This window comes from Saccostrea echinata, unplaced genomic scaffold (genome assembly GCF_033153115.1).
Source record: "Saccostrea echinata isolate AGI-Se365-2 ecotype Australia unplaced genomic scaffold, CSIRO_AGI_Sech_v1 ptg000080l, whole genome shotgun sequence".
Taxonomy (NCBI): Eukaryota; Metazoa; Mollusca; class Bivalvia; order Ostreida; family Ostreidae; genus Saccostrea; species Saccostrea echinata.
In genome coordinates, this window is record NW_026889829.1 from 517812 (window position 1) to 589900 (window position 72089).

Sequence of the window (72089 nt, forward strand, 5' to 3'; positions counted from 1 at the left end):
CTGACATTGCTGACCACATGGTGGAAAATGGTGTTCTGTCCTTAGAAAATCTGGAAGAGTTGAAGACCGCACATATCACAGAAAGAGAGCGAACTGAAAAGTTCCTCCTTATTCTCATCAAACAGAATAACTCCAAACACTTCCAGACCTTCATCAACGCTATCAGAAACACTGGCCGCGAAGACCTGTCGTCTCAACTTCAGCCTAAAGGTATACGTTTCAGTCTGGTATGTCTCCCATTTACCCTCCTCAATACACTTGTTTGAAAAGACAATCGGACAAAATGGAAACATTTTGAAAATATTTTCAAAATATTAGTAAAGATTTAAAAATAAAGCGCACATCTCTACTTTTGATATATAAAAAAGGCTTGAGGGTAAGATTTATTCGTTATATTTTCTAGAAAACATATAGACTACAGTTCATATATGTAATTTATTATTATCACTTTTTAGTAGCAAATATCAACGCCCCTAATCTATGTGTGATCGGACATCAAACGTACAATCAGGCAAAGGTATCGTCATTTTTGTAGTTAATTTATCAATGTACTGGTTGTAACACGGCATTTGATAGGCTAGAAAAATAGTTTATATCGTATTACCTGTGTTGCTTATCCGTATCTAGCTTGACTAAAGAGGACTTGGAAGTGTTCAACTAAAATGATATTTTTGTCACCAAGATTTTTCCATTGTTAAACCAACATCAAACTCATACCATGCTTTCATCCACCAATTATAATGTTTAAGTGTAAATCTGTGACAACCACTTTAGTTCTCCAATGAGAGTCCACTTGCAAATAAAAGACTGAACTTAATTTGGGAGAAAGGTCATTTATTCAATTTACCTCAAATATATTTGATGAACTTAGTGTCAATCATTGATAAACCATAAACGACTGAATTAAGTACAAAAAATTTGCAAAGATTGGGTTAAAAAACCATTTCAAAATTTGATGCCAAAAATGTTTCTATTTACAAAAAAATACTTTAAGTTTTTCTGATACATATTATATATATATATATATATATATATATATATATATATATATATATATATATATATATATATATATATATATATATATATATATATATATATATATATATATAAGCTTCTAAAGAATTTATAAAAGAGTAATCATCAGCAAGGATTTTTCAATCTTAATGATATTAACACATATACTTCCTTTGTAATCATTAATTTGCATAAAATGTTTCTCTGTATGGCTTACTCTATTGGTCTTTTCTAACAAACTCATCATAATAAAATTATTTTTAGTGGATGGAGGTTTATGTAGTGTCAAATTAATGCTTTAAATGTCATATTTAGACTGCTTGTGCCTATGATGGTGGTGCAGAGACAGGATATGAAGACTCAGATACAGCCGTGAAAGAGAACGTATCTAAAATTGAACAATTAATGATGAGGTTGGAAATGATGTACGAACGACAAGAATCAAAGATTGACCAGGTCCTTTCAGAGCAACAAACGGCACGATATAAAATGGATTCGGTCATTTCAGAGCAGCAAATGGCAAAAACTCAAATGAATCTGGTACTCACACAACATCATACCACTGGAGAGAGAATAGAAGTTCTTATGGAAAGAAATGAAACAATATCAAGTCAGATGGAAAATATTGCTGCAGACATCGATACAAGGTTTGAAACATTTGAAACATACCAAAAAGGTTACGAAGATTACAAAACTCTACGACAGAAGCACGAAGAGCTACTTGAAGAATGCAATAGGAAGGAAGAAGAGTTAAAAAGACTCCAGAGTCAGCTAAACAACCAATTGTCAGATTTCGATACTCCATACAAAGAGAAATATGAGACTTTACAAACTCAATTCATTGCTTTGAAGAAAACTAATGAGGCGAGAGTCAATCGATTAAAAAGCCTTAATCAGGAAATCGTATCGTTTCGTAAACGATTTGCTGAAACCTTCCCTGTTCCACATCCACAGCATCTCGGCGAGGTAATGAGCCATTTTGAATCTATTCACGATAGTATGAAGCAGGAAATTGACTCCTTGACGCATAAGATGGAAATTTTAGGAAAAGACAACGAGAATTTGATTATGAGGAATGAAAGGTTGCAGGAAGAGCTGATTAATGTCGAAAAAATGCTCGGAGAAGAAAACCAAAAACTGAAAAAAGAAAAGCAGCAGTTGCAAGAAGAACTCTCCTGCATAAAGAAAAAGAAAGAGAAAAAGAGCTCCAAAGGACGCAATCAAGACAAAAATGTTCCTACAAAAGCAAAAGACAACAAATGCAACTGTCGAAAAAGACAGATTACAGAAGAGACAGAAGAGAAAGATTAGTTCTCAAACATCATTAATAATCAACAATCTTGTGGAACTATTAATGAATATAATTATGCATCCTGATGAATATTAAGAAATTAACAAAATGATATAATAATGCAATATAATAATTCTAAAATGCTTTTATAATTATGCATGTACACATATATCTTTCTGTGGATTTATTACCACTATATTACTCTGCAACTATGTATTATATAATTTGAATAAATATATATGACCTACAAAATGTTAAATTTGTATTAATATAAATGAGAATGGATTTTTTTTTTGGAGTGATTACAGAGAAGAAACGTGCTTATCTTAATTCGCATTTGTTACTAATGCAGAAAACAGTTACAGTATTTTACGGAAAGTGACATATTTTTCATTGCGTAAACAGATACATTAATTCATTCTTTATCATTATTTTTTAAAATCTTTATTACAGTGAAACCTGTACTGTCTTATCCGGATGATGTGTAATCAAAAATCGTTCCTATAACGATGAATGCTTTTAGCGCCTTTTGTTAATTCAATTGTTGAAAATGTTTTCTAATCTGGAATTTTATCAAATCCGTTGAATTTCTATGGAACCACTGATATCCTGATAAAACAAATTTATTACTTTCAGGTCTACGTTTGTCAATTCTATTTTCTTTTTGTCGAAGTAATCTTCTGTATCTAGTGTGCTTTGATTTCTTTTTATGAATAGGCAAATAAAACCATCCTTCTATTTGTATACAACTGGACTCCAAATCTGCTATTTTCTTTCAGTGGTGTACATTTTTTCCTAAATGAAATGATCTTGTTTATGAATATAATTTTCCTTTTTATAATATTTACAACAAAATTGTTAAAATGCTTTAAGAAAGCGATGTTAATGTAAGGCATAGAAATCAAGGTTTAAAATTTCATTTCAAATAGAGCAAATATTAGGACATCTGAAAACATCGAAAAGATCCGCACAGTGTTCTGATCACATCTGCTCTAACATCTTCGTCTCGATCGGATAAAAAGGAGTGATCCGTAAAAAAAAAGTAAATCAGTATGAAAAGCACAGCCTTACTATTTGTATTGAATACGACTGTCAACATTCGACTTAACGACTTAATTCATTTGCAAGCAATATATTTTAGAATTAGCAAATAGTCGTCTTCACGAAATTGTGATACCTGTGTAACATTAACTTATTTGTTTATAACCTGCCTCTGCTTAGAAATTGATCGCATGCATGGCAAGCTCTACTAGGAAACAATATACCATATGAAGGTGAAAATGGTACATTGCTAGGTAATTAGGGAAACTAAGGATTAAGGAAACGAAATCACTAAGTCACGAGTTACCGTTCTTTGTTACCACAGAGTATGAAATCAAATTAACGTTCCTTCTTTATTTTTAAATTGTGTTTATTTAGTTTTCTCCCTATTTTGAAAACATGTTTTAGAAATTTAAAATGATTAAAATAGATTTTATACGAAAACAATTTAGTTCGATACGCCAGAGCATGCTCTACGTATGAACAATTTCTTAAACAAAGTAAGTTATTGACAAACAAGTTGATGAAACAAGAATATCAACAGTCTCGGTTAAAGTCATCATTTCGTAAGTTCTATGGTCAATACAATGACCTTGTCAGCAAATACAATCTATCATTAATTGAAATGCTGAATGACTTTTTCATACTATTTGTTAGGCTATTATTTACACACTGAATTGTCGACGGATTTTTCCGTTATTTCTCGATCATGACAAGGAGCACACGGCGGGTGTGACCGGTCGGCAGGTGATGCTCACTCCTCCATGGCACCTGATCCCACATCGGAAGTTTTAGAGGTACGTGATTTCTCTGCTCCTATTTTGTAATGTTTAATTGACTTTTGAGCTACTGTTCGATATCTCCACATATCTCATTCTTAAAACAAAATGCACAGACATAAAATGAGTGCAAAAGAAATGTTTGTCACTAAAGAAAAACCTATCCAATGTTGATGGATTGTATATAAAACATTTGTCTATCATTTTCATTGCAGAATGCCTTGGAATAATGTGTTCCTATTCTAAATAATACTTTGCATCGATTGAAGTCGGAATCGCCGAAAAATGTCGTCGCAGAATTAACTTTCTTGGCAGACCAATCAAAAAATCCGTTTACGTAAGGAAATTAAAATAACAGTTTATGTTGAAGAAAATTATCCTATTCATGAATTATGAGGATTTCTGATCATTTAATTCTTTGATAACCTTGCCTGACTGTACAATGGTGATAAATGGCGACAACAAATGGGTTGATCATTCACACCTGTGGTGGTATACCGAGAATATCTACACCCTGAATTTGAAGTTGTTATGAAAACAGGGCGGTGGCTGGAGGTTTACGATGAATTCCGCTTTATAAGAAAGATTTTTAACCCAGAAAACGTGTCGGAAAAAACGGCAATTTTGCGATTAAGGCGATGAATTCAATGGCGACAATTCGAAAATAGACTGTTATTTATTAGTCATTCTGCTATAAATAACTATTACGAGAGTCGTAATATATAATATTTGAAGGAATTGAAACTGCATTCTTTTCCTAACTTTAAAATTACATTAAATACATAAGAGGCAGTCCACCAAAAAAACCAGGCAGTTTTGTATTAATAGGCGGCACATCGAATGTGAGGAATATTTGATATTTTATTAAAAACAATATCAATGTAGCCCAAAAGGAATAATGTAATTGAAGATTTGTTTGATAATTGCTTATTTAGTAAAATATCCTTGTGTTTTGTGTTTTTGAATGCCCCTATATAAACCATTGAATGTAGGTCAGAAACAAAGAACTATAATTTCTAATACTGTAGATTCCTAAATATACGCGAGGAATAAATTATCGCGTAATTACGCGAGAAGCACCATTCGCGAAATAAAATTACTCGCTTTTATTTTTATGGTGCTTTAATGTATGTAAAATTTCTAGATAAATTACCGATTCGCGAATTATTGTTTCCGCGATTTGACGCTCTTGGGCCATTTCGCGATATTAAGTACTCGCGTAAAATAAGGAATTTACAGTACATTTTTAACAGGACTATAATTCACACTTAACTAAATCTAGAAATTTTTTTGTTTAAAAAATAAAATCGGTGGGAAAAACACTTTTGATAGTAGTTTTCTGGCAAAATATAAGGACGTTTTTATGAAATTTTGCGATGCAAGAGTTATCTCCCGTGGCATCGGTAAATCAGCTCAACACCTTTTTATCGGAATCCTAGTGAAATATTTAGAATCGATACACTAAAGAAAATAATTAAACAAAAAAAACTAAATAAGTAAATAATTTATTTTCAAAATATAATTCATTTTCGCCTCCAGACGTAATATTTAGATTAAAATTGGCTCTATTATTCAGGTTGAATCCACGTTTCCATTGATGTATCAGTGACGTCATATACCTGACTAATATTGCGTCACAATGAAATAGTTACAAGTTTACAGAGAAGTTTGTAAATTCTTTGCGTAAAAGTGTAAAGAAAAAGATTTTTAAAAAAATGATTTCTCTTTTCCTGTTTAATTACTCTTCAGAGTGCATTATTCTAAATGTTAAATAATATTTTAATATCAAAATGTATTTTATACACGGGCGGCGTCTCAGCTAGATGACGTTTTGATAAGTAATTTTATACATGTCTGAGAACTAATTTTTGAAACTGATTTACTAGGATATGCGTAAAAATAATTAATGAAGTGTTTATCATGAACATTTCTTATAAAATTGGGAATCAATGATGAATGTTTTAGATTTACGCAACACTTAATTCAACGAAGTTGAGATGTTTACTTCATGATATTTGTAAAAACTTAAATATATTTATCTATGCAGTCAAATCAAAATAAATAATATTAATCCGAAGAACAATTAAAAATAAAAAAAAACCTGAAAAATAAGTTATAAAAATATATTTCTTGAGTTAAACTACTGCTGAACTCCCCACTATAATTTGGCACTAAAACGGAAGATGGGTTAGTGAAACATTTCGGTTTTTTTTTATTTTACTTATTTATTTTTTTTAATTTGGCGATTGAAACAATCACACACTCACATTTAATATGGAGTTTAAACATGTGACTATGTTGGCCAATTCTAAAATGTTTTCACGTTCATGAAACCAATTTTTAAAAATAATGATGTCATGACACCCCACCCCCCACCCCCTTGCGATTTATCGGCTCTTGAATAATGATACTATATATGAAAGAACTTATTTTCTTATTTGTATAAAATCAAATTTTGTAAAAGAGGAAAAGGCTTTACAGATGACAGGTAAGAAAAAACTTGGATAAAGTCGAGACTGTACACATAAAAATATTTCCTGTATTTAGGCAAGTTTAATTTCGCCACTGATAGAATTTACTCTTTAATTCCTGAGGAAATAAAAAAGAAATTTTACTTGGAAATAAGATAAATAATAATGCTAGAAAGCTGTCTGCTCTCATTTGTTGCATAATGCATGTACAAATACTTTTTTTTAAATACCGAGTATCTACATGTATTAAGAATTCAATCAGATGTTTTTCATGTAATCTTCATGTACGTAAAAGACATTAGTAATTTAAATAATATATAAATTTGAATCTATGGTTACACTCATTTAAAAACAGTTAACTGACTGAAAAGAAATAAAAGACAAGCATATTTTTCTGATAAATTAAAATGAAGAGCCAAATTTAGGAAATGTTTCTAAATTTACAGTAAAAACCTATCCCGATCCGATCGAAAATAATGCAAAATTAACAAATTTATCAAACTAAAGGCACCTGCCACCTATATAACATGTTTAAAAAATAAATCAAGTAAGTTTTTACTCATATTACAACAAAAGAGCCAAATTCAACATTACAATTATAGTATTTTTTTCTTTATATAATTCCGGTCGGGATCGGTTTCATTCGGTAAAATTATAAAAAAAAAAAAAAAAAAAAAATAGGTAAATTTGAGTCCTTTTATTTCTTTCAATATACCTAGCTGTTCCCACTGATTTTATTGAGTGATTCAAAAGTTTGCACTTTGTTTTCATACTAACATAAGAAAAAAAATCTGTCCTTGTAATGTATTGGGTTTTATAACGTAATGAAAATTGGATACTGAATTCAAAAAGTTACTTGCTTAGCTCAAATTTGGACCATGTAATTTTTTCTAAAGAAGTATAAATTGGAGTCTTATTCATTAATAAAATAAAAGATAAGAGTCTATGCTATAAATAATATTCATCGACACATCCAGCTTTTGAGTATCTGTTACATGTAAAACAAATTAAAAACGTAGTAAGTTTTTTTACCCTTATGTTGACCTTCTTGCACTTAAAATTGAGCATTTACCAAAAATAGGACTAGAGGAGCACTAAAAATTTTTTTAATGTTGTCATGTGTAAACACTTGCTTTAATAAGTCTACATGCAAAAAATAATTAAAATCCATGACATGTGATGTGCCACCCATTGCCTGGTTTTTCGGTGGACTGCCTCTTAAATAAAGAACTGATTGTGCAAATGAATTTCTGTCTTGACTAATGATTATCATCAAGATTACAAACATAAACAAAACAATCTTTCCCTCACAACTAAACATGTTTTAATACTGACTGAATTTTGCATTATGGCCTTACTGAGTCTGAAAGAAATTAACAGTTATACATTGGTTCAATACCTTTACAACTCTCTAGATTGAAACAAATACCACACACAAAAACTATTTGTGTGGAATCTGTTCAAAGCCCAGCCAGGGAGATGGGGCTCAAACGTTGAAAGAAGAAGAGACAAATGATGTTTCATGTCTACAAAGAGTTTAAGTTTCAAGTGGTTATAAAGGGTCCGCCAATTCGGAAAACGTTATGTATTTCACACCAGAACCAACTCAAACCAAGAAAAACTTTGGTTAAAAAAGGATAATGCATAAATTTAGAATTCTATTTATTAATTATTTATTTATTTTTCTTTTCTTTTTTTTTTTTTTTTTTTTTTTTTTTTTTTTTGAATTTTTAACCGTTTTATCAAATAAAAAGAAGTCAATGATAAATGTAGTCAAAAGATGTAAGTTTGACAAGATTGTTATATATTAGTGCTCAGTGCTGTGAATTTCGGTCATGGACAATGTCTTTATTTAAAACAAGGATACTTAGAGAGATTTCTTAGGAAAATATTTTCAAGACTTAGGATGTATAAGCTCAAAGTAGCTTTTTTTTAAAACACCTTTACGAATGTGATCCAAACCTTTAGTTTTTTAGTGATCAACAAAATGCTAGTAGTTTCGAGTTTTCGGTAACTGTACCATACAGTTTATAGCGATATGATCACATTGATAAGAAGCAGTTTTTATGACCATTAAAAGTATTGGACATATGGCTACTCTAGTTGTTACCAATTAAATAATAAATAACTGATTTTGATAGTCTCGTCCTTCTTTTAAGGGACCGACGAAGATGAGTTGAATATGTTTCTCACTTTTACCAGCTTTCGATTTCACTTGTTGATAAACATCTAATTGCATTTTAGATCCAATTTACAACCATGTTATTTTTTGTATGATGGAAAGAGTATATTGGAAAAGAACGAAGTAGGAAAAGAAATACAAAGCGCATAAAGAAGTTATAAAAGATAATCTTCACAAAAGTTACTTAATATTATTCATTAAACATGTAATTATTCTGGATTGTATGAAGGGTATTTGAAAAGTTCTGAGAACTGTTTGATAAAATATTAACCGTTTAGGGAAATTAATGAGTATGATATCATTTAAAAGAGCTGCACTTATTTCGATGTCACTTTGTTTTTTTTTAATGACGTAATAACTTCGAATAATGAAACCCGTGTGTTTGGGATACTGAAATGTCGCGTTTTGGGTCCATATAAGAACACAGAAATAGGGTTTCAAAGGCTTCTTTGAAAAAAGATTTTTGCAAGAAATTTTGCATGGAGTGCATGGAGTGTTAGACTGTAGGAATGGTATTTAAATCAACAATTCCATATTTCATTTTATCGTTGGTTTATAAGCACGTTTTATGACTGGTTACGTTATCATATGCAGATACTTATTTATAGGATATTGCTGGACTTTGTGTTTATTATTTAGCACTCCGCTGTATTAAACACAATATATTCTGTATAAAACTCGAATAAAAAAAATGCAGGATTTTTTTTTTTTTTTACAAATGTATCTTGAGTAACAGGACTCTTACCGTTTATAAATAAAACTTTTGGTACTAGCTTGTCTCCTTTTAGAAATTTTTCATACGTAGAATATACTCATGCATATCGAATCAACTGGGAAGCATAAACTCGTTATGCAGATGATAATGGCATATTGCTGCATAAATAAGGGACGTTGACGATAGACAAGTTGAAGTCATCTTGTTTATCATAAAGTTTTGCAGTTAGTTTTCCATTAATGTCTTTTTCTAGTAAATTATCCAAATATGAAACAGATGTGTCAGACTGACTGATATCTTTTATTTCGAGATCAAAGGGATATATCAAATCAACTTAGGAATGAAAATGAATACAGTTAATTAATAAAACGGTGTCAATAAATGTCAAATTGAGGACCACAGCAAGAGATTTCTTCTTTTCATATAGATGTTTTTGTATAAATTCCGCTTTATATCACTAAAAAATGGATCTGCCAATAGCGAGGCGCAATTAGTACACATGGAAATTCCAACAGATTGTTGGAGGACTTTATCTCCGAAAACTACACACATGTAATTTACGTCAATCAGAAACACAAGCATCTTTTTAATATCAACTTCGGCGTAGTTGTCTATACAATCAGAATGTTATTTAAAAAAAATAATTTTGCAGATGGCTAATGACAAGGTATGTAAATTTCCAAGTTCCATTTTTATTGCAAAAGCAACTGCTTAAGATGTAAAAATTCCTAGACTTTAACTTATCGTGGGAAATGGTTGTATAAAATGTTGAAAAGTAGCATGTTTGAAGATATTGATTTTTATATTTATTTTTCAATTATTTTCTAAAAGTTCTTTGGAGTTTTTAAGTAATCAAATTGAATTGCATTCAAAACATATAATTCATTTCCAACTAGGTTTTGATTTCAGTGTGTAGACTACGAACATAAATACAGATATTTTGCACAAAGGGATCCCTCAACTATACATATGAACATACATATGGACATGCATATACAATTACATATATCAACATATGTGTTGTAATATCATATGACCATATTGTCACGTGACGTCAATTATATTTTTAAGTCTTCCATATTAATCTCTTCGGCGCAAGTGCTTAACACAATTTTTATATACATTTTGTTACAGAAAAACTACGTGATTTTATCCTAATGTACCTAAAAGATATAGTATTACTATTGTACGACATATTTTATGAGAATTTCAAGTACCCACACATCTGAGGGTATTTTCCAATTTTCATCCTAAGTAATATAAACTAAAAGCGATAACATTTCCATCCCATGCAAGATTTATTAAAGAACAATCTCCACAATGAATTTTCACAAAATATTTAAAGTTTACCCTTATTAATCACTTGCGCCAATCTGTTATCTACACACACAAAAAATCTACCTCTTACCACGGTCCTGTAAACGGGGGCATTTCAAATTCAAGTTCTTGCAATATCGTATTGAATACACTTAAGTTCAATCCAGAGAGATTAAAGGCATGTTTTAATATTCCATTATACTTATATATCCTCATGACTAAAGGTACAATCAGCATACGTGAAATTTATGAGAAATAAGACGTGAATTTTATAACACTCTCTCTCTCCGTCATGACAGGTCAAGTTTGCACAACGACGTCATTTTTAATTATGACATCACATTTTGGTAGTTCAGAGAAGTGACTGCATAGGATACACTGTGATATTTGAGCTAGTAGAAATTAACAGCTTAAAGAAGTTAATTTCTGAAAGTCAAAATTAAACTACCCTAAAGCTGCAGCTTATATGTGCTTAACGTCCAAACTTCTTTAAGCCACCATAAAGTAAACTTTAAGCCACCTTTACACAACATTTATCCAGTCTTTAAACTAACTTTTAAGTTAAAATTAAATTTAAGTATCATTTAAGCTAGTAAAATATTCAACTCATAATTTTGTCTCGCTAATTCTGACATTTTTGTCAACTCGAATTAACTCAGGCATATAGAACTGATTCTGCAATTGCCTTAAATTTTTCGCTACCCCCCCCCCCCCCCCCAAAAAAAAATGTTTATTATAAATACTTGTTTTTAAGATGTTTTATCAATAAACATAAACTTTATCATTTGAAAAAAAATAACGTTGTATTTTTCTTTCGTCTGTGGTGAACCACATCCGCTGCTGAATTCATAGGAAAAATCATAATATATAGAGGATATTCAGAGTTTTGAACTTGGATATGGAATTTATTTCACCCTGATTTTCCCTTTGCCTTTGTCTTTTCTTAACACAGTGTCATAGGCTGTGACGTCATAGTTGAGTACATAAGACGTCAAAGCTTAGCAGTTGTGAGATTGAAAACATTGTAACATGGATTTTTGCAGCATATTTTGGATGCTTAATGGTGACTTAAAGACGACCATTAAGCCATCATTAAGGACCTATGAACCATCATTAAACCAAGCTAATAGGAAGTTTTAGGTTGTGTTTTTTTTCTGTTTTTTTCTGGGGGGGGGGGGGGTTGTTGTTTTTTTGTTTGTTTGCTTTTGTTTTGTTTTGTTTTTGTTTGTTTGTTTGTTTGTTTTGTTTGGGTTTTTTTTTTTTTTTGCTTGAAATATATGGAGATAAAGAACAGTATTTAAGCTCAAAAGTCTATTAAACAATACAAATTTTAGAGCAGAGCAAACACGGACCTCTAAAACATCAGAGGTGGGATCAGGTGCCATGGAGGAGTAAGCATCCCTTGCCGACCGGTCACACCCGCTGTGTGCTCCTTGTCATGATTGGGAAATAACAGAAAAATCCGTTCACAATTCCGTGTGTAAATAATTGCCCAAAAATTAGTATGAAAAATGTCAGTCAGCATTTCACTTAATAATAAATTGTACTTGCTGACAAGGTCATTGTACAGACCATCGAACTTCCGAAATGACGACTTTAAACGAGACTGTTGGTATTCTTGTTTCATCAACTTGTTTGTCAATAGCTTACCTCGTTTAAGATATTGTTCAGATGTAGAGCATGCTCTTGCGTGTCGAATCATCTGAGAGATATAAAACCATGTGTTCAGGTTAAAAAGGTATATTGCTGCATAAGTAAGGGAAGTTGACGATTGAAAAGTTAAAGTCATCAGTGAATGTCAATCTTGTGAACAAAGTTCTGGGTTTGAAATTTATTGACTGGGGTGCCCCCCCCCCATCCCCTCCCTTACACCCTTGGAAAAAAATCTTGGATCCTTGCCTGAAACAGATGTTGCCTTGTCTGTGGTGTATTTTATTTCAAGTTCACTGGGATATATCAGTCGACATAGGATAGAAAGTAACTCTTATTCATTGCCAAAACGTTGTCGACGCAGTTGTCGATAACATCAATTGCAAAAAGCCTAGTTTTTAATTGATCGTGTAGAATGGTTATATAATGTGTAGAAAAGTATGTTTTGATCTTATTGACATTCGACTGATTTGAGGATTTCAACTTTTCTAAAAGTTCTTTGGAGTTTTCGAGAATCCACATTTGATTAAGACCACTTAAAATATGCGCTGTAACACAATACGTCTAAAGTGTCTCGTTTTCAGCACTTAATATTTTGTAGGAAGTAAAGATTTTCATTACAAATTTTAAAGTTGGAAAAGATAAGTTTGACAGTTGGAAAAGATAACTTGAAAAAGCAGCTTGAAAATTGAAATTAACATTTTTGAAGTTGGAAAAACCCGGGATTATAGTAGGAATTTTAAAAAAAAAAATCATATTTGAAAAACACAGGTTTAAATTTAAAAAGCCAATTTAAAGGTTGGAATTACCAACCTTAAAGCTGGAAAAGTCAACTTTAAATCAAAGTTAGAATTAGTAAATTTTAAGAAAATTATTACGTGGCAGTAATACGCTTCCGTATAAATGACACTATAGTATAACTGTGACAGAATAGTGATCTTTACGGCAATAGAGTGATAACATTGAAAAGTTTAACTATAGTGATAACATTAAAACGTTGATTCACTGCAGTAAATTATAGTTTACTAAAATAGTATTTTTTGTTTGAGTAGCCTCATTCCTTAGTTGTACAAATTAAATATTTATACGCACATGCATCTGCATATTGTTACAGATATACCGATACTGCAAACACAAATAATCATCAAAGATTTTGATCATGTGAATAAATGTCAATTTAGTGCTGCAGCTAATCAAAGGCAAAGACAAAAGTAAGATTGTTGTCATTGTTTTAAGAAAAATAAAAGTATGATTTTAATTTGTGGCAGCATCATTAAAAAAACTGTCGATCAAGTTTTGACAGCATACTTGGAGTTTACGTGGATTATTCTTCAGTTCGTTAAAAGTTTATAGACTGAAATTGCTCACCATAATTAAACGCTTTAAATCGAAACAAGAGATTGACTATCCCTCACATTGTCCACACAGGTCAACCGATGATAGGTAAGATATTTAATTTCGAGAAGATAAATAGTTTTACTTTTCCATCATAATCATGTAAAATACACACTGCTTTTTATGTCTAACAACGTTTATTTATTTATTTTTTTAATTTTTCATTTATTTATTTATTTTTTTTTTTTTTTTGGTTGTTGCTATAGGACTGATCTTGGGTTTACAAACTAACATACTTGATATTGTTTAAAACGATCCATAATATTTTGTTTACAAATGAACTGAATTAAACATGTTATCAACAAAAAAGTCACATTGAGAACGACATAAGTTCAGTAACTTAGAGTCTCCGAATGGATTATTTTGTAAAAATTGCCATAATGTGAGTAAATATAAAATGTAATTGGTCTATTGCAAATACAAAATATCAAAACCTGAAATTCAAGATGAACAATATATAATTTTCCCAAAAAAATTCCAGAATTTTATATCCATTAACTGATCTAAATAAACGATTCAAATTTTTATTTTGCTTGTGAGTCAATATGTAGGTATAAAGATTATGTAAAGCGCAAAAACAAAATCAAGGTAAATATTTCTTTATCCAATGAGTCAGGTGGAAGGACTTACACATTCCATGGTTACCTTATTCATACTTTGAAAGAAAGGTGCTTTATTAAGTTGCACAATGGAAACCCTATTATGTATTTTGTAGTAAAATAAAGTAAATAAATGCCCAGATAATTCATCCCGCACTATTTCTAATGCCCCGTTCACATTATCCTCACAATGTCAAGGTTTTGTGATTGATCTCGCACAATTTCTAATAATTACTTTTTGAATTCTAAATAGAAAACTTTTTGTCACTTGTTGCAGAGAGAAAACTTCGAGAGAACCAACATTTACGTTGTGAACTATGCGTCATCTTTGAAACAAACAATCAAAATCAAACTATTTTAATTTGGATTTTATAAACATAAAATTTTAAAATTTTAATTTGGATTTTATAAACATAAAATATATTGGCATACATTATACATTTGTAAAATCATTCAAAATGACATAAACGCTTATGTCCGCGATTGTTTTGGACAGCCCTCGTACATTTTTTTACATTTCAGATTTCTTATGACAAGATGGGGGGGGGGGGGTGTTAACATCTGTCATCGCAGTAGCCAATACGATACATGATTGATAAATTTGACATTTGATTGAGGTATAATGGGTCTTTGCTTGATTTTAAGAAACATTTTTGCCCATTAGCGTTCATTTGATGACGCAAAACTTTCTAAAATGAAATTTTCGATAAATTTTGATATTTGAAATCTTGATATTTATATTAATTATCTAATCGTGTTTTGAATAATTTTTATAATTACATGTATAACATATCAATTTTGACAGCATAAAAACATGGATGGCTTACTCAAATGTAATGATCGGAAACAACTTTCAGAATGGATCGGCAGGGAATGTCATCTTAAACTTCTATACAAAATTACCAGGGACGGAGAGTCAACTGACAAATTCCATGAATTATGTGACAACAAGGGGCCTACAGTCACAATCTTCTATAACACAGGCAGCAATGTATACGGGGGTTATCTATCGGAAAGGTGGAGTAGTAGTGGCGGATGGGGCACGGATCAAAACGCATTCCTGTTTAAATTGTATACTGCTGGAAATTGGAAGCCCAAGAAATTTCATTATATAAAAGGCAAAGGCTGTAACTATACAAAAGATTCTCAATCTGGCCCATGTTTTTATAATTTACGATCTTTTCAAAAATCTATCGTTTTAAACAAAACTGGGAGTTGTTTTCCACTGGACACTTCGTATTTCTTTAATGGATCGAGCTTTGACATGGGAGAAGAGACTAACCTTTCAGTAGCAAACGGACACAATGACGTAACAGAACTTGAGGTTTACCTTGTAAAAGGTAAGATAATTTACAATAACATTATCAAATATGAATTACCGAAACAGCAAAACCTCAATAATTAAACATTGAAGTATATATTTTTAGATCTGCATCAATATTTCTTTATTAGACTTCGATAAATATTACATGATGTAAATTATTTCTTAGGGATGCGTTGGATTCTGCCATTGATCATTTTTAGTATTTTAAGGATGTTTTCAACATTAGGTTAATCTTCCTAATGAGAAAAGTGAAGATAAGGAATAGAGATTGATGGAGGTACCCATATAAATTATAATAAACATTACAATTAACAAATTTGCTAGGGTTGTGATTTTTTTTGGAAGGTATAATCATTCATACTTCAGGGCCTACATTTGACCACATCGTGCAGAATAATTCTTATATATTTTGAATAATTCTAAACCTTTAAGTTATAGTTAGTTACTTAGAGTTATAATTATATGGTGACTGGAGATAGTGTATGGAATACATTGCATATTTTTATGTCACGAGCGGACGGAGTACCTGAGTGTCAATTTGAATGGGTATGCAATATATTCCATACATGATCGAACTATCAATCGTGTGACTGATTTGTCCGATGGTGTTTTGATTTTTTTTTCTTTGTTTTTAATACAGTATTCGTATTATAAGTATATACTGCTGCCGCATCTACTCAGTATTTTTGGACATTTTTTTTTTCAAAATAGATTACACAGCTTACATAGCATTGTCAAAATCGATCATTCAATCGGATACAGGGGAGATTAAAGATTTTTGGGTGCCTTTTTTAGCTCACCTGAGCCGAAGGTTCAAGTGAGCTTTTCTGATCGAAATTTGTCCGTTGTCTGTCGTCGTTGGAGTCGTCGTCGGCGTTGTTGTCGTTGTAGACTTTTCACAATTTCATCTTCTTCTGGGCCAATTTCAACCAAACTTGGTACAAAGTATCCTTGTGTAAAGGGGATTCAATTTTGTTCAAATGAAGGGCCACGCCTTTTTTCAAGGGAAGATAATTACAAATTAGTGAAAAATAAATGGCATTTTTTAAAAATCTTCTTCTCAAGAATAGCTGGGCCAGAAAAGATGAAACTCATGTTGAATCATCCTCAGGTAGTGTAGATTCACGTTCAAATCATGACCCCAAGGGGAAGGGTGGGGACACAAAGGACGATCAAAGTTTTACACAGGAATATATAGCAGAAATCTTAAAACAATATTCTTCTCAAGAACAGCAAAGTCATGATTGGTCATATTTATATGGAAGCATCCTCAAGTGGTGTACATTCAGATTTGTACATATCATGACTCCTGGGCGTAGGGTGGGGCCACAATGGACGATCCAAGTTTTACATAGGAATATATAGGAACAAATCTTCAAAAATCTTCTTCTCAAGAACAACAAAACTACAATAAGTCATGTTTGATCTGAAATCATTCTGAAGTAGTGAACATTTAAGTTTGTTCAAATCATGACCCTCGGGTGTAGGGTGGGGCCACAATGGACGATCGAAGTTTTACATAGGAATATATAGGAAAAAATATTTAAAATTCTTCTTCTCAAGAACAACAAAACTACAATTAGTCATATTTATATGGAAGCATCCTCAGGTAGTGTAGATTCAAGTTTGTTCAAATCATGATCCTTGGGGGTAGGGTGGGGCCACAATGGTGATCAAAGTTTTACATAGGAATACATAGGACAAATCTTCAAAAATCTTCTCAAGAAAAGCAAAGCCGTGATTGGTCACATATGGAAGCATCCTCAGGTACATGTAATGTGCATTCAAATTTTATTCAAATCATGACCCCCCCCCCCCCCGGAGAATAGAGGGGCTATAAGGCTATAACAGGGGATCATAGTTATACAAAGGAATACAAATGATATATCAATAAAAATTGTCTTCTTAAAACTTTTCAAGAACTGATTTCTGCTTTTTCCTAACCAGAGTGCTCAGGTGAGCGATGTGGCCCCTGGGCTTCTTGTTTTATTTAGAAGCTTTACTTGATTCAGGGGATTAAAGAAATAATTTTGTGTTTTAATGAACGAAATGGTTGCGTGGTTATGTCAGATTTTGGACCCTTGTAACTTGAACAAAGATTCGGAGGAACAGTCATTTTTGTGGGATTGTACTATTTGATATAGATGCTGAGAAGAAAGAAAGCCGTGTGTACTTGATTTCTTGTTAGTCGCTTGTACATGTATTCTCATGTTAATGAGAAATGTTAGGCTCATGTCTAATTAATATTCACAATTATCACATATTCGATAACAAACATGTCTTTTTATCTGTATGCAATATATTAATCATGAAACATCAAAGACAAACACTGTACCATTGGAAAAGATCTTATTTCTCAAGCAATTTTACAAGAAATCATCAACTGAATAAGAGTTTTTCTAGAAGTAGAGTCTTTCATGGACACACTTGGTCTATAGCAATTAAGTATGTTATTGTAAACATGGAAAGGAAATCCAGCTTTCCTCCTTGACTCCCATATAAATTAATCGGATTCATAATTCACGTATAATCCACGATTTCAAGATATTGTTTTAGTTATTCAATCTCATTTTAAGATGGACCATTTGTTGAGATAGCATGGAGGGAGTCACCTGAGTGTAATTTACAGGTAAATTAACGAAATATATGCCTATGAGTGAGGAAAATTAAACACATGTATCTTATTAAAATAATGACCGATAACGCGTTTATCCTCGATTCTATCTGTACCTATGTGTGTAAAAAAATAAATAAATATCTTTACATTGTACATCTTACATGTATATACATGTATCATTAAATACCCTTGCTCTTATGGTAATATGTGAAAAAATACTAATGATATCTAATAACAAAGATTATGTTTTGATAACTTTCTTCTATTTACTCAGACATATCAAAAATTGAAGGAGTTTATTATGAGGTATGAACCATTCGAGGAAGCCGATGTACCTGTATCAAATATCCTTCTTCTTGGACAAGTTGACGCGGGTAAATCCAGTTTCCTGAACACTATTAACTCAATATTCAAAGGAAAGATATCATCTCGGGCATGTTCAGGAAGTGCTGAAAACAGTTTGACCAAAAGTGTAAGAATATTTTGGTATCATTTTTATGAGAATATGTAAATGTCGCTTTCCTCAAGTAGGGAACTAATTTTTTGACAGAATTGATGCTGGCTTTTTTTTTTCCCAAATATTCTGCTTGTTGATTTGAATACTTCCTTTGCTTGCTTATTTAATGCTGGTAAGGCTAGTTATACTTATCCTGATGCTGCCTTTGTGATTCGAATCTAGATTAATGCTTCTATAAAACGATTTTAAAGTAATTTTTTTTTTTTTGGTAACAAGTAGCATACAACATTTTTTCAACGTGTTTCAATATTGATTTAACTCAAAACATATATTTCATCATAGCAACGTCTTTGTCTAGATTGTTAACATTTGGAGAAAAGAATTTGTTTAGAGTGATTTCATGACTTTACTTTAACAGTTTGAGAAATTTCGTATCCGTGATCCTACATCAAAGAAACGTTTAAAATTCAACATTTGTGATACACGAGGAATTGAGGAGGGACTGTCCATTAATGATGAGGACATTGGATTTATTCTGGATGGAAATCTACCTAATCACTACACTGTATGGTTAAGTTCATGTACTTTTAACTCTGTTATAAGACTTTATAGACATTACCGAAAATGCTCAGTGTCTATTGAAAGAACACTGTTCTGAAAGTATTCATATATAAATAAAGACATGACTATTATTCCTTGATTGACTTTTTTAGTTCAATCCCTTTGAGAAAGCGTCGACCAAAGTTCCTGGTTTTGTAAAAGATCCAACATTGAAGGATAGAATGCACATTGTTGTTTTTGTTATTGATGGAAGCACAATTGATGTTCTTCCAGAGATTATCATTAAAAAACTCAAATACATCAAAGCCCTCGCTGTTGACAGGGGTATGAACAACCTCTTGTAAACAGTTTGTTATATTTTAAGTAAATTATTTATTTTTATATGTAAAAATATGACTTAAACTTTAATATGAAACATTACTTTCAATTTTCATAGATTATTGGGTTTTGTTTAAAAAAAAATAATGTGGAACATTACTTTCAATCTTCATAGGTTATTGGGTTTTGTTTTTTAAAAAAAGTTAATCTTAATAAATTCCCATTTTTATTCCAATTATACGCATATAATAAATAAGCAAAATGTCATATTCTGAATTTATTACATTTTGCGTCGTTATTACATTTTGTGTTGTAACATACTGACAGAAAGATATTTGCATTCATTATAGGTATACCTCAGTTAGTATTCCTGACCAAAATGGACAAAATATGTGGAAACGTTGAGAAGTATGTCAGCAAAATGTTCGTCAGCGAAATTGTCGAAGAGGCTGTGAATAAAGTTGCCGACATTATTGCTATCCCAAAATCCCATGTATTTCCGGTGAAAAACTACGAAAAAGAAACCAAACTTCACACGAATTTGGACATCGTAGCCTTCGGAGCCCTGCATCAAGCACTCATGTTTGCAGACGACTTCTTAGAAAATCAATTTGACGTCGAACAAGAGAGAACAGAGGAGTTGAATACAAAGGATTAAGCTTAAGTTATACTGTACAGAAGACTTCGTTATATTTTTAGAGTATTCTCATTTACAAAAACAATTTCATTATGAAAATTGTGTTTCTGTTTGTTGAATCTTGTAAAACTATCCTAAATATATGAATAGATAATTTTACTTCGATTGTTTCTATGTTACTGGTATGTGTAACTTTATTAGATTGAGTAGTATATTTTCTTTTTATGACAAAAGATTATTTTACCATCAAATAAACATGACTATTATCCCAAATATTAACATTTTTAGCTGTATGTTATATTTTCCCTCCCTCTCTCTCTCTCTCTCTCTCTCTCTCTCTCTCTCTCTCTCTCTCTGTGTGTGTGTGTGTGTGGTGTGAGGGAGGGTGTGTGTGTGTTTGTGTGTGTGTGTGCATGTATTTTGAGAAAAACTGCGATTCATTGATGAAAATGGTTAAATTCAGAGTCCTAAATCTGTATACGACTTTTTATCCTCTATACAGACCTTTCCTATGCTCTCCGATATGGATTCAGTATGAGTGGGGGCTTTTACAAAGCCAGCATAATCTGGTTCACGTAACTTTGTATGAATTACTCTCAAAATACTTTTGATACTTTCCTGCCACATTGCACTCTGAATCAGTGTTTGAGATGCATTTTTGTCCCGCAGATAGAAAAAGAAGGTGAACAAATACACACAATTAAAATACAATGTAATTAAAATCAGTATATTATACCAGACTAAGTATAATTGCAAGTTTCAGCACGCGCTTGTTTGCTCAATTTATTTCCTAAGCTAAAGAAGGAGGAATTTGAGCCTTTCTCATATTCACAGTGAATTCGCGTTCTGTCTGAAGTTTGTTTATCTTAAGAAATGCCCATTAGATAGCACAATCATTTGTTCTCTTATCATTGATGACCGGGTGTTCCTGTAGAACTCTGCGTTCAGGGATTCATGTCTATAACAGATGGCTCGTAAAGTAAGACATGTTTTTTCATTACTTACCAGAGTATACATGTTTGAATGTTGATAGTAATCAGAACCAATTCAATTTATGAAAATATGATATTTAAACAAACTTTGAAGTGTATACTCTTGAGATCGAATTCCATTAGAATTGATACGTAAATACGTGTACATGTATATTCAATTTATAAAATAGAACTTTAAAGTAAAACAAGGACATTATAATTAATACATCTTGTTTAGTGGTATAATGTTAAGCTTGTAATTTTTATGTTTACACTTTCTTAATTTATTCTGCAGTGTTAGAGATCTAAAATGAAATAAAAATGAATTTCCTTGATTTTTTCCATTTATATAGTTGCAGATAATCGTATATGTGCATTCATATGAGCTATCAGAACAAAAGATATCAGGCCCGTAGAACGTGGGGGAACCCCCTTTTTCTGTGTAAAGTATTTTGTTAAACTAAATTTTCATTTAAATGCTGGTTGGTGCTACACTTTCTGTCGCTATAAGGTCGAGGACAGGCAAATTCCAGCATGAAAAATATGTGTGCTAAAAAGGTTTAAAACACTAGTACTGTACTTAGACATCATCTTTTGTAAAGTAACTTTTTATATTTTCTATTTCTTGAAGGAGTCAAGACAGTCCAATAATTTATCAATAACTGTCCAATAAGAAAAAAAAATCTGTCCATTATTAAAAATAATGGACAGTATGTAACAACTTATTGGACGGCTATAGGTAAGTTATTGGATTAAGAGAAGGCAACAAAGACACATAAAAAAAAATGAAGCAATGAATCAACATGTTCACAATGTAATGAAATATATATATTTTTAAAATTACAAATTTTACATGCTATTAAAGTCATATATTTAAAAATCTTTGCTAGAAAATTAATATTTTTTATGTTTCAGGGATTCAAAGTTTGAATTTCTCAATATGCATATCTTGATCGCCGATGTTACGCGCCATTGCTCTGAAGTCATAGGTGTCAATCCTGGTCAAGCGAAGTACTTAATATTGTGTATACAAAAAGGCTCATTTGTTGGTTTATTAAACCTGTTAGAAAATAATTAAGTGATAATTAGATAATTGACAGCTAGTAAGGTATAATTTATGGCTTAAGGATGCACAATTGTGCACATGAAAGGTTTTAGGAAGAATGTTTTCCCCACTTTTCCTGGACTTGGTCGAGAGATTTTTCTGCAAATGCGGTTTATCTCCATTCAGAACAATCATTTATGCCCGATCGATCACGAATTTTTTTTTTCTGTCCTATAAAATATTTTAAGGAAAGATACCTTAAAAAAAATAATAAATGACAAACACGCAGTTTTTAAGTCGCACAGAATCTAGTAGAAATGTTGTGAACTTCGTAATGGCTTACGGCGCCATTGAAGAAGTGTCATTTCTATTACATATATGATATTCACTGCTAGAACAGATAGAAGATATACAGGATTTATTTATATATAATTAATTAAAATAATAATGAAGGAGAATTTAAAATTCCCATATTTATAAATGTTTACGAAGTTAAACTTTAGTAATTCGTTCTATTTAGTTGAAGTCCCGAGTTGTCAACAGCTTGCCTTCGTCTTCGGTTACCTCTCTCTAACACTTTATATTTCCATTACGGCACTCTTCAAATTAGAGGCGCGTTTAGTAGGGTCCCCTGGGACAAAAATTTGGCTGTGATGGCGTCTAACTCTGTAAATTATCAGAGTTTACAGTGCACCGATCTGAAGAATATATTGAAATCGAAAGGTATTCCGTTTTCTAATAGAAATAAGCAAGACTTGGTTGATTTATGCGAGGGAGCAGAGGCGTTAAATTTGCCACATATCGGTCATTATGATGGTGATATACAGGCCTCCATTAGCAGACGAACGGTTCGTGGAAAAACATATCCACACCCATATCATGATGGTAGCATCGCTTGGACTCCGAATCTTTCCATTATTCCCTCTATAGATGCCTTTGACGTGTCATCTTTTCTTCAAAACTACAGTGGGTGGTCTGAAGAACGCTTACGGAACAGGAAATCCGACAGTGGATATAAGCTTCATTGCTCTGGTCACATTTATGATGTCGTCATGGTTCTGTTAGGTAGGCTTACATGAATACTGCATTGTGTAACGTTTATTGATAAGATGAGTATGAAATATTTCTTCTGTTTTGTTAAAGTGATTTTTTTTCATCGGGAAGATGTGTGCAATTACCAGATTAATCTAATTCACCTAAAGAGCTAAAGCCACAAACCATCATATTTGGCCCTGTGTTTCTCACAAAAATAAAGTTTCGGTTCAAGAAGAGTACTATACATTAAATATTAGAGGACAACATTCCTCTTTTCCATACATAACTCATTTCATTATATAATGCGCCATTAAGCACATGCGACGGTTGGAAAATGCGACGGTTTCATAAAAACGTTAAAAAATGCCGTTTTTTCGACAGATTTTCCGAAAGTTAGATGTGGCCACAGTCAAGAACAACTTTTATACTTCCCATAGATATAGATATTGCCGATACAAATCTTCATGTTTATTATCGTTGTTGTTCGTGGCTGTGGCCAATATGAAATTTGATTTTATATTTAAATTTTGATGGATCAAATAATCACTAATTTGTGGATCAATCGTTTACATTCAATTCATGTAATAATAAAAAATTATAAATTTTACAACATTTGCTAGAAAATCAGTCTATTGTTCATTTTAAACGCTAAATGTGAAAAAGAGTCAACTATATACATGTTCTGAAATAAATATCTGGAAAAACTTCGTGGTTTTTGCTATGACTAGGTCATTATATATGACGTTACCTTGTATTACGTTAGTTGTGACGTCATAAAGGCTGTAAATTATTTGGGATGATGCTGAAAAGTTTTTTTTTTTTTAAAAACACTCTCGAATAATGAATTTAAGATACTGTCCCTTTTTACATGTATATGATTTAATTAAACCCAGCTGGATGATACCATCAAATTATAAGTTATCAAAAATTCCCGCCACGGTGTTTTTCTTTGCTACCCCTACCCCCCCCCCCCCAATCCCTGAAATAATTCAAAATACTGTTGTTAACAGTGTTAATAGGCATGATTTAAATTGTGAACAAATTAATAGAGAGTGGAGCAAAGACATCACACTAGACCTTTTTAAAACAGGCGAAATAATAATGATATAGGTTGCTGTCCAAAGTGAAAATTAAAATAATAAAAAAAAGGAATGATAAAAAAAAATACGCATTAAGATAATCATCTAATTTCCGCATCGAAATCAACCTTTTTTATGTACATGCAGAAGAATCATCTCAATGGATTTACAATATTCAGTTATATCGATGGCTTACATGTATATAATGTATAGTTATAGTATACAGTTATGTGTGCACCGATATCGGGTTTCGTCAAAACACTTGCACTTGACGAACCAGCGCCCGTGATCTAGAACAAAAGAACATACCGGTATATTTTTAATATGTCTGTATTTATTAAAATTGAAGTGAGGATATTGATGCATGTATACATATAACATATAACTGATCTTGTCATCATTTGTGAAACATAATTCAATTAAACCCCCAGTGAGCAAAATTGCATGAAATGCATGTCGTATTCTTAGAAATCAGTATAAAACGTTCATTCATTTTTTGTACTGAGCTCCAAATATTTCATTGTAACTAACACAATTTAATTAATTAAGTAAAGTTATGCTTCAGATCGTCAGTCAGTGAAAGGGTAGTGATTATAGGTCTATTTAGACAAAACATAAATTAAATAATAAGTACAATACATATAATTTACCCTATAGTTTTTATCTGTCATCATCTCTTCATTGCGACTTTATTATTAATAGTATACGGTTTCGTTTTATCTAAGAATTCAGCGATGTGAAAACGAGAGAGAGAGAGAGAGAGAGAGAGAGAGTCCTTAGAATGTGTTAAACAAATCAATAAACCGTGAATATATGAACTTTAAAACGTATGGTCGTAAGTTGTTTATAGCTAGTTTTTTTTAAACCCAACGAAGTAGATTTTTGGATAATAATTTTTATACTCTTTTTTTAAATCTATTGTCAGCTTATTCTGGTTAGTACACTTGTACCTCCTCCCTCAGTATACACTATTAGGATCATGATATGTAGAATGGTAGATCCAAGACTTCCAGCTGAGATTGAAAAACAGAAGGGGGTGTTACAAACTAATGGCAACAAAATTTGCATCTAATGTAGCTATTTTCAGCTTATTCTCATAAGTTGTCTTGAATTTAACTTTCACACATGTATCATGGGGGGGGGGGGGGGGCTGGTGTGGCGGCGCCACTGTTCACGAAAAAAAATTCATAAAGAAAATTGAAAAAAAAAATATGTACGGATAACTCTTATTGCTTCTCTGAGTAAAACATTTTTAAGCAAGCTTTTTAAGGAATAACTGTCTAATTTTTTGGATTCATGATGTGATCAATCGAGTGGCTTGCGTGATACTTTGCATAAACGCCGAAGGCGTTTATGCATAAAATTATCACGCAAGCCAATCGATTGATCATCGTCATGAATCCAAAAAATCTGACAGTTATTCCTTATATTTACATGCTCCTGATTCTGCAAATTCCCGTGCCAGTAGCCCCGCTTCTGTCTCTATTTGTCCCGCCCCGCACGTCGATGAACCAGTAGATTTATGTAGAAATAAAGTATTTTTACAATTTGTAATTTTACCTCAGACAAAGACACTGGAAATGTAAATATTGTTGAATAAAATCAATCTTGCGCTGATTGTGAGACAAATGAACACCTGTACATGTATTTCAATTATGATAGTGACCCACATATCAGCAATATCAATGCAGCTCGACTCTTTTTATAAACCATAAAAACCATAATGTGCAAATGAAATCGAAAGTGTGGATTTTACGCAATGGTTATGTATGATAATAACAAAAATTCCTTATGCTTAATTTTTTGGAACATTTACATGAAAAATAATCATAGAATTTTCGCAGACTTCTACCTTACAAATTCCTTGCAGATAAGGTATTTGGGAGAAAAGTATTCGAATATTTTGCAAAAAAATGGGGGGGGGGGGTTCCAGTAAATACCGTTAAATATATAATAATGGACAGTGACAAGTGATTTTTTAACAAATTTATTTTTCTTAAGAATATTTTTTGAAGTGTACTCTACTGTATTCCATATTACTAAAAAAACCCTCACATTTAGGGCTAAAATGTTTTGATGAGTTGGTACCACTCAACAAAATTTAATGATACTTTCGCAGAATCTTTTTTACATAGTGCCATTGTGCACCTCCTATTACACTTTTGATCAGACACATATTTCGGGTCTCCCGTAGCAGAACATGGACTTTGCCATTATAAACATATGATAGGCGGGGTATCATTTTGTGAGCTCAGTGCTCACAGTGCCTCTAGTTTTTACTACATGTATCTATATAATTCAACCAGTTAAACACGAGGTTACCATAAAGACGGCAATGTAAAATCAAGTTCCAAATGCTTTTAATTGTCTTAAATTAATTATGATGTTTATTATATTATTAATACTAGTTTTATATTCAAAGTCACATATTCATACATGCAAAATCAATCAAGGTAATTTGTTCGCCCTACGACGTTACATTACAGAAAATGACGTTCTACTAGCATTTTTCTTTTAAAACACCACCAAACTTCAAACTCTCTTTTTCAAAAAGTATAATCGATATCGAAAAAAGAAAAACGACAAAGCAAAGCTAAAAGTCTTCACTATCAATTGACAAAAAACCGTTAATTTTTGAGACAGGGCCATTTTTGATGGTTCGTGGCTCTTGCTCTTTGTAAATACAAATAGTAAATATTATGTAATATTTGGTATTTTCAGAGTCAAGTCTTTTTTTTTTAGATTGACATTAGGGTTTTTTGCTGCTAGCTTTAGATTATAGTGGCTACTGGTTGAAGTACATAATTTGACTTGGTTATAAAATCAAGCATTTTTTGTACTACAATCCTTTGCTACTTAAATTGTTTAATCATCATGTCATCATCATCATCGTTCCATCCATGTCCATGAACTTTCACCAACCATGCATATCTTATCAACATTTAACCATCTGCTGTCACTAGATTGTATATACGGTATATCAAATATTTTTTTGGATTTTTTTTGTGCCTAAGAAACAAACAAGTATGTCTCACAGGCACTTGACGTTATACTTAAATATAACTTCATTCCTAAATTTTATTTATTTAGAATTACAGCAAATAAGAATGTTTTTGAAAACTTTGTTTACAATTTAAATTTTAGGTGATGATACATGTATGTGTTTTATCAAGGATAAGTGTGTTCCTGAAACACGGCAATCCAGTGATCCCTATATCCCGTGGATTCTGGTTGAAAAGTCAGGACACATATTTTCAGCAGAATGCACATGTGTTGCATAAGTTTCAATTTCTTCTCACTTTTGAAATGTTATTTTCTTGATTGTGCTAAAAGTTTGATTAAATTTTAAGAGACTTCTGCTTTTAAGTTTTTTGTGAATATTAAATATGTGTATACAAGCAAAGTTGAAGTGAACTGATTTATTTTTATTCTACACAAAAACATAATTGTAAGAAATAATCTTAAACAGAGGGGATGGGTCCTGCAAACATGTTGTCGCCCTACTATTTGGCATTACTGATCACGTCATATCCATAGAAGACCGAAGTACCATTGGAGTCACAGATACTGCAGCATATTGGAATAAACCAAGAAAAGTATGCAGGCCAGTAGCTGTTCATAACTTAGATATCAGGTATTGGCCATACTGTACTGAGTTCTCATCAAAGAATGCTGTTTGGTGGATGTATCATATTCAATTTAACACTGAGTTAATATTTTTTGCCATGCATTGTTTCATGGATGGCTGTGCTGACAAATTGATTAACACACCTAAGATTGTTATGAAAATTTGTCAGCACAACCACCTGTGTTTTGTTATGATACAATGCATGGCAAAAAGTATTAATTCATTGCTTTTATATATTTATCTTCTCAGATGAAAATGGACCATGTATATCTTTACATGTTTTAAAATTAAATATGACATGCAGCCAATCTGCCTTTGTATGAACTGTATAGAATAGATGAATGGTGTTAATCTCCACCATATTGGAATATGACATCATGGCACAGCAAACGTGAGCTAGTGCAGGGAAATATAGTTCTCTTTTGAGAAAAGAGAAATTGTTTTATATATCTTTTGTCATTTAGAATTATACTTATCATATATATATTATACAGTAATAAGAAAATGAAGAAAAAAAAGATGACTATATGAAAAACAATGAAAAAAATAACATAAATGTATTCATACATCATCTTTTATAAATTGTAATTTGGTTCTCATCCATGTTATTAAAAATTGAATATTATTAAATTTCGAATGTTAAGAGTTATTTATATAGATTAGAAGAAAAATACATGTGAAATGAAAAAATAACAGTTTAGATGTTTTTATATGAAGAATTTATGTAAAATCCCTTTCCTTCATGACTGTCAATTTTTTAGCTTTTTTTTTTTTGGTTTTTGTTTAAACCTTTTTTCATTTTTGAGGGTTACTTTTTCTTCAGAGGGGAATATCTTAACTCCACTTTCTATCTGTCTAATATGTACCGGTATATTTTAAAATCCAGTCAAAATCTCTCCCTCCCAATCTTACAACCATTTTGGAATATATGTAGTTACAATGTGCATTATCTAAGCATTTTAAACATTACTTATATATTTGATATTTCTAACGATTATAGGATTGACACGAATGTACCAGATAGACCACGGCCGTCGGAAGATTCTGGATATTTGCCACTTAAGTCATCAGCATTGGATTTAAAGTCTTTGGAGAAGAATATTGTTCAAGCTCTCAAAAAGAGCAATACACCAGCAGTGGCCTTGTATACATTGTCAGATTCTGATGATGACAATGATGTGTCTATGGGTATTGAGGACACACCTAAAAATATTATTGATTTAATGTCGATGCATGGTCAAGAAAATTTGAAAGTAGATGATTCTTATGTTAAAAAAGTAAATGAATTCACTAAAGGGCAATCCATCAACCTTATGTGGCAGTACCAGAGAAAAGGTAGACTGACTGCTTCAAACTTCTTTAATGCCTATCACTACAGAGGTGATAAAGCAGACAACTACATTGTAAGAAGTATTATGGGTCAGTATCATTTCACCTCAAAATCAGTCGAATATGGAAAACGAAATGAATCTGTCGCTCGAGAGAGATATGTTGATCACATGACAAGTTGTCACCCCTCATTCAAGTGTGCAGAGACTGGAATCTATGTTTACAAAGATTTCCCTTTCTTCGCTGCATCCCCTGATGGCATTTCTGAATGCAAGTGTTGTGGAAAAGGACTTGTTGAAATTAAGTGTCCTTACAGTTCAAGAAATGAAACATCTCTGATTGCTATGTCAAAAAATTCATCATGTGCAATTGTCAATGGAAATTATGAATTGAAAAAGAGTCTGTCCTCCCCATTTTATGTCCAAATGCTTGGTCAAATGGCAGTATGCAAGTTTTCACATTGTGATTTTGTTTTGTTTACTCAAAAAGATATCTATGTAGAGAGAATTCATTTCTCAAAAGCAGATTGGGAATTGTTATCTGAAAAGCTTAAAAGTTTTTATATGCAGTACGTTTTGCCAAACTTAGTTTGAGTATATCATGTACATAGAATGTCTCTACATCACATATACCTTAGTCAGGTACCTTAACTATTGTAGATGTAATACTTTGCAAAATTGAAGGTGATGTATGTCACTTCAACTCATTTTCAATATTTTTGTTCTGTCATAAGAAACTTTATCAAGTTCTTTGAATTTATTTATACACTCCATTTTACTTCATTATTTTTATAACATGTTCCAAACAATATTTCGGTTTTTAAAACCACTCTACAGACTTTGACTGACTTCATTTTTGTACTCAATGACAGTATAAGTACAAAGCTGGATTGATTCAGATGTATGAAACTAGCAAGTTATCTACTAGCATAAATTTTATGCTGCATAAAAACGAATACTACTTATATAATAAAAATGAACATAATTTGCCATGATACTAGTAAACAATTTCCCTCATTTAAATTTCTTTGACAAAAGTGGCATAAAGTTGCAAAATGCTGCTGCTACTCTAAGCGTTTCAGATGACAAATTTTTCATTTTCAGAGGGAGAATGCCTCCTAACATTTTGAAAGATTTCAGTCTGCGGATGGCTCGTTCCACATGGATACGTAGTGAAGCAATTTTACGAGTCTCAATAATCTGTTTTGATGTTAGCACTCTCCCTCTGCCATTTCTTCTCTCATTGGTGAAAGGCGGCATATTCAAATATGCTCCTTTCAGGGTAAGAAGATCTCTAATTTGGAATCCTCTGTCTGCCATGACCTCGTCCCCTGGGGAAATGAGGTCAATATATTTGCTGTCAACTGTAATTTTTCGGTCACTGACATTACCACTCCAGAATTTGGAAACAAAAGTAAAAGCTCTATTTGGTTGAATAGCGAGCAGTGCTTTAAGGGTGTTGTGGGACTTGTAATTACTCCAAGTACTTGCTTGTGCAGAACAATTTTTTGGTTTTTGAATGAACACTTCTGTGCAGTCAATTATTGATGTTGTATTGGGGTACTTGAGCTTAAATGATAATGGCATGTGTTTTCGAATCTTTTCATTATCTGGCCACTCAATAACAGGGTCTAGAATTTGAGCTAGGAAATTTATCCATGTGCTAAATAGGTTTGAGACATATCCAATTGACACTTTAAACAAAACGGAAAGAGTTGTATTGTCTACACCAAGTCTTAGTTTCAACATGGTCATGACAAACTCCTCCTTCATAGTGAGTTTTCTCTGTTTCCCTGGTTTTGTTTGAATCTTTTTTTGCCACTTTTTGGATCCTGACCTCCCAGCTCCTTTCCAAAATGAAACTTTGTCATAAAAAGGGGCCAAAAACTGAAAAAAAAAATGTGAGAAAACTAAGTGAAGGCAGTCCCAGAAAATGCTTGACGTTGTTATCATCATGTAGTATTTTCCCCATAAGGTTCTCCCGGAAATCAACTTTACGTGATTTGAGGGCTTGATTCTCCTCTTTTAGTTTCCTGTTTTCTTTCTCTAGCTTCTCACATCTAGCATAGTATAAATTCAAACCTTCAGTATAAGTATCAATGGTTATTTGGTAGCTTAGAAATTGAAAATATATTTTAAAGATAGGTTTGTGTTGTAGTGTGAATGATCCATTCATGGTAGTAGGGTTGAGAAAGGACAGCATTATAGACAAGTAATACATTTTGTCAGTGCCAACTCACCTCTAAAAGTGTAATTTTCTCCAATAGATCATGTTCCCCACTATACTTCTTTTTGGGACTACAGCAGATATAAGGATGATCATGATGTACTTGTGTGTTTTGGCACTGAATGTCACATTCAAACTCTGAAGTAAACAAGGAAGTAGTTTTACAACATGTACACCCTGGTAAAGTATATGTTGAATATAGATAAATGTACGGTAGAGGTAATCATAAATGTATTTATTTAAAATATCTTATATATTAAGTTTTTATTCAACATACCTGGTTGACTTTTGTTGTTATTGTTGATATCCAGATAATCCGTGAATGGGATGTACAATTCACCCACAACATAGGGATAGCATATCTGTGTTTTATCAGTACAGTGCAGGAAACTAATTTTGTTACAGCATCAATGCTGATTTGAATGCTTCCTTTGCTTGCTGATTTGAATGCTTCCTTTGCTTGCTGATTTAATGCTAGTAATCCTTATCCTGATGCTGTTTTATAATTAGGTCAATGCTACCGGAAGCAGCATCATGCTACCGGAAGTAGATAATGAATTTCAGCATTGCCGTTTAAAGCAATACAAGTGCCTTTTACAATTATTTGATCATAATATCTCACTATGTATTAATAAGGTGAATACTTTAACCAATATTCTTTCTTTCTTTTTTAATTTTTTACTGAATTAAAACTCATTGATTTTCTGATGCTAGTAGGATAATGCTGGTTTTATGTAGGTCTATGCTGGTTTTATCCTATGCTTGCTGATGCTGATCCTGGTAATGCTGTTTTTTAAATGCTGATCCTGATGCTAGCTCGATCCTGATGCTACTAATGCTTATGCTGATGCTGGTTTATGTAACAAAATTAGTTCCATGCACTGTATTTGGATCACATTTCACAAGTCTAACTTTTTTGGTGGTTGGACAATCTTGACTTATGGTGCTTGTTGAAGTTCTACCTAAGTTCGAGTTCTTCGTTTTTCTTGGGGTTGACTTTTTGTAATTATTATACGCAAACAGTGTTGGATAAGGGTTTTGTGGAGTTGGTGCCTACAAAATGTTTTGAGCATACAACGTAATGCCGTACATCACTAGTTCTATCTACTCTCAACCACTCCCTCCTTATTAAACTAAGCCACTTCCTCAGCTCACTCTCAACTTTTGGGAGCTGGTGAAAACTTAAATCCGTACTTGTCCTGCTATCGGCAGTGCAGCCAACAGCGATACATTTCAGCGTCATTGACTACGTCTAGAATGTTTGTCCCGGAAATCTCGCGAGATTTGTACCGTTTTCACTCTCCGATTTTAAAGAGCGATCAAAGGGCAATAACTCTTTTTGAGTGGAAATATAAAGTATTGTCGGCATATTTTCTGGTTATTTCTCTCTGCTAGACGTTCATACATAAAAGATTGACCGTCCATAACCAAAGGAATATAGTCGATGTCAAAACTTCAACCGTCCATATTGTGTATTATATTCCTTTAGCGTAAAGATCAATTCAATATATTTTTTTTTTCTTACGATAAGCTTTACGAGTTCTATTGACCATTGACACCTATGGCGTTTCAGTACCACGTGACCTCTATCTAATTAGAGGAGATTTCTACTTCGAGGACCCTATATTACGGGCGTTTTATTGTCTTATTACGGCCGTTTTCAACATTATTTCATAATCAAACGATAATAATATGCTTCAAGAAGATAATAGTGTTTCATTTTAAAGGAATTTAGATACGTGATAAAAACCCTTTAAAATTTGAAGGAAATATATCCGAATTCAATTGGAATGTAACTTGCACCAACAACACACTCGAGGATATCACATAGAAAAAAAGATCTTTTAAATATCAGGTTATTTAAAGTCAAGAGAAAATATTTAGCATCAATATTCGTTACCGATCTTAAATTTATTTTATCTTTATTACAATTTTTGCCCCCCCCCCTTCCCCAATTTTTTTTTTAAAGGATAATATTATTTTTTTTTTAAATGAATTGTTCAACAAGTAACAAAACTCTAAGTTTAATAAGATTCTGAAACAACTACAGTGTATACAAAAGTATGGTGTATCCATGAATCATTTTCACGAATTTCAGATCGATCTGGGGTGTCGTATTCAAAAACGAAAGTACACTCAAGTGGCTTTGGTACCTGTCAGTTTGGACTTTCACGTAAGCAGAATTAATAACTTTATTATTGTTGACATTAGAGGTAAAGCAGCCGGTCATTTGCAATTCAGTTTTAAGCGAGGGGTTGAATATTTGTAATTTTATGCAGTGGTAAGGACGAAAGAATGAAGAAAGGAAAGAAGGCCGGGTCACATTGTTCGCTTGTATGTCATTAGTACGGTGTATATATACATGTAAGAGTACTACAATTGAATTAAACGGTTTTAATGTATTAACAGCTTAGGAGGGTAAGTTACAGAAGCACACCTCTTCTCAAAGTCTTGGACCTATCTAAGTGTACAACAGATGTAGCATATGGAAATTTTCAAAATCATGTATACATGCACTGAAATCTTATCAGCTTATGCTGATTATGCTATTTATAGGTGCATTTTTAGGACATACATAACGTAGTTTTGAATTTTATTATCTTATTCCCTACACATAAAGTTAGGAGTTCCAATAACTGAAGGATCTTTGTGCAACTTTATGATGTGTGGTAATATTAATGCTGTACATGTACACCTCCTCTGAATCAAAGTAGGAAATACCAGCGAAAGCTATATTTTTGTTAATTTACTTAAAATAAAAACAAAAACAAGGATTTTCATCATTTGATATCTGTTCAAAACTCCCGGTAATGTATGCTGATTTTTTTTGTCAAGGGACATCTGATGGTACTTTGAATGTAAATTAAGAATATCTTGGAAAATTATCTGCGGGAAAGGTACATTGAAGATCACATGTACATGTACGTTGCCTAACTGTACATTGCATCCCCCCAACCTACCCACTCACCCCTTCCTTCGGATAATGTAAATTTCATGTTATAAGCTGGCAAAACAGACACTGTAGGGCATTGATCGTATCTTAATGCATTTTTTGTCAGATTCTTTCTTACAAACCACAGAAAACCATTAGCTTCTCTTGAATGCAAATTAGAGATCGATTTTTAAATCGATGAAAAGAATCGAAACACAATTAAAGAAAAATCCTTTAAAATCATCAATGTCCATGAACTTTAGTGAGTTATTCCGCTGTAATTTTACATTGAGTGATCCCATTGTCTGGAGGAGAAGGTGTGTTTAAATATAAATCTGACCCCCCGCCCTTTCCAAAACACGAATCCTACATCGGCTCCCTAACTACCATGATTATGGCGCACTTTTAATTTATGATAGTATACTATATATTTATAAATCGGAAAACGTATATGAACGGTGAAGTTTATTTTAGGATTCGCGGATTATAAAACAGCGTAAACTGATCCAAACCAGGTTATACTCGAATAATTTGGCCAAGAATTAGAGTCATTCCTTATAATTATTTTTAAAATCATTACAAACGTGGGTGTAAAATTTCGTCGCCTTTTATTATTTCAAATTTGCCGCTCAATAATACAACTGTAGTACATGTAACGGAAGTGATGGAAAGCGAGAAGAGGTAAAAACTGATGCATAGGCCTAGCAGCCTTGTTGTTTGTTTACATGTGGTAAGATCGAATTATTGTTTGAAGTTAAAGGTACATTTATTAAATCTGGAATTTTCCATGAATCCCGAGGGCTGGAAATGAGAGGATTTTATGAATACAGATGATTCAGCTGGTTGTCAGAAGGGTGTCCCCATACCAAACCAGGTTATACAGAAATAATTTGTGTTCCTTTTGGGATATTAACCAATCAGAGGCTAGAATACAAACAAAATTAAACTATAATATGATAATATGAATCATATGAATGATTTATCTTTTACTTCAATTCATTTGTAATCCCATAAAAAAACAGAAATCCAAAGTCGCTACTTATCTGAACACTTTAATTAATAGAATTATTTATCCTGCCTACATTCACAATTTACCATTCTCGACGAAATAAACGTGTATAAGTTTATAATCGCTTCCGGATTTAAAGGGCTGTCACTTAACATCAGTATGTAATGATTAATTTTTAAAGTAACTTTTATCCTGCATGATTTAGCTTACTGGGCATTTAGTATTCACCAATGATTTTTTTTTTATTTCTAAGAGTTATGGGTGGTCTGCTGAAACATAAGGATAGGATACAGTTATCAGAATGGATCGGCAGGGCGTGTAATTTTGCGCTTCTGTACAAGGTCAGCAGAGATGGAGGATCTGCAAAGAAGTTCCATGAGTTGTGTGACAATAAGGGGCCAACCGTGACCGTATTCTATAACAAGGATAACAATGTCTATGGCGGATATTTATCAGAAACTTGGGGTGTTACATGTACGAACAGCTGGTGCACCGACCAAAATGCGTTTCTGTTTAAATTATATACTATTGGAGAGTGGAAGCCCAAGAAATTTCTTTCTACAGGAAAAAGCGAAAACCATTACAAGAGCAATAATCATGGTCCATGGTTTGCGAATTTGAATTCTATTTTTAATTCTGTTGATAAATCTTATGATTACTACAAGATGCACAATAGCAATTATTTCACCGGTTCACACTTCCACATGGGAGGAGAATCATCCCTGTCAATTGCTAACGGACACAATGATGTCACTGACATGGAAGTCTACCTTGTTATAGGTGAGAACAAGTTTAATAATTTTATATAATTTAATTTTGTTTGTATTCTAGCCTCTGTTTGGTTAATATCCAAAAAGGAACACAAATTATTTCTGTATAACCTGGTTTGGTATGGGGACCCCCACCCCACCCCCCGACAACCAGCTGAATCATCTGTATCCATACAATCCTCTCATTTCCAGTCCTCGGGATTCATGGAAAATTCCAGATTTAATAAATGTACCTTTAACTTCAAACAATAATTCGATCTTACCATATATAAACAAACAACAAGGCGGCTGCTAAGCCTATGTATCAGTTTTTACCTCCCCTCGATTCCCATCACTTCCGTTACTTCCGTTACTACGGTTGTATTATTGAGCGGCAAATTTGAACTAATAAAAAGCAACGAAATTTTACACCCATAGTTATTTAATGATTTTAAAATTAAATTATAAGGAATGACTCTAATTCTTGGCCAAATTATTTGGCCAAGAATTAGAGTCATTCCTAAATTAATTTATCAGATTGCTCTCCTGACAAACGTTTATTTTAGCAGTATATTACATCTGTAAAGATTTACGGAATACTTCTTACATACAATATAATATTAATTCTTTTCTATTCCTACGTACAATCATAATGTCAGAGAACAAAAAAGATACATTTTCCAAGTTTTTTTCATAACGTGTAATTGATAAAAGTTGCATTGGATTTTAGTTCATCTGAAAGAACACCTCAGATGTGTTCTTTTCGAACTCTGTCTATCATCCTTCAGAATTTATCTCTCAATTTTCTTGTAATATTCTAATAGATCATTTTTTTTTATTGATAGATTTATAATATTTCACCTTTGTACAAGAACTAAGCACCAGATATCGTTTAAAATGTGTAAATAATGGGGGGGGGGGTCATACCTACTCCCTTGAAGGTCTACTCCCTTTACTAATCGTGGAACATATAACCAACAAGTAAAATTGATGCAAAGCATCAAATCGGCCGCAATCAAAATTTAGCATTTCAAAAAGTACTTTCCCAATTAAGCATCGAAGAAAGCACAAGATATTCAAAGCTGAAAGGGGGATTATTTTTATTTCAAACTGTCTACAAAGCAAAAAAAAATTATAATAAAATATAAATGATATATAAATAAGTAAATTGAATAGAAATTCTAGTGCATTCGTTCATCAAATTGATTTACCGATGTAATTAAGTCAGTGATGAATGATGAGAATATTTGTTGTCATCAAAATGAAGATATAGGCCTCTTTATATTCAGATCTCAAGATGAACCACGTGCTGATACTTGTCACGTGATGATGCCGATGATTTCTGCAGAGTAAGATATGCTGCAAGGCGCGGTTCCAAAAATTTTGTCATTCGAAGCTGTAGCATATTCAAAACAATTTTTTACTAGATGAACAACTTTTCAATTTTCATTCATCATGCACTTTTACCACTTAATTATTATCCGGAAAATCGTGACGATTTACGTTCATATCTTACACACTCCCAGGTTGGGGAGTATCTATTGTAAACTCTTTTTAGGTCACCTGAGTCACTCAGGTGACCTATTGCTATCCGTTTTCGTCCGTCGTCGTGCGACGTGCGTTAACATTTGAACATATTTAGCTTCTTCTCTGAAACCGCTCAACCAATTTCAACCAAATTTGGTATATAGCATCTATGGGTAAAGGGAAAAAAATCTTGAATTTCATGGTCCCTGCCCCCCTGGGGCGTGAGGAGTGGGGCTAAAACCACCAAAATTAATGCAATCTTTAAAAATCTTCTTCTTTACTCCTGGACATCAAGCAGTCAAACTGTTGGCAAGATTGTAATAAGCATTGAGCCCTCTACCAAAATTGTGAAATTCATGTCCCCAGGGTCAGAGGTTCTGGAGCTAGGGAGGGGCTATATATAGATCATATAGTGAAAGTGCATTATTTTTTTGAAAATCTTCTTCTCTGCTCCTGGGTATGAAATAAAGTAACTAAGTAGATAGTTATGAAGAGCAGGAGTTCCTCTTCCAAAATTGTGAATTTCATGGCCCCAGGGTCAGGGGTTCTGGTGTTAGGGCGGGGCTCTATTGATTATATAGTGAAAATGCATTAATTCTTTGGAAATCTTCTTCTCTGCTTCTGGGTATGAAATAAAGTAACTAAGTACATATTTTTGATGAGCAAGAGTGCCTCTTCCAAAATTGTGAATTTCATGGCCCCAGAATCAGGGGTTCTGGTGTTAGGGCGGGGCTATTATTGATTATATAGTGAAAATGCATTAATTCTTTGAAAATCTTCTTCTCTGTTCCTGGGTATGAAATAAAGTAACTAAGTACATATTTATGATGAACAAGAGTGTCTCTTCCAAAATTGTGAATTTCATGGCCCCAGGGTCAGGGGTTCTGGTGTTAGGGCGGGGCTCTATTGACTATATAGTGAAAATGCATTAATTCTTTGAAAATCTTCTTCTCTGCTCCTGGATATCAAATAAACTATTTAAGAACATAGATATAATGAGCATGGCTGCCTTTTCAGAAATTTTGAATTTCATGGCCCCTGGGTCAGGGGTTCTGGTGTTAGGGCGGGGCTCTATTGATTATTTGCATTAATTCTTTGAAAATCTTCTTCTCTGCTCCTGGATATTAAATAAACTAACTTAGTGCATAGTTACAATGAGCATGGTTGCCTCTTCTAAAATTGTGAATTTCATGGCCCCTTGGTCAGGGGTTCTGGTGTCAGGATGGGGCTCAATTGATATATATAGTGAAAATGCATTATTTCTTTGAAAATCTTCTCTTTCCTAGATATTAAATAAACTAAATACATAGTTATGATGAGCATGGCTGCCTCCTCAGAAATTGTAAATTTTGTGACCCCTGGGTGAAGGGTTCTGGTGTTAGGGCGGGGCTCTATTGATTATATAGGGAAAATGCATAAATTCTTTCAAAATCTTCTTCTCTGCTCCTGGGCATTATTCAAACAAGGAAAGTGCATGGTTATGATAAGGAAGAATACCTCTTCCAAAATTGTGAAATTCATGGCCCCTAGGTCAGGGGTTCTTAGTGGGGGGGGGGGGGGGGCTCTATTGATTTATATAGTGAAAATGCATAATTTCTTTCAAAATACTTTTTCTACTATTGGTAATAAAGCAAAGAAACAAGTGTATAGTTATGATGCGCAAAGTGCTTCTTCCAGAATTGTGAGTTCATGGACCCTGGGTAAGATGTTCTGGAGTAAGGGGGGGGGGGGGGCTTTATCTACTTAATAATATAGTGAACATGCATTTCTTTGAAAGTCTTCTATGCTTCTGGGCATATTCGAGGCAAACAGAGTAAAAGTTTTAATATGCAAGAGTATTTTTACCAGAATTTTGAACACCTTGACCATTTAGTCAAGTGTTCTGGTCCTGGACAGGGCTCTATGAACTTGTATTCTGCTGAGCAAAGTTATTTCCCTTTGCCGTTCACCTTTGATAATTAATCACTGTAAATAATGTATTTGAAAGGTTAATAGAACAAGAGAATTATGCAAGAATATTTATTGTATAATACAAAAAATACTTTCATAGTTTTAATGAATAGGTAGACTTGGAAATAATAGATGAATAAAAATGAGGCAAAAATAACTTATCTTCTTTAATGTTCTTTAAAGGCCAAGAGAGACCAATGTGAGAAGTAGTAATTTGGGATAAAAAATAGACATTTTGTTAATAGTCTGCATGGTAATAATGATAAATGGGGGACAGATAGATTCTATGCCAATTATTTTGTTAAATGCTTATCATACTATTTTTCTTGCTTTTAGGCAACAAAGCTTCATTTATCAGTTTATATGGATCCTCTAAATTGTTGTATTGTACTCAGGTGACTGTTAAGGCCCTTGGACCTCTTGTTATATAATCATAAATTAATAATTATCTGATGACAAATGAAAATTAAATTGAAACATAAAAACAACAATTAAGACTTAGTTTAAAGCAAGTTTTTAAAATATTTTACTCGTGATTTTATACATGTTATTATTAAAGAATTATTTTACTGAACTAATAAAGAAATAGCGTCCCAATTTCCCATGTGTACTTTCGAACACAACCACAAATAGATCGACCGCAGCAGTCAAGTAAGATATTTATAGTCAAAGAAGATATTTCTTAGATTTATCATTTGAATGAATGTAAATTACCCATATGATAAAAATGCTAGTCACAGTAGAAAATGAAACTCTTATCATGCAAAGAAATTAAATAATTTATAGTTAGGTGATGTCTCGATATCAATGGCGGATCAAAAAATTTCACATGGGGGCGGGGGGGGGGGGGAGTTCAAGGATTGTTCATTATGACAAACCAAAAAAGGGGGGAAATGTCCACACTCGAAAATCCTATTTTGATAGGTTCAGACCATTTCGACATGAGATTTCTTTTTTGGATTCACCCCTGATACCACGTTCCTGAACGATATGTGGGAATTAAGTTGGTAAACTTTTCCTTAGTACCATATATTTGGTGCCGAGCGAAGCGATGAACCAAACCGAATGGCAAGGGAAAGTTCAGCAACATACTTAGTACATGTTTCACACGAGAAATTAAACCCTTTGTGTCTCTATCTATTTCATTACAAATCTTAGTGTGTTTTTGTTACCTAATCAAGATAGCGATGATTTGATCCTAACTGTTGCCATTCTGTACAGTCCTAGATATGATAATTATACCCTGAGGGTTATATCTACCTGTCTGCAACAGGCCAGGTTACGGTCTACAGTGAGTAGTTTTGAAACACGATAAGGTTCATTTCTGTAGATTCAAAATCTCAGTATGAAGATATTCATGTCATTTTTATTGGGGTCTTGTGGACATTGGTAAAGATTTTTTCAGAGGTAAAATGGATAAATTGCTCTTGAAAAGCACAAATTTCCACAGAAAACGAAAACAGAGAAGAGGGGAAATTTGTATACGGATGGATCGTCTCAGCTTACAACAATCACAGGGAAAATTTACACATTACTTGAGCAATATAGGACTGTCCCTGTGTAATTGAACTTTGCAAAAAATCAATGCTTTTTACTATGCCCTCTTAATCTTTCGATTAGAATCGAAGACGTGGGGAGTAAACTTTTTCTGCACTTTTTGACGAGATATAATTCTGATTGAACTATCAGTGTAATTGGTGAATCTTAAACATTCAAACAATTACTAAACATTTCTTAAATATCTGTTTTAATTGATTTTTTAATTAAGATTTTCAATATTTTAATTTTTGCGAAAGTTGATTAATTCAGAAAGAAAGACAAGAGAAGAAGAAAAGATTTTTTTTTATCCTTTATTAATTCTGTATTATAATATTTTATTGACTACATGTTTAGCACATCAGATTCAACATTCATTGTTAAATGATCTTGCCTTGTGTCCATGATTGTAACCTATCATTGATAATGATATGTTAAATAATTATGCACACAATGACATAGTAATCCAACCATGAAGCTTGGGCTTGGAGTGTACCAGGTGATTTGGTAGCAGCAAAAACCTCTGTGTTCGAGGTGTGAAACATGTACTAAATCTAAATTGGGAGTATATATAAGTTAAATAAACAAAATGTTCAAAAGCAAAAAATAAGGGGGGGGGGGGGGGTTCTGTGTATGCTGGATTCGACATTTGGTGATAATGGACTAAAATATATAACCCTTAGAAGATCTTGCTTTTGTCTCGAGCACCCTGATGTCAACAGGATATGGGTTATATTTAGAGTACGAGTTTCCTACTGTATCGGAGATACAGGGCGGGGCTTAAGGCGAGAGCGATAGCTCGAGCCAGGCCCCGCCCTGTATCTCCGATACAGTAGGAAACGAGTATTCTAAATGACTTGTGACATGACCTTTCTTATGACCTCGCTAATTTACATGTGTATTTGGGTATATATCTCTCAACCAATCAGATGTTTTTGCAGAAAGATGATTTAGTACCCCATTTTTATCAGTCGCAACTGAAATGCCGAGTGAGGTGGACGTGAAGGTATCTATCAATTTAAATAATTATAATTATGAGATGCATTATATAATGTGTTTTCCCAAAATTTAATTTATTTTGATTGCGTAGGTTTTTTCCTATCTATTTAGCTCTTGCTGACTTTTTTTAAAAAATCTAAGCTGCGAATTTAGTGCAAAACATTTTGATACATAAGAATCATATATGGGAATGTATTTGAAGCAAAAATGTTTCGGGGAGGTTGTATTCTGAGAGAAATGTCCGACAATGTCATCGACCGGTCGTCATACATGTGTATACAAAATTCTTGGCTCCAAATTGAAATAAACAGATGTAAGAAAGGGGGCATATTACCTTCATGTTTGAAACAAAATGTAGAGAAACCAAGGCAGATCCAACTCTCACTCGCGCGTGTCGGTACCCCCCCCCCCCCCCCCGGCGATTTTTTTTCTCTTTTGGCTTTTTTCATGAAGCGCTAGCGCGCTTCATGAAATATATGCCTACGTGACAAGTCTGTGATTTACACACCAATAATTCACACAAAACTTAAAAACATTCCTTAAATAGGTAAAGATCCGAGGTACTACGAATGAGCAAGCTAATTCAGAGAATTTTTGTCCCCCGCTTAGGGAAAATAGAAGAGCATGCGCAGGGGGGGGGGGTCACACTGCCCCCTGTATTTGTAGAATTATTAAATGTATACATGTATATTGAAGGAAATAAAAAAATGCCAATATGGATATAACTTTTTCATTTCACATGTTGAATGGTATCATTTAGTAAATCCAAAAAAAAACCATTAAAAAAAAAAGAAAAATAGAATCGATCGGGGATTGAACCCGGGCCTCTCGCTTGCTAAGCGAGCAACATACGCCTACACCACGGAGGCACTTGATTATACAGTAAATTAAAGGCAAACACTAGGTCACACACAAAAGTTAGTAATAATGATAACGTCGTAAGAGTTATGCTTCTTTGACTATGTAACAAGAAGTTGATCTACTCATTTCCATGATTTGACTCATACTGAGTTAACTCTGATGAAATGCAAACATTAGGTCACATATAATGTTTATATTCACGTTCGATATTGTCAAAATTTTACACATTCCATATTGTCTAATTTAGCCTTTACTAAACAGTTCTAATAGATGTAATTAGAATATAAAGTCGGCCGACAACCTGTATTATACATAATAACTCTCCAGATGCCCCTGTGCTAAAAATAGTGCCAAGCGACTTTTAAATATACAATAAATAAAAAAAAACGGGGCGGGACACTTTGAGAGGGGCGAGAGATGCCATAGGGAGTTATGGTATAAAATTTCTTTGCAAAAGCTCAAAAGCTTTTTGAGATATCGCCCGGAAACGAAAGTGTTACACACAGACGTAATTTGTGAATTTACGACCTTGAACTTTGACCTTTTGACCTCAAAATTAATAGAGGTCTTTCTTAGGCCACAGGGAGTTGTTATGTAAAATTTCATTGCAAAAGCTTAAAAAATTTTCGAGATATCGCGCCGAAACGAAAGTGTTAAAACAGACAGAATTTATGAATTTATGACCTTGACCTTTGACCTTTTGACCTCAAAATTAATAGGGTTCTTCTTTTGTCCATAGTGAGTTGCTATGCAAAATTTCATTGCGAAAGCTCCAAGGGTTCTCGAGATATCGCGCGGAAACGAAAGTGTTACAGACAGACAGAAATACAGACGGACGGACAGACAGACGGACGGGCGGACGAACAGACAGACCCAAATTAATATCCCCCACTTTCAGTGAAGGCGGTGGACAAAAATACAGCAAGGTATAATAAAGGGTATGATAAAGGGTGAAATAAAGGATGCTGATACATGTATATTAAATGTATCACGTTTTTAAATCGTATGGTATCTCAGTTAGTAGAGCACTCGCTCCGTGATCGGGAGGTCGTGGGTTCAAACCCCGACTGCGACTGACCTAAGTCGATATTGAAAATAGGTAGCCACTGTTCCTTCACCAAGCGCTCGGAACTTTGGAGTGAAAGCTTTGGTCTTTCGAATGAGAACATAAAAATGAGGCCCCGTGTCACTGTAGGTGTAGGTAAGATAAAGATCTGTCACTGCTCAATGGCCCTGAGAGCCGAATATACTGTAGGTCTAAATTTGAAGCCCTTCACCAGTTTATGATGACTTCTCTACATGAGTGAAAAATTCTCGAATGGGACGTAAAACAACAATCAATCAATCGAATTGTCATATTCTTATGTTGACTTGTCATGCAGAGAAATATGTTGTTACCTGGATGGTACAAACTGGGCATGGAGACGTTTTCAAGTTGAAATTCTAAACATGTGCGTAAGTGAAAAGTTATCAAAAAGATCTGACAAGTCGACATTTGACAAGTGGTGGAAGAAATATGCCATCATAGAATCGATTTAGTTTAGTGATTACATGACATGTACATGGATCGCGTTGCTGTGAGTTCATAGAATTTTTCAAAAAGGACATAAAAAGTGGACCATGTTAATGTTTGACAAAATTAATTCAAATAATTAAAAAGCCATTCATAATGCAATCGCTTTCAATCAAGATACATTGACTTGACTTGTTATATTACATAATTTATACAATGTAATAATTTGTAAAATTTTTAATTCTTCCACCCTATTGGGTTCAGTGCTACACGTTTCAACACATGCGCATGCCTTCGAGTGTACACCAAAAGTCACTCTAAAACACTGTACACTCGTACTTGATTATGAAAAGTGTACACGATGTAAAATATTTAAGTAAATCAAACACACCCTATAACATTTCACCTCTGTTTGCAAAGTTATAGTTAGATCATATAACTTGATTCGATACGCAAGAGCATGCTCTACGTATTGACCCATTTCTAAAACGAGACAAGTTATTGACAAAGAAGTTGATGAAACAAGGATATCAACAATCTCGTTTAAAGTTATCATTTCGAAAGTTTTATGGTCGATACAATGACCTTGTCAGCAAATACAACCTATCATTAAGTCAAATGCTGACTGATGTTTTTCATACTATAATTGTTAGGCCATTATTTACACACTGAATTGTGTACGGACTTTTCCGTTTTTCCCGATCATGACAAGGAGCATACCGGGGGGGGGGGGGACCGGTCGGCAGGGGATGCTCACTCTTCCATGGCACCTGTTCCCACCTCTGATGCTCTGCTTCCGATTTGTATTGTTTAAATGGACTTTGATCTTGACTACTGTTCATTATGTCCATATTTCATTCAAAGTATTTCATGAGGAAATTTTTGCTCATTTTAATACATGTAGATGGTCCTATATGTGCGATATCTGAGATTCCATGGAGAGAAAAACCACAGTGGAACTTACAGGTACGACACATATATACATAAAAATTTTCTACAGAACGTATCCTCTTAAAATATGAATGTGCCATTTTTCAATAAATTTATGATTGTGCGCCATTTTCTAAGCCAACTATTTTTTTTTTTTAATAAATTCTTGATTTAAGCATTTCTTTTTGGTCAAGTGATATTGGTTCAAAAGGCAATAAAGATGGTTCAGACATAGAATTTACAGTATATCGGGATTCATTCATTAAATTCAACTATTTGTAGCCTTTTTCTTTTGAAAGAAGATTTTTTGAAATTTTAATTTATTCATTGTACAAGGTAAAGAAATGACACATTTGACTTTTCTGTACCACAACTGTACCAAAAAAATGTAAATATTTAGACCCAGGCTTTAATTCATCCCTTTAGATTGTGCGAAGATTGAACAATCGTGGATTGATGTAAGATAATCATGGTTACCTTTAAATTTGACAATATGGAGTCCATAGTACTGTAGGAGGCGTAGTGACTACCGTAAATCTGGAAATTTTTACGTCGATTTATTTTGCGAATCTGGGTCAAAAAGCTGTTGATTAATTTTTACGTTTCAAAATTTTGCAAATTGTTATTGGCGCTGAAATTAAAAAGCGCTTAAAATTTTCATAACACTTTATATGTTACGCATGTACATACAATATTAAACAATGCAAACGTTCCATAATCTGATAAAAATATTAGAAGAGATAAAACATCTTAACTGTTTAAAGTATTGAATGTAGTGAAGGCATTCTCCAAGCACGGATTATCACAGGTAATTAGTTTGTAGTATAAACAGGTTTCTTAAAATGACCACTGCTTACGAACAACTGATCACTGGGTTAAATTTTTTGTTGTTGATTTACTTTTAAGAAAAATATTTTTGCGAATGCAATGCACGCGCAAATTTGCTAAAAATTTATCTCCTGTAAAAATTTCCAGATTTACGGTATCCAATTTTTAATTAAGAATGCGAATATACATGTTTGTTAATATTTCCTGTTTATATCAGGTAATCCCATTAGAGTCAGAGAAAATAAAATATAACAATTTGTATCAAAAATAGTAAATTCATAGAGAGAGAGAAAGAGAGAGAGAGAAATGATAGATAGATAGATAGTCTCCTATCCCTCTTCATTCTAAACTAAAGGCTGATTTGTACACATAAAGTTTTAGTTAATCTTAAAGTATATACGACCAAAAAGATTCAGTCTAGTTAACGAAATAACAGTACAAGAAAAGCAAATTCTATAAATACAAATCGCATAGTTATCCAATTTAACTAAGAATTATCAGATTTTACACCTGTAATTTGAATCTTTTTTTAATCTTACAAAAGAAAAAACTGCTTACCAATTTTTCAGACTTTTCAAGAACTGAAAGAGTTCATAACAAAATACGAACCATTTGAGGAGTCGGAGGTCCCTGAAGCCAACATTTTACTGATTGGACAAGTCGGCGCCGGTAAATCCAGCTTCCTTAATACGATCAATTCTATCTTCAAGGGAGTGATATCATCTCGGGCATGTACAGGGAGCGCTGAAAACAGCTTAACAAAAAGTGTAAGAAAATAAACCGAATGATAAATTATCCAGAAAAAATAATATACAATATCTTTTTTTAGTTTAAGCATGCATACTATTATGAATTCAATGGAGCTTTATGATTCTTTGAACGAGTCAGCTTTAATGTATAACAGTTACTGTATGAATAAGAGTCTGTAATAGACTGACAAAAAATTTAAAATAATTGATAATTGTTTTCTTTTAGACGCAAAATATCGTCCGTTGCCGTTGGTCATTTTTTGTTTACAAAGACTGATGAACATTGTAATGTTCGCTGCCCATTTAAGAGGTCTGAGGGAGGGCTTAAACACCAAATTTAATGATTTTTTTAAAAATTAATCAGCTTTATTCCTTGACATCTAGCTGAAAAAGCATTGATTAATCATCTAGTTAATTAACTTAATTTTTAATGGTTGTATGTAAATTAAAGGAAAATGGTAAAATATAGTTCCAATATGATATTAAGGTCACTGCCAAGGACTCTTGCTACTGTTTGAACATTAGAAGTAAGGTTAAGTGTTGTAGATGCCATTCATGGTGTTGGCGTATGTTAAACATAGCAATTGTTAGGTCACTGAGTCACTCAGGTGACTTATTGTTATCTGTTTTTGACCTCGTCATGCGTCGGTCGTAAAATTTTGAACATTTTCAGCTTCTTCTTTAGAACCGCTGAAGCAGTTTCAACAAATATTGGCGTATAGCATATATGGGTGGAGGGAAACAAAAAAATGAATTTCATGGTCCCTAACCCTCACCCTCCTTCCGGGCCCGTAGAGGTCAGCTAAAACCACCATCAAAATTAAATCATTCTTTTAAAAACTTCTTAATTTGTTCCTGGACTTCAAGCAATAAAACAGTTGGCATGATTGTGATAAACATTAGCCCTTTACCAAAATCGCGAAATTTATGCCCCCAGAGTCAGAGGTTCTAGAGTCAGGGTGATGTTTTATTGATAATATAGAGAAAGTGCATTAATTCCTGACAGAATTTTTTTTCCTCTTGTATATTCAGGAGATGATTATGATGAGCAAGGGTGCCTCTTCCCAAATTGTGAAATTCCAGGCTCTTGGATAGGGGTTCTAATGTTAGGGCGTGCTCTTTTGATTATGTTCTGAAAATACATCATTTTTTTAAACTTTACTCTTGCGTATTTAGCAAAAAAACTATGTATATTATAATAATTGTAATGAGCAAGGGTCCTTCCAAAATTGTGAAATTCCTGGCCACTGGGTCAGAGGCTTTTGTATTATAGGGCGGGTTCTATTGATTTTATTATTGATATTCTTTATTATTCTATTGATTTAGAAGTGAAATCGATTTATTCCTTGAAAATTGTCTTTTCTATTTCTGGGCATTTAGGAGGCAGAAGGAAAAGTTCTTATGAGCAAGGTCGTTTTACCAGATCTTTGAAATTCTTCACTACTTTGTCAAGGGTTCTAGTGTGAAGCAAGACTCTATTGTTGGGAAATTTGTCTACTATTCTCCTTTATTATGCACTCTTGATATTTAATCACTATAATACATGTACTATTGATAAGTAATTGAATTTAAAAAAAAAAAACAAGAATTTTTAACGTGTAATACAAAAAAAGTTCTTTTATAAATTTTAATTATCAGGTTGACTTGTTTGATAGATGAATAAAAATTAGTACATAACATTCCATTTAAGGCTGAAAAGGGCCAATGTGAGATGGATTGTGCTGCGTTTACTATGTGAATACCGTTTTATGTGTGCAAGCGTGTTGTTTTCTTAGGCTGGTGATAGCGAAAATGGGGAGTATAATAGCACTGACATGTACAGGAAAGTGAAAAGGTCTACCTTATGAATTGTTTCTGATTACTAGACTATTTTGTTGATCCTTGATTAACCATTTTTCTTGATTTGGGGCAGCATAACTTCATATATTTTCATCTGTTTATTTTGTTGTAGTTTTCTTTCAATGGATTCTTTACAAGGTTGTATTATGCTCAAGTAACCGTTAAGTCCCTTGGGTCTTTTGTTTTTTATCATAATTATGATCGTGGCTTTTTTGGTAAGTCTTTAATCTTCTCAGTTACTGAAATTGTGGCCAGATACAATATAATAACACAAATTTTATTATATCTTAAAACTAACTCATACTTTTCATTTATATTTCAGAGTTTTTCACGGTTTACATTCTTATGATCGAAGAATGTACATTCATATTAGTTTGCTTCTTATTTTTTATTTTTTTTATTTTTTTTTTTTTTATTTGCATATAAAATTTGCCTATTCGTTCCTCATTACTCTTCTCCCTATCTGGATAAGTAAATAGTGATAAAGAATTTTAAGTTTGTTCTACACTACAAGCAGAATCTTTCTTGAATTCAGTAGTTTACAAAAAGTTAAAAATAACCTCACTCTAGAGTCAAACAGCAGAGAACCGGTTTTGTATGAAATATATGGAGATAATGAACAGTATTCAAGCTCAAAAGTCCATTATACAATACAAAATAGGAGCAGAGCAAACACGGACCTCCAAACATCAGAGGTGGGATCAGGTGCCATGGAGGAGTGAGCATCCCCTGCCGACCGGTCACACCCGCCGTGTGCTCCTTGTCATGATCGGGAAAAAACGGAAAAATCCGTCGACAATTCAGTGTGTAAATAATGGCCTAACAATTAGAATGAAAAACGTCAGTCAGCATTTGACTCAATGATAAATCGTATTTGCTGACAAGGTCATTGTATCGACCATAGAACTTACGAAATGATGACTCTGTCACAATGACTCAGTTGTAAATGTGTATTATTCTGTTCATGACAAGAAGACTTTTAATAATTTTCACCTATATGTTCCAATGCTAGATTCTGAAACCTAAATTTGGACCCCTTCTATGAAGTGTATCATGCTTTGTCCTCACTTGACTCACTGTGAAGATCATGTTCTTCAGAGGAAGATGATAAAACATTTTAACCCATATATAATTCAATAGCAATATTTGTCGTCCTGTTTGGCCTTTCCCAGGATTAGAATAAACTTGAACCTTCACTTCCTGGTTATGTTTTTATTTAAAATGAGTTCTTGAAGCCTATCTATTCTGGATAAAAAATAAAAATTGATCAATAACAGACGAGAGGAAAAAAGAAAAAAAATAGAAGAATTCATCCACAATTTTTAATTATTTTCAGTTTATGGTAATATGTAAAACTATTTTCTCATAAGAAACTTTTATCGTTTTTACAGTTTGAAAAAATCCGAATCCGTGATCCGGCAGCAAAAAAACATTTGAAGTTCAGGATTTGTGACACACGAGGAATAGAAAAGGCTCTTTCTATTAAAGAAGAAGATCTTCGATATATTCTGGATGGAAATCTGCCTAATCATTACATTGTAGGCAAATTAGATTTTTTTTTTCCTATGGAAATTAAAATCAAACACCAGCTGTATTTAAACAAATGACAATTTATTTCAAAAGTTATCATATAACACTTACATATCTGACAAATTGTATTTTAAGCTCATCTGAGCTGAAAGCTTGACTAAGCTTCTCAAATCACATTTTGTCCAGCACCAGTCAAAATTAAACCTGCCACATACAGCATTCTTAGGTAATGAGGATTTAACTTGTTCAAATGAAGGGCCACACCTTCTCTCCAGGGGAGACAACTAAAAAGATTCACAATGCTTAATATCATTTTCTGCTACAAAGTCATTTCATTGGCTATTATAGAGGGGTAAGAAAAAATATACTACCTGACATTGATTACATTTCTTCTCTTTGACCATACATATTGACTCATGCAGTTTATAAATATCAACTAATCTTATCAATAAATGAAAAGATCTAGAGCAAATAATATTTCCGTTTAGTTTCAGTTATTTATTGTTGAATTTAATATCTAAACCAAACTTTGATCTCGTGGCTCCACCCTACCCTTGGTGTCATGATTTGTACACTATGTAATGAAGCTTTCGTATAAGTTTCATTTTTCTGATCTAATAGTTTTTGAGGAGAAGAAAGTGGACTCTGTCTTGACAGTACATATTGACTCAAACAGCTTATTGTATTTATCAAATTCATGCATGACAAAAGCTAAATGAAACAAACAATTAACACCTCGATTTAGTTTCAAATAATTTTATAGTATTTCATTTCTAAAGCCAAACTGCAAATATCTTGATGCATTGTAAAGAAATTATTATTGGCTTATATATTTTTAGTTCAATCCTGTTGATTCTGCGTCCGCCAAAGTTCAAGGGTTTGTGAAAGATCCAACATTGAAAGAGCGAATGCATGTTGTTGTTTTTGTTATTGATGGAAGCACATTAGATGTTCTACCAGAAGATATAATTAAAAAACTCAAAGACTTTAAGACGCTTATAGTTGACAAGGGTATGTTTACTTTCTTAAAACTCAATAAAATGTTTATAAAATATCGCTTCATAAGGAAATTCTCTTTTTTTAATAATAATTACATCTTACAGGCAAAGAATATCAAATATTAGAATGGTTATTCGGACGGAAGACCTCTCGTTGCTTGCAACGAGTTTCTAGTTATTTGCAGCTTGTAAGGGTTTCCGAAGGCTTAATATGCATTAAAATATATATTTTTATTTGAGCAAGATATTATTTTCAGTTTGTAATCTATGTATGAATTTGTAGTCAACTTGTGATGAGAGTGTAATCAGGTATTATAATAATACATTTTTGTGATGTCACTTGACTGTGTTGATCACCTGACGGACACTTTTAAATTTCTTAATGTTGCACAAAAATCGCATCGGCACAAGTGCAAAACAACATAATTGAGAAAAAATTGTCACATAAGTCAATTCATCGTGATCTTTGGTACATATAAAGTGCTGGGGGCAAGTCTGAATTTTATTTCTCGAGAAAATATTCCACGAGAAAATTCAACTTACCCGTATACAAGGGGGCATTTTCCACTCTTTATCGCAATTTATACAAAATAGGATAAATTACATACAATCCCCCATCAAAATTCTGTTAGAGGACATACTTCTCTAGTAGATTCACACAGAATATCTTCAATTTATCCTTATTAATCACTTGTGCCAGTGAAATATATACACGATTTATGAATTCTAACTCTGTCCACGGACGTGTAAGGGGGATCGTTTCACAGTAATTTTTTGTTATTGTTTGAATATATGTATATCGGACTAGTTAAAGTAATAATGATATTAAATTGCAAATGTTCAATATCATAACAGCACACTTAAGCTTAAAGAACAATCCAGACGCTTGAATCAAACAACAACGCTAAAAATTCTTTTGATGTCATGTGAAAGAAATGTAAAATTTATGACACTTTCCCAGTCATGTCAGCTCAAGTATTCAGTGACTTGACGTCATATGCTATTATGACATCATATCTAGGTACTACAACTACAGTTGGAACAGTTTGATATTTTACGAACAGCCTTATCCTAGCCGCGTTCTTATTTCTTAGACAAATTTTGTGTACGCGATATATCGAGAACTGTTCAATGGCTTTTTATGCTCTCTAACAAGTCTCCTTCATATCTTAAGCCGATATATATATATATATATATATATATATATATATATATATATATATATATATATATATATATATATATATATATATATGAATTGGACCATCAAATATTTCTTAGCGAATTAGTTTACGAGTCTTGTAGCTCTTTTTTTCTTAGCGTCGTTCTTTCACTTAAGTATTATTTTTCTACAATTATAGGTATACCTCAATTAGTTTTCCTTACAAAAATGGATAAGGTATGTGGATTTGTTGAGAAGGACATCAGCAACATGTTTATGAGCGAAGTTGTAGAGGGTCTTGTAAACAAAGCCGCTGACGTCATTGGTATCCCAAGATCCCACGTATTTCCGGTGAAAAATTATGAAAAAGAAACAAATCTCCACATAAATTTGAACATATTAGTTCTAGGAGCGTTACGACAGGCACTTTTGTTTGCCGACGACTTTTTGGAGAATCAGTCTGAAATTGAACAAGAGAATTCACGGCGATGAATACAAGGAACACTACATGTAATTCATATACTGGTTTTCAAAGATGTGCCTAGCATTTAAACTGAGAGGAAAAAATCGACTCTGTAAACTTTTTAAGTGTTATTTTTTCGAACGTTTCTTCCAGTATTGTTTTCTAATATTTAAATTCATTTTTAATCAACAAGTAACCAAATTCTCATTTGATTTTGACTGATATTTCATGAGTTGTTGAATTTGATATGACGGTACCTCCCAAAAGTGAAAATCAAAATTCTCATTATATATCTCCATTGCCTTTGTGCATCTGTCACAGCCTTGGTTCTCCTGTGCATGGTGTTCATAAGTGCATTTATCAATTTATCAGACCCATGGGAATATTAATCAACTCTTCCGATAGGGCAGTGAGTCGAGATCAAGAGTAGTTAAGGCATTCCAACGACTTCAAACCCTACCGTCCAGTTCGTCCCAAGGATGTTCTATTGAAGAAAAAGACAGACTATGGAAGCCAGTCGAGTGGGTTAATGTGATTGTTTGCTAGAAAGTCTTAAAACACTCTGGCTACATTGGGCCTGGTGATAATATGCTGAAGAATAAGGTATACCTGTACGACGCACATGTGCGCGATTGAAAGTGACACCGACATAAAGTTGACAAGCTCTCGAATTAAAAGTTGCGCAATCGGTTTCTTTCACTTTTGGGGTGATTGTAAGGATTATAATGGTCTTCTGTATTAAGATAGGTTTCAATGGTAGTGATTTGGCAATCATATATGTGGCAGGATGAATTCCCCCATCTTCATATGGCGCTGCTACGCGCCAATGTCACCATACCGGTCACCCCCCCCCCCCCCCGACGACGAATTAAAAAAATCATAAGAAACTAGACAGCAACATTTTGTTGCCTATTTTTCAGTAAGGCAATTCAATAACCTAAGACCAAATGGAGCATCCGTCAGTTGTACCATTATTGCAAGAAATTGAAATTGATCGACTGTGGATATCAAAAAACGATGTGTGTACCTCCGGATCCAGTGCATCACGTACTAGATGTCTTGACAACCCTGTCATCATCAATATGCGCGTATTTTTGGCTTTTTACCACTTTCTTACTAGATGTCATACGTTTCACGGTTTAGAAATTCTAAACACCAAATTTATCAATCTGACAAGTTTTCAAAATTTTCGGTCACTCAGACAAAATATTTCGCATATTAAGTTAACCTCAGTGTCTTTTTCCCTTCAGTATATAAATTATATTCTTCTTTAGCATTTTCTAAAATAAGTTTCTTGTGCTCTCACTCTATGTCATCATATGTGTAGCTGATTGACAATAAAGGTTTGAAAAGAGCATATCTTGTTTTATTGAAAAATGAATATTACAATAAATCTAGCAGTTCATTAAATGTTATCATATCTTGTTTCAAATATTCATAAACTATTGGAAGAAAACCGTTATGCATTTATTCAAATTACATGTACATGTTGGTACCAGAAAAAGAATTATAGAGATTATTTTGTTTCTTTTACTTCTTATTTGGTAATCAATTCAATATTTTCAATCAATGTTTTCCTAGGTTACAAAGGATGATCGATTTTATTTTAATTACGTTCAATGAATGAAAGACTAGGAGAAACAACAGACTAAAACATTATATTCACCTTCTGTTGTCTATAGAAGATAAGGAAAAGCGATACAAAGTGGACATATATTTGGATTTCGGACAGACATTTATGTTGAAATGACATCGTTCTTTTGTTAAATTTCCTATTCCTGTATGTTTAGTAACCCTTTTTCAAATCCATTACAATACCTCCATAAAACACGAGTTTTGAATTGCAAAGCCTCGCAAGGCAGTTGTGGAAGCTACAGCCAATTTATTTTTGCTTTGAAAAGCTTGAAAACTTCAAAATCATGAGGTGAATAAGAGGGATTATCTTTATGTCCTTTTACACTGAACATAAAATATGTTTTGGAAGTTTAAATTTCATACTCAGGTGCCAAGTCTAGGAAATGCTAGCGAGAATGTGCTTTATCATGACTATTTGTGTGTATATCGCACAATCTAATTGCCAGACGTTTTGGACTTTTAATATCAAAATTATGTCGATTCAAAAACCGCGAGAGAGATACAAGAAACATTAATGACCGTTCATAAAGTGGTAGGCCGTGTCTTAATTACTCGCCAGCAGGATTGAGCAATGGACTTTTGCGAGAAGCACAGACTTTTACAAACGACTACTTACTTTTACACTAGAGCATTATCCTCTTTTGCGATATAAATATTAAGCTCAAGAGTTAATTAAACGATGATAAAGGACCATTTCAAAGCAAATATTACGTTGTCTAGGAAGGGATCGGCATCCACCCTACCCTTAACCCCCTCCATTCCCACATTGACCAATTCTTGCTTAGTTTTTCTTCCGATATGTTTTTTTCTTCCTTTTTTCATTCCTTCAGAAAAATTAGATTGAAAGGAGGTACTAACCTCACGAATAAGGTAATTTAAGGTATGCAATTCTGCCTCTCATCATCTCTTGCACTGATTGCATACTGGTAAATAATGTTAGTGCCCCTACCATCATACCTATAACCACTATTAGGGTTTTCTTGTCTATTATCAATTTCGTGCCTCCGTACATAAGGCAGGTTTAAATGTCAAAGTAAGCCATCGACTGTAAATCCAGTGCTTCTCGCAAAAGTCCAATTCGATTAGTACATGTACTTATGAAACAGGAGTAGGACATTCTACAATTTATCGTCCAAAAGAATCACCGAAAAAACAATTAGAAAAGGCTTTGATAATTCAGTATAAGGTCCAAGAGACCATACGTGGGGACTATCATTGAATGACAAGGGACGGAAGGTGCGACTCGATCGGTAATAGCGACATGTACTGGATCTCCATATGTGACAGTTTAGAAAGGTTCTCTTCTATGATGGACTTAGGTTCTCTGTACAGAGGGCAAATTTTCTAAAGCAGGTAGACAGACGGAAAGTCAACAATTTCTACGAATTTTCCTTTTACCGTATTTTGACTAAGAGCACACGGCGAGTATGACCAGTCGGCAGGGGATACTTTCTTCTCCATGGTACCTGGTCCCACCTCGTAATTTTTTGTTTGAGTCTTTGAGCATGGTAACTGTTTGTTATCTTCACATTTCATGAAAAAAAAATGTTGCTAAAACACAAAAAAATTTCAAATTTACCTACCAACCCTGACTTTTTGTTCATCTCCACAAATCTATACTTTTATATCTATATTGTTTTACGCAAAAAACATTTTTTCTCCTCAAAACTAAAGCTAAATATAATATGCTCCCATGTTACCATTTTATAAAATCATATTTTCTGGAATTGGAGTGTTCCGTGATCTTAATAATGATCTATCTACAAATGATGCTATTTAACCCATTCTCCCGGAGATGTATCTTTGACATTTTGATAACACATTTAACTAAGTATTGGGTTTAGAATGATTGAATATCTAGAAAGGTTATTTTTACTACATAAAGCTAAATAAATTCTACTGGTATCCTTTGCTAAATGACCAAGGAACGAAGTCCAAACATTTCATAAGTTTTGTTAAACAATCATATGTACGCACAATTATTTAATAATTTTTACGCCAAAATAAACCTTTAAATAATGTCAGGTGCCCGATAGATGCATCTTTGACATTTTCAGCGTTCCCTCCCCTTATTAGAAACGCTATATATAAATAACTATCAATTCCACAGATAAAGTTTTCTATATTTATGAAAGGTTCACGTAAAAGCTTTATCATGTCCATAAGGAAGTTGAGCATCGCTGTTCTCGCATGTATGTGCTAATTGACAGCTGTCATTGCGTACTTTACTTTTATCACATATTTTTTTAAAATAATAATTGATGCAATACATTGTCCACCAACGAAAGGCCGTCTTATTCGTTTTAGCGTTTTAGCGCAAAAACTGTCTAATGGTAAATATATTACTTGTAATACAATTGCAAAACCTGAGAATTATCCATTATTGATCACTTAACAGGTTGAATAACTATATATATATATATATATATATATATATATATATATATATATATATATATATATATATATATATATATATATATATATAACTTTAAACCTTTGATTTAAAAGCATAAATCTTTTACACTTTGCTTTACAATAAAGAAAGTTTTAGCAATTCAACTACATGCATAGATAACATTTGAAAATACTACTCATTATATTCATGCCTTAAACAATTTACTCTACCTACCTTATTTAAATACTTAAGTTTACTGTTCAGTTAAATATTACTGTAACTATAACTTTTAATACTTTATTTATAGAACTTTAAGTGATTTACTTAAGATTTTTTTGTAATGGAAAATATGTTAATAAGCATACATTTTATAATTGACAGGATTCCAAAACTGTGCGAGTTCTTGAAAAACCAAATATGAAACCCCTTTATCTTAATGTGTCCGAATCGAGGGAGGAGAAGACAACTATGTATGGAAGATTCCAGTGTCCCAAGGATACATCCGTAGCATCTTCTGAGGGAATAATTGTCAAATTTGACAAAGGTTAAAAAAGGGGGGGGGGGTTACCTTTTAAACAGTTATAACACCATAAACGTACATAAAATAGCGCACTAAAAATTTATCACTGATTCTTTCTTCAACTGATTATTGCAAATGCATTTCGTTCACTCATTTTAGTATTGAGTCTTGAAAACGATTCGTTTAAATCATGCATTAGAAGGGACAAATAACAGAACAAAAAAGCGTTTTAAGAAGGCCATCGCTTTAACAAAAACTTTTATGAAAAACAGTTATTTCATTAAAATTGTCGCTTCTTAAAAGAGTTAACAAATTTAGAGGAAAAAATATATTTCGTTCATTCAACATTCTTTAAGAAATGCTTCATGTCTGTCTGAGTCTCGAATTTTAACATTTGTATAAGCATCTACAGGGACAACATTTAACAACACAATTCTGGGACTTCCAAGTTGTTGCCAGAACTCTATCTCCCGATTTATTCAAAGACTGACATGAGAAGAAAACACTTGCTGTGGCCTTCAACTTGTTATTTAGATATATTGACTACGTATTTTCAATTATCAATTAATTACTTGTCAACTCGATATATGGTGAATTTAAAATAAAAGACACCGCAGAATCTACCAATTCTGTTTCAAATTTGAATGTTTTACTGACTATAGACGATAAAGGCAAACTAACAACTAAATTGTATGACAAAAGAGATGACTCGAGGCTTTCCTTATCTATTTAATTAATATCCCACTATCACTTGCAAATGGTGTTTATATCCCTCAACTAATTGGAATGGTGATAAAAATGGTTTAAATTAATACTTTATTGATAGCAATTTTACCCCCATACTCTATGATAAATGCATGTATTTGTAGTGATAATAAGCGATCATTACAATATTACATTCTGCGATTTACTACGACGCAGACTGTAATAACGCAAATGTAATAATCCAAAAAGTGTGTTTGCGCTTACATTCTACGTTGATCTCAACCCAACATGTAATAATCTCAGTTAAATACATTTTGCTTCGTTAATTCAATAATTTTTTACTCCTCCTACGCACCTGATCTCACTTTTGTTGATTCCAGAAGTCTGGGATCTTGCACTACTTGCACGAATCCTTTTTTGGAATTATTAGATTTATCACTGTTTGTTATCTTTAGCTTTTACTTTCCATGAAACCTGGTACAAAGAAAGTGTAAAAATGAAAATTCTCCTTGTAATAACAAAAATGTAATTTATACCTTCCTTGATAAACCCCTTCGGAAGCCTTTATTTTCTTTGGAAGGGGAACAAACAAAAACCAGAACTCTAAATATTAATGTAGAAATTAAAGAAATACTAGTACACAAAATGAAATATATGGAGATAACGAACAGTATTCAAGCTCAAAAGTCCATTATACAATACAAAATAGGAGCAGAGCAAACACGGACCTCCAAACATCAGAGGTGGGATCAGGTGCCACGGAGGAGTGAGCATCCCCTGCCGACCGGTCACACCCGCCGTGTGCTCATTGTCATGATCGGGAAATAACGGAAAAATCCGTCGACAATTCAGTGTGTAAATAATGGCCTATTAATTAGTATGAAAAAAGTCAGTCAGCATTTGATTCAATGATAAATTGTATTTGCTGACAAGGTCATTGTATCAACCATAGAACGAAATGATGACTTTAAACGAGACAGCTGATATTCTTGTTTCATCAACTTATTTGTCAATAATTTACCTCGTTTTAGAAATTGTACATACGTAGAGCATGCTCTTGCGTATCGAATCAACTGAGAGAGATATACCCCGTATGAAGGTGATGAAGGTATATTGCTGCATAAGTAAGGGAAGTTGACGATTGAAAAGTTAAAGTCATCACGTTTATCATAAAGCTTGGTTGTTAGATTACCATTAACGTCTTTTTCAAGTAAAACATCCAAATATGAAACAGATGTGTCAGACTCTGTAGTATCTTTTATCTCAAGTTCACCATGATATATCGTATCGACATAAGAATGAAAATAGCCATTGTTAATTGACAATACGTCGTCGATATATCTAAATGTCGAGTTGAACACCACAGCAAGTGTTTTCTTCTTTTCACGTACAAGATTTTGGACAAATTCTGCTTCATATGAATACAAAAAAGGTCTGCTAATAACGGGGCGCAATTGGTACCCATAGGAATTCCAATAGATTGTTGGAAGACCTGGTCTCCAAAAACCACATAGATATTGTCAATCAGAAACTCAAGCATCTTTTTAATGTCAACTTCAGAGTACTTGTGTGTACAATCAGAATGTTTTTTAACAAAATAATTTTGCAAATGACCAATGACAAGGTAAGTATATTTACAAGTTCCATTTTTATTGAAAAAGCAGCTGTCGATGATATCAAAAAGCCTTGACTTTAATTTATCGTGGGGAATGGTTGTGTATAAAGTTGAAAAGTCGTAAGTTTTTAAGCTGTTGATTTTGGTAAAATCTTGTGATTTCCAATTTTCCAAAAGTTCCTTGGAATTTTTAAGTATCCACATCTGATTTACACCACTTCTCGAATATATTGTTGCACAGTACTCTTGAAGTTTCTTCTTCACCACTGTTAATATCTTAGTGAGGAGTAAAGATAGAGGCTTGGTTGAACATTTACTGGAACTCGCTATGTATCTTTGTTTGTAAGGATTTTTATGAAGTTTCGGAATCCAATATAAATATGGTAATTCGAATTCATTTTGGTTGTTTGGAATATTAAAAATATTCAAAACTGACATATGATTTTGAAGAATTTCTTCCTTAGAAAGGGAACTATGAGTATAAGTTGGATTACCACTTGTTGAATTAAATCCAAGTTCCTCTAAAATACATTTAATATAATGAGCCTTACAAACAAAGACAATGTTGTTACCTGCTTTGTCAAAATCTGTATTTACATTAAAGGAACATATTACAAATCTCTCAGACTATGGCTGGAATAAATTCTACTTTTTTCTACATGTATGTATCTCTAGTCCTTTCTGAAAGAATTTCTTTATTTTATTTTCAGTGTCGAATTCAGAAGAAAATTCCACAGTATGTGAATTGGTTTTGTATTATGACACAGGGAGGAATCGGCCAAAATTTTTGCTGAAATCAAAATCTGCATTAGAAGGTCTGATCATTTATTTGAAAGGGAGGATAGAACACATTCTACAAACCCAGTTCTCTGGGACAAACTGCTCAGTTGGAATAAACAGATCATCTAAAAAACAAAGTACCGTCTATACTTTTGTTGTTCAAAATTGTGACCAAAATCTCCTCATTCGCAGTAATTTTCACATTTGGCTTGATAAATCTGGAAGGGTTGTGAACATTCCTTATGATACATACTGCAAGGAATCAAACAACAAGCATTCGAAGTATTTTGAATCTGTATGTTCATCATATGTATCCAACGACCCTTTGAGTGTTACCTTCTATGAGGACAAAATGGCCGCTGAAAATGTTGAACTTCTTCATCTTGATTACAAGTTCCAGCCCACGGGACCTTGTACTGATGCATGTATAGCCGTTATCAAACAATGGTTTTTCATAATTTAGTGTCATCAAGGAATAAAGTTCAAACATTACACGTTAGGCACTATTTTATTTTATTTTGTGGCTTTAGACAGAAAAATGTTTTAATGAAAAATAACTGCAGAAATAAAGGTAATAACTGATTTTTTTTAATATGTTATGACTGACGGTAAGTTGTTTTACATCCTGTTCAAGAATTTTTCACTTAAATAGAAACATTACCATATACCAGTGATGGGCTGCGAATTTAAACATTCACCTGGCCCTCAGGGTCATTGAACAGCGAGGGATCTTTATCGTGCAAACGCCTGTGGAGACACAAGGTCTCGAATTTTAAGGCCCCATCAGAAGGAACTTTCGCTCTAAAGTGCCGAGCGCTTGGCGAAGGAACGTACGTAGCTACCAAATATTCAATGATATAGGTCACGCGACCGGGGTTTGAGCCCATTGCCTTATGAGACAACGGTTACAGATACGTTTTCATTGGAAAGGATTAATACCCCGCCCCCGAGAATACGTTGCATATCCAATGTACATTGTTACAGGCCAAACAAAGATTTCTATTTGTTAAATTTTGTGTTGGTACAAATTATTCTTGTAAACAAATATAATAGGCTATAACAATTTTATCAAACTTAATAGAACTGTCACCTTTCATAAAACCTCTGATTATCCATACACAGTAATCTGATCGATCTCTCTCTCGATCTCTCTCTCTCTCTCGATCTCTCTCTCTCTCAAGAATTAGAAGTTTAATATATCATATAATTTGTTTTATTATTTCTAAAGAAAGGAAATATTAACAAATATGACCATCCCACCCACTCCAAAAAAAAACAAATTATATAGATAACAAATATTATCCTATCTCATGGAAAAAAAGATTTATGGTCTGGTTTTATATAAATATAAGTAATTAAAGCTTCCGCAACAAAAAATTATTACTATACAAAACTATGGTCTTACCCTGGTACTTTCATACTTTGGTATACTCAGTATACTCAGCTTTCAAATGAAAAGTGAGCTTTTGTTTTATGTTTAAGTATGCCAACAATGTTTTGTGCTGAATTAAAACCTAAATAATCAGGAATTATCATTAAATCTAAGTTATTTCATCAACAAATACTTTTAATCAGGAAAGGTTAGAAGCTTTCTTGCAATTTACTTGAAGATTTTCTTAGAACAACATTCTAAATATAAGCTCCAGTGGGAAGTACAGACTTCCCTGAAAATATGCACGTTTTGACAGTCCTTTTAAACATCGCCGTGAAGATGCCTAATGAAGTTTGACTTTCAATGAGCAAATGTGTGTAAATTGCAAGGTTTCTTAAGAATGAAATTAATTTAGAAGCCTTTAATGTCACATTAACTTCACATAGAAGCAAATTGTCGTGCAAATGCGCCATGTAGCCAGACAATTTAATCTCTTTTCTACAAATTAAACATAAGCAATATAAACAATGCAATCAGAAAGAGGATAGCGATCCATATGATTCTTAGGCAGCCAAATAAAAATGTCATACTGAAGAGATAGTATAATTTTCATCTGAAAATTTCAATGAAAGGGTTCTATTTCACTTAGTTCAGGCATCACTTAAGGAGGTACCTATGTCATTCGCAGTCAAAACATCTCGTAATTGTAATGCATGTATATATACCTAACTGCTTAATTTTGAATTGTGTGTTGTCATACGTGTATCACAAATGCACATGTAGTGGAAAGACAGCAAACCCTTTAAGGAAAGAGTAGAAAAACGTAAAATTAACTGCGATTAAAATTACAATTCAGTATTCATCAATGTTTAAATATTGTGAAATCACAAATGTTCGTGGGGGTTGATTTTCGTTGTTTCCGTGGCATTAAGAGACCCAAAATTCAAGCCCTCTACAAAATGTAAATTTTGGAATATAAAAAGTAATTATTCACCAATGAAATCAAACCTCAATGAGGCAATTATTTTCCCTCGATCCTAGAAAATTTGAATCCACTAAATGATTTTAAAGTGCTGTTTGCAGAAAGGTCAATTCTTCAGAGTACAATACGAAAACAAAATTATTCTCATTTATTTGCATATAAAGGTATACTTTTTTTATACGAAGATATGTAAATATGCGCGCTGTTCCTGTACTGCTAGGAGACAGGTTCGGTTGGTCGAGAGTTCAACCCCGGGCTAGGGCGGAAGTGGGTATTCTTATAAAAGTGAATTTCTTTGTCCTTTCAATATTAATATTTCTTCACTTAGGGCAGTTATGTTAGTTTAAGAGTTTTTGTAAACTGTGCTTTATAAATAAAAAAAAATTAATTTCATTACAACATGTATTGGTAACGATCGTCTAATAAAACTAATGTCCAAAAAATTTATCTCACTTCCATTCTCAATGACCGTGTAGTGTAGGGCAGCGCCGCGAGAATTCCATCGGCACCGAAAGCAAGTTTTTTGACTTGCCTAGATAGCCGAGCGGTCTAGCGCGCTGTTCCTGTACTGCTAGGAGACAGGTTCCGTTGGTCTAGAGTTCAACCCCGGGATGGGGCGGAAGTGGGTATCCTTATAAAAGTGAATTTCTTTGTCCTTTTAATATTAATATTTCTTAGGGTTGTTATGCTAGTGTAAGAGTTTTTGTAAAATATGCTCTCTCTCTCTCTCTCTCTCTCTCTCTCTCTCTCTCTCTATATATATATATATATATATATATATATATATATATATATATATATATATATGTATGTATGTATGTATGTATGTATGTATAATTTTAAACCTTTGATTTAAAAGCATATGACTTTTACACTTTGATTTACAATAAAGAAAGTTTTAACAATTCAACTACATGCATAGATAACATTTGAAAATACTACTCATTATATTCATGCCTTAGACAATTTACTCTACCTACCTTATTTAAATACTTAAGTTTACTGTTCAGTTAAATATTACTGTAACTATAACTTTTAATACTTTTATTTATAGAGCTTTCATTGATTTACTTAAGTACATGTATTTTTTGTAAGGGAAAATGTGTTAATAAGCATAAATTTTATAACTGACAGGATTCCAAAACTGTGCGAGTTCTTGAAAAACCAAATATAAAACCCCTTTATCTTAATGTATCTGATTCGAGGGAGGAGAAGACAACTATGTATGGAAGATTCCAGTGTCCCAAGGATACAACCGTAGCATTTTTTCAGGGGATAATTGTTAAATTTAACAAAGGTTAAAAGGGTTTATGGGTTTTTTTTCTTATAAATGTCTGTTTCTCTAAATAAACAGTTGTATCACCATAAATGTACATAAAATAGAGCACTAAAAATTAACCACGTTTCCTTTCTTCAACTGATTATTGAAAATGCATTTGATTCGCTCATTTTAGTATTGAGTCTTGAAAACGATTCGTTTAAATCATGCATTAGCATGAACAAAGAAAGAACAAAAAGCGCTTAAAGAAGGTCACTGCTTTAACAAAAAACAGTTATGAAAAACAGCTACATGTATTTGATTAAAAATGGTCGTTTTTCTCAAACGTTTACAGATTAAGAGGAAAATTATAATATTTTTAATTCTTTCAACATCTTTTTAAAAAATGCTTCATGTTGACATTCACGGTACTCATCAAAACAGTTTACAAATATATCCTATTTTCTTTGGTGGAAAAAACACTTACATGCAATATTAATGCAGAAATCAACGAAATACATTAAATCTATATTAAAGGGACATATTACAAATCTCTCAGACTATGCCGTGAATGAATTCTACTTTTTTCTACGTGTATTTATCCATAGTCATTTATTTTCAGTGTCGAATTCAGAAGAAAATGCTACAGTATGTGAATTGGTTTTGTATTATGACACAGGGAGGTATCAGCCAAAATTTTTGCTGAAATCAAAATCTGCATTAGAAGGTTTGATCATTTATTTGAAAGAGATGATAGAACACAGAGAGCAAACCGAGTTTTCTGGGACAAACTGCTCAGTTGGAATAAACAGATCATCCAAAAAACGAAGTACCACCTATACTATTGTTGTTCAAAATTGTGACCAATTTTTCTTCATTTTCAGTGATTTTCACATTTGGCTTGATAAATCTGGTAGGGTCATGACCCTTCCTTATGATACATACTGCAAGGAATCAAACAACAAGAATGCGAAGTATTTTGAATCTATATGTTCATCATATGTACATGTATCCAACGACCCTTTGAGTGATACCTTCTATGAGGACAAAATGGCCGCTGAAAATGTTGAACTTCTTCATCTTGATTACAAGTTCCAGCCCTCGGATCCTTTTACTGGTGCATCTATATCTGTTAAAAAACAATGGTTTTTCACTATAATTTAGTGTCGTCAAGGAATAAAGTTCAAACATTACACGTATGCATTATTTTATTTTCTGAATTAAGAGGGCTGGATGGTTGTGGCCATTTTCAGACTATATTGATCTCCTTTAGAAGAAGAGCTTCATATAAAGATATACAAAAATTGATCAAATTTTAAAACTAAAATGTATGAAATTTTTGTTTGCCAAATGATAGTTGACAGCTTAAGATATCATATCTAAAAAATTAAGTTATATCTGATGGTTAATTTGTTGACCCCCCAGCCTCCTTAAGAAAGAAAAATTTCTTAATGAAAATAGAAAAAAAAGTGCGGTAATAAAGGTTATAACTGAGTTTTTCTTAATAAAAATAACTGCAGAATTGAAGGTACATGTAATAGCTGAGTTTTTTATAGATGTGTTATGACTGACTGTAAGTTGTTTTACATCCTGTTCAAGAATTTTTCACTTAAATAGAGACGGAACCATATACCAGTGATGGGCTTTGAATTTAGACATTTACTTGGGCCTCAGTGCCATTGAGCAGTGAGGAATCTTTATCGTGCCAACGCCTGCAGAGACACAGGGTCTCAGTTTTTAAGGTCTCATTCGAAGGAACTTTCGCTCTAAAGTGCCGGGCGCTTTCCGAAGCAATGGACTTGTCGTGTTTTCTTAGTCACATCATGGGTCCCTATATTGATTACTATTAACTTTTAAAGTTGGCGCGTTAAAAATATTGCCTGGCGACTAAAAATTTGCATTGGCGACTAAATTTTTTTAATAAGGCGCCAGCTGGCGCCTAAATTTTAGAGGCCACTTAGAGGCCTGATTATCATGTTATCTTCAGTGAGCGGTATTTCACTCAAAAATATTATTAATATTAAAATCAATTCTTTTAAAAGTTGTTCTATAGATATGCATACTCAAATTTCTCCATAAATCTAATATGTCATTTCAAGTTTTGAATATATGTTGAATAGTTTCAATATTCTTCTTACAAAGGTTACATAAGTAAGATGTTCTCATTTTAATTTTTTGATATAATAGCCAAGATGAAGAATTCTATGAAGAAGTAGGTATTGAAGCCACTATACAGAAGACTCATTTGCAGTCTTGAAACACATTAGAAAAACATCTTGTGTACATCATTCACTCCATGAGGTGTCAACTCCATCTTCCACTTTAAAATTGCTGTAGGCTTCATACAAATTTTGTAATTAAATAAATAATGCGCTTCTTTTTTTTTTAGGGAAGAAGAAGAATACATATAATTTTTGCTTGATCATTTTTGAAATAAATATATCCTTCACTGACATGAACATAAATAAGCTGACTTGCAAAGCTGTGACCCCCCTCAACAGAATGAACTGGTCGTCAATGTATTCCTTAAAGAGATTTTATCAACCAATATGTATCGATATGAATTGATTTGAAGAAAAAAAATTAGCTCACCTGAGTTCATGTTCAAATGACATTTTTTATTGAAATTTGTCAGTTCTCGTTGTCGTCGCTGAATTAATCTTTTTCACAATATCATTCTCTTCTCCAGAACTTTCCGCCAATTTCGACAAAATTCGCAAAATTACCCTTGGGTGAGCAAATTCAAGTTTATGAAATGAAGGGACACATCTTCTTCCAAGGGAGAATAATGAAGAATTAGTGAAAATTAATGATATCTTTCATAAATCTTCTTCTCAAGAAGCAATGGGTCAGGTGAGTTGAAACATGTGCAGGATTTATTTATTTATTCATGTAAGTTTATTCATCATCCACAGGAGTAGGGTGGGGTCACAATAGGCAATAACAGTTGAACATAAGAATATATGTAAGAGAAAATCTTATGGAGAACAAAATTGCCATGATGACTCAGGTAATGACTCACTGCGGCCCATTGTCCTCTTGTTTATAAGCTATGCAGTTTCAGACCGCCATTTATTTTGTTACGTGTTACATGCACAATTATCAATCATTTAAATTTAAAGTTTATTGGACGCTTAGAATATTTAAACAATGTCTACGATTTTTGGGACACCTCTATTATTATTATTAACTTATGTCAGGAGCTGTCAAACAGAAACTTTTAATGAAACAAAGATAAAACGAGGCATCAATAATAATTAGAGCGACTGCCAGTTTAGTTTGCAATTCGTAGAAAAAGAATCTACATGTACTTAAATATGTTCAATCGAGACGTTCGGCCAACAAAGTAAATTTTGGATTCTAGAATTTATAACAGGTATGTACGTAACTTTCTCTTGTAATATCATGTTATGCAAATACTCCTCCACATACATGCAATATGTTGAATTAAATATCACTTGAGGCATTCTGATTCTTCTGAATGTCTCTTATTTTTGCTAGAAATTGACTTTAATATTTGTGATTTTATACAATATTTTTGTTAAACCTGGTAATGAATTTCATAATTTACACGATATATCTTGATAAGCCCATCAATTTAAGGGCTTTTAAACATGTTTATTTACTTTTTCCAAAAACTCATTTTTCATTTATCAGTTTACTTAGTATTCATCAATTATTTAAATATAGTTACTTAAAGACACAGGTACCTGTAAAATATTTTGCTTGGATTTTCATGATCACTATCTATACAAAAAGGGAAAACGAAATCAACATCATCCCGAATTCACATGGGGTCGATCTCAAAAATGTCCCCTTTGTTTAAAGGAAATACTCTGCAGTCAATGAAATAACAATTGAAAGCGTAATGAAATAAAAATGTACTTTCACTCATTTATGAGCGTTGAAAGTGGGTTATACTGACTTGATATCCAGCCATGCGAGTCAATTTACACGTATTTTAAGTCGTCCGCTAAAAGGAGGCCATATTTGAATCCAGTCATGAAGGCTCTCTATTGAAATTTATAGATTTAGGCGTCACAAAAACATTTTTCTACTATTTAACATTTCTTCTCCCCGATGAACAAAAGAACGTTGGCTTTTTTCGTACACATTAAGTCCCGAGCCGGGAACAGACGACAATTTGTTAAACTGCATGCAAGTTGGATGGCGGAAAGTGATTGGTCAAAACCGCTCTCCGAAGACATCTTCAACCAATCACGTCTCTTGTTAAACCTTGGATGCTATTTCAAGTGATTTCAGTGGAAGATTTAAACTACATCTACTAGCATGACAGGATATCGAGTTTGTAAAAGGTGACTTAAACGCTTCAAAAATGAACGTGATTTTTTTATCTTTTTTAAATAACAGTTATTGCTAAGTGATTCCAGTCGTTATTGCACTGGCTGCAAGGTATTTTATTGAAAATAAAGAGCGTTTTTAGTCAGCCCTGTGTGAAATAATAGTTAATAGTATTCCCAGAAATTTTTGAGAATTTTTTTTATGACACATTTATTTAAAATGTTAGATTAATAATATACAACATAACTTAACATTATTTTTTTAATTCATGACAATCCCCCTCCCCATACTTTCTACTGATACATGTAGGTTTCATGGATAATCTCCCATTTATTTTCTATACTTCTTATTGTCTGCTGATGTTCAAAATTACTGCTATCGAAAATAGAGAGCCTGTTTAAGCTATGTATAAGTAAGGGATTGTTTAATCTGGTGATATTTCTGAAACATCGAGTATTTCACTGTTGTCTTTGTATTGTGTGGTGCAAAATGTTAAAAAAGAATAGGAATTCAGTTAGGAAAAAAGTTTTCAGGCCTAGTAAACTAACATTCACATATAAAAAAGGCTTGGATATTTGTTCAGTAAAAACAACACTAAGTGTAGAAAAATGGGGTTTCATTCATTGCCCTACCAGCTCCTTCCCTCTACCTTATTCCTTTCCATTTTCAATATTTAGTCCCATGTGAATCAAAAGTAGGCAGAAAAATACTCAGTGTCTTAGAAGTATCGCTAGTTTTGCAATTCTTTGATAATAAATATCTACAAAAGGTTTTCTTTTTTCAATAGCACTCATTTTAAACATTAGCAATCGACTAAAAGTATACAAAGAAAACGGTACGTTATTCAAAAAAACAGCATATAAAGCAAGAAAATATCAGGTATTGTCATTTGTTAAACAATAGTATTTCATACTTTAAATCTATTATTTTTAAAATATTTTTTAAAAAAATATTTCACGAAAATAATGTCAATAATTTCTGGGAACACTATAAAAGAACAAAGATTTTCTGGTTCATTGTGTATGTGCGAAAATGACCTTTCTATGGGAGTGATCGGTCGATAGGGATGTTTACTCCTCCTAGGCACCTGATCATCTCTGGTGTTTCCAGGGCTCTGTATTTTTGCCCTATTTACGATTCGTATTCCTTGCCGGGAATAAAAGACAGATCATTGTTATCTCCACCTTTCTCAGTTTTGAAGAGAAAACTTGATGGTTGCCATATTGTGATATTTGCATCGTAGGTGATCTTAACTCTACATATTAAAAAGGGTGTCAATACATATTGAATTTCTGAACTGCTACTGGTAAAATATTAGATTAACCTTTCTATAAAGAACAGGTTATAAGTATGATACCAAACCTCACCTTTCAGATTGTGTCAGTTTCTTTACTCAAATAAAAGCACTTTTTAAATGAAAAAGTATGATTTATTTTGTTTTATTTAAGATATTTTAAGTAGCTTTGCAAGCGTAATACAGTTGTCATTTAAACGGTAACTTAATAACTCAATCGTATTGTCAACAGAGATTTTATCAGACATTCATTAAAGAGAGATCATTATCTTTTGAATTAAATTGATATCTTTCAGAGGATCTATATATACATGATATACCTTCATGCGTATGTTTGAACCTCATGCATGTAAAAAAAAAAATTAAAAAGATTCATATTTCTCAAATTCAAGCTCTATTTCGTAATTCCTTAATCTTTTGTGTAAATACATGTACATAGAAATCATAAGAACAAAGTGTGAAAGTAGACTCTTTATTTCTTGAATCCGAACAAAAATGATCAATTGTTTAAATTTTTCTGGGCATGGGGGCACTTTCCTGCCGACTGTCTATCACTCCCATAACTTGAGTTAATCGATAATAACATGATAAGGAACAAAGAGGACAGTCACATTAGTATATGTTTGTGAGACCCTTTCTTACGACAACTTGTAAGATAGCGAATGATAGCTTTAATCATAAAACGTGACGATTCTAATATGATTTTTCAACCCTCAAAGCTATGAAAAGAAATGCATGAAATTATTCAAAATAATATTCATTATTTAGTTCATACATTTTATTCCACATTTCCTCAAATTCGATATCAGTCTTATGTAGTCTTTATGGCAGTTGTCAGTCTAAAACTTTATTTAAAGTACGATTCAAATCGGTACATCGATCACGATTTATTTTCAGTTGTTTTTAAATTTCAACCTTTAAGGTAATCGTATATCATATTTTTCAAATGTACAGTGTTATGAGCTAACAAATATGCTAGTTGACAAAGCCCCGTCTTTCAAAATTCGAAAGACGTAAGCAAGAGTAATGTTCAGAGTTTTCTTAAAAGGAAGTTCAAAAGTCCGGGTCAATCGGACCGAAACGCTGATATTTTATAACATGTCTTCTGATAAACAGTTCACATGCTAAATACCCTAACGAAAAAATACTATAGTAAACTATAGTTTACTATAGTTTACTATAGTTAACTATAGTAAATCAAAGTTCCAAAGTTTTCACTATAGTAAATCAAAGTTCCAAAGTTTTTACTATAGTAAATCAAAGTTCCAAAGTTTTAACTATAGTTAATTAAAGTTTCAAAGTTTTCCCTATACTTAATCATATTTTCAAAGTTTTTTCATTAGTTTAACAACTTATGTATTTTTATTAAATTTTTTTATCATTTAGCCGTTTTGGGGAGGGGGTATTTATGGGGTTGGTTGGGGCTGGTTTTTGTTGTACATCTTTTTTTAAATATACAAAGTAGTTAATTCAAATGCAATATTTACATTCATAAATTAAAAAAAAAAATACATGTTGACTGAAGTTGATGAAGCAGATATTTTAATTCTAAATAACACAATTTTTTTATATGATATTTTTTCTCCATAAATAAGACTTACGTTTCATCTGCATAACATTAAAATTAAATACATTGAAATAAGTATTGCTTATTTATCGGCGCAAGCCACAACTTTTACATTAAAATTCATATCTTGTACATTATTCTCTTAGGGGAGGGATCGGGTTTTCAAAATGTCTTCTAAAGCTTTTATGAATCTTAAACTTGAAATATCACAAGTTGTAAAGAATGGGAATCAAAGACATAATTCCACGGGTTTCATACTTAATCAAAGTTTCAAAATTTTTACTATAGTAAATCAAAATTCCAAAGTTTTCACTATAGTAAATCAAAGTTCCAGAGTTTTTACTATAGTAAATCAAAGTTCCAAAGTTTTCACTATAGTAAATCAAAGTTTCAAAATTTTTA

At 32.7% G+C, this 72089-nt stretch overlaps 3 protein-coding genes across 4 annotated transcripts in view; all 3 read left to right on the forward strand.

Moving 5' to 3' along the window:
• LOC133176668 (golgin subfamily A member 6-like protein 7) overlaps positions 1-2328 on the forward strand; it is a 2404-nt gene extending 76 nt beyond the window's left edge. Inside the window, exons 1-2 of the mRNA XM_061311766.1 lie at positions 1-227; positions 1333-2328. The exon at positions 1-227 is cut by the window's left edge and continues 76 nt beyond it. Of these exons, the coding sequence (XP_061167750.1) occupies positions 1-227; positions 1333-2328 (1223 nt within the window). The remainder of the gene's footprint in view (positions 228-1332) is intronic.
• Positions 2329-15612: 13284 nt separating this feature from the next.
• On the forward strand, positions 15613-53352 carry LOC133176645 (interferon-induced protein 44-like). 2 transcript variants are annotated; one of them, XM_061311748.1, is made up of 6 exons: positions 15613-15797; positions 18358-18410; positions 18673-18870; positions 19274-19420; positions 19569-19740; positions 52996-53352. In XM_061311748.1, the coding sequence occupies exons 1-6, from the start codon at positions 15722-15724 to the stop codon at positions 53286-53288; spliced, it is 939 nt and encodes a 312-aa protein (XP_061167732.1). In that variant the 5' UTR covers positions 15613-15721; the 3' UTR covers positions 53289-53352. The 2 variants fall into 2 exon arrangements, with proteins under 2 accessions (XP_061167732.1, XP_061167731.1); XM_061311747.1 differs by lacking the exons at positions 15613-15797; positions 18358-18410; positions 18673-18870; positions 19274-19420; positions 19569-19740 and adding exons at positions 35881-36405; positions 45665-45726; positions 47088-47285; positions 50498-50644; positions 51476-51647 and having other exon boundaries at positions 52996-53351.
• Positions 23041-30051, forward strand: LOC133176647 (uncharacterized). The gene is made up of 4 exons (XM_061311749.1): positions 23041-23452; positions 27646-27739; positions 27971-28135; positions 29130-30051. The coding sequence occupies exons 1-4, from the start codon at positions 23041-23043 to the stop codon at positions 30049-30051; spliced, it is 1593 nt and encodes a 530-aa protein (XP_061167733.1).
• Positions 53353-72089: the final 18737 nt, after the last annotated feature.

Excerpts from the sequence above, each read along its gene's own strand:
- LOC133176645 (XM_061311747.1), top strand. The coding sequence starts at position 35,883 with ATGGGTGGTCTGCTGAAACATAAGGATAGGATACAGTTATCAGAATGG. Across the intron at positions 36,406-45,664 it reads GGAAGTCTACCTTGTTATAG|ATGGTCCTATATGTGCGATA; the intron begins GTGAGAACAAGT and ends TAATACATGTAG. Across the intron at positions 50,645-51,475 it reads ATCTGCCTAATCATTACATT|TTCAATCCTGTTGATTCTGC; the intron begins GTAGGCAAATTA and ends ATATATTTTTAG.
- LOC133176647 (XM_061311749.1), top strand. The coding sequence starts at position 23,041 with ATGGCGTCTAACTCTGTAAATTATCAGAGTTTACAGTGCACCGATCTG. Across the intron at positions 23,453-27,645 it reads TGTCGTCATGGTTCTGTTAG|GTGATGATACATGTATGTGT; the intron begins GTAGGCTTACAT and ends TTTAAATTTTAG. Across the intron at positions 27,740-27,970 it reads CCGTGGATTCTGGTTGAAAA|AGGGGATGGGTCCTGCAAAC; the intron begins GTCAGGACACAT and ends AATCTTAAACAG.